This window comes from Dysidea avara, chromosome 4, assembly GCF_963678975.1.
Source record: "Dysidea avara chromosome 4, odDysAvar1.4, whole genome shotgun sequence".
Classification (NCBI taxonomy): domain Eukaryota; kingdom Metazoa; phylum Porifera; class Demospongiae; order Dictyoceratida; family Dysideidae; genus Dysidea; species Dysidea avara.
Window position 1 is genome coordinate 21,513,134 of NC_089275.1, and position 72,089 is coordinate 21,585,222.

Sequence of the window (72,089 nt, forward strand, 5' to 3'; positions counted from 1 at the left end):
TTACAAGGTGACTTCTTCTAGCTGAACTCTCTAGAAGGTGATTTCTTTGTAGCTGAACTCTCTACATGATGGTTTCTTTGTAGCTGAACTCTCTACAAGGTGACCTCTTCTAGCTGATCTTTCTACAGGGCGATTTGTTTGTAGTTGAATTCTCTACATGGTGATTTGTTTGAGGCTGAACTCTCTACATGGCGGTTTCTTTGTAGCTGAACACTCTACAAGGTAACTTCTTCTAGCTGATCCCTCTATAGGGCAATTTGTTTGTAGTTGGATTCTCTACACAGTGATTTGTTTGAGGCTGAACTCTCTACAAGGTGACCTCTTCTAGCTGATCTCTCTACAGGGTGATTTGTTTCTAGCTGAACTCTCTACAGGTTATTTGTTTGCAGCTAAACTCTCTACATGGTGATTTCGCTGTAGCTAAACTCTCTACATGATGGTTTCTTTGTAGCTGAACTCTCTACAAGGTGATTTCTTCTAGCTGAACTCTCTACAGGTGATTTGTTTGTAGCTAAACTCTCTACATGGTGCTTTCTTTGTAGCTGAACTCTCTACATAATGGTTTCTTTGTAGCTGAACTCTCTACAAGGTGACCTCTTCTAGCTGATTTCTCTACAGGGTGATTTGTTTCTAGCTGAACTCTCTACAGGTTATTTGTTTGCAGCTAAACTCTCTACATGGTGATTTCGCTGTAGCTAAACTCTCTACATGATGGTTTCTTTGTAGCTGAACTCTCTACAAGGTGACTTCTTCTAGCTGAACTCTCTACAGGTGATTTGTTTGTAGCTAAACTCTCTACATTGTGCTTTCTTTGTAGCTGAACTCTCTACATAACGGTTTCTTTGTAGCTGAACTCTCTACAAGGTGACCTCTTCTAGCTGATTTCTCTACAGGGTAATTTGTTTCTAGCTGAACTCTCTACAGGTTATTTGTTTGCAACTAAACTCTCTACATCCATGGTGGTTTCTTTGTAACTGAACTCTCTACATGATGGTTTCTTTGTAGCTGAACTCTCTACAAGGTGACTTCTTCTAGCTGAACTCTCTACAGGGTGATTTCTTTGTAGCTGAACTCTCCACATGATGGTTTCTTTGTAGCTGAACTCTCTACAAGGTGACTTCTTTTAGCTGATCCCTACAGGGTGATTTGTTTGCAGCTGAACTCTTTAGGTGGTGATTTCTTTGTAGCTGAACTCTCTACAAGGTGACCTCTTCTAACTGATCTCTCTACAGGGTGATTTGTTTCTAGCTGAACTCTCTACAGGTGATTTGTTTGCAGCTAAACTCTCTACATGGTGCTTTCTTTGTAGCTGAACTCTCTACATGATGGTTTCTTTGTAGCTGAACTCTCTACAAGGTGACTTCTTCTAGCTGAACTCTCTACAGGGTGATTTCTTTGTAGCTGAACTCTTTAGGTGGTGATTTCTTTGTAGCTGAACTCTCTCCAAGGTGACCTCTTCTAGCTGATCTCTCTACAGCGTGATTTGTTTCTAGCTGAACTCTCTACAGGTGATTTGTTTGCAGCTAAACTCTCTACATGGTGCTTTCTTCGTAGCTGAACTCTCTACATGATGGTTTCTTTGTAGCTGAACTCTCTACAAGGTAACTTCTTCTAGCTGATCCCTCTACAGGGTGATTTGCTTGTTGATGAATTCTCTACACAGTAATTTGTTTGAGGCTGAACTCTCTACATGGCAGTTTCTTTGTAGCTGAACTCTCTACAAGGTGACTTTTTCTAGCTGAACTCTATACAGAGTAATTTGTTTGCAGCTGAACTCTCTACATGATGGTTTCTTTGTAGCTGAACTATCTATAAGGTGACCTCTTCTATAGGTGAACTCTTTACATGGTGTCTAGTTTCTACCTGATCTCTCTACAGGGTGATTTGTTTGCAGCTGAAATCTCTACAGGGTGATTTGCTTGTAGCTGAACTTCTTACATTGTGTCTAGTTTCTAGCTGATCTCCACAGTGTGATTTGTTTGTAGCTGATCTCTCTACAAGTTGATTTGTGTGTAGCTGATCTCTCTGCAGGTTGATTTGTTTGTAACTGATCTCTCTACAGGGCAATTTGTTTGTAGCTGAACTCTCTATAAGGTGATTTGATCTCTCTGCAGGTTGATTTGTTTGTAGCTGAACTCTCTAAAGGGTGATTTGCTTGTAGCTGAACTCCTTACATTGTGTCTAGTTCCTAGATGATCTCTCTACAGGGTGATTTGTTTGTAGTTGATCTCTCTGCACACTGATTTGTTTGTAGCTGAACTCTCTACAAGGTTATTGGTTTCTAGCTGATCTCTCTACAAGTTGATTTGTGTGTAGCTGATCTCTCTGCAAGTTGATTTGTTTGTAGTCGATCTCTCTACAGGGTAGCTTGTCTGTAGCTGAACTGTCTATAAGGTGGTATGTTTGTAGCTGATCTCTCTGCAGGTTGATTTGTTTTAGCTGAACTCTCTACAGGGTGATTTGTTTCTAGCTTATCTCTCTACAGGTTGATTTGTGTGTAACTGATCTCTCTACAAGCTGATTTGTTTGTAGCTGATCTCTCTGCAGGTTGATTTGTTTCTAGCTGATCTCTCTACAAGTTGATTTGTTTGTTGCTGATCACTCTAAAGATTGATTTGTTTGTAGCTGAACTCTCTGCAAAGTGTTTTGTTTGTAGCTGATCTCTCTACAGGATAATTTGTTTGTAGCTGAACTCTCTGCACAGTGATTTGTGTGTAGCTGAATTCTCTAGAGAGTGATTTAATTGTAGGTGAACTCTCTACAGGTGCATGACTTGTTTATAGCTGAACTTTCTTCAGTGTGACTTGTAATGTTCTGAATCTCTACAGTGATATAATTGTAGCTTAGCTCTCCACAGGGTGACTTGCTTCTTGCTGAACTGTCTATAAGATTAACTTTTTGCAGCTGAAGTCCCTACAGATTAACTTGTAATGTAATAGAATTCTATAATGGAGTAAATAAATTAGCTGAATGCTCTATTAGGGTGACTGTTCTATTAGAGTATCTCGATCTCGCATTTACTACACAGAGTTGGCTTTCGAATCATAACTCAGTGGTTTGTAATCCAATTCTTCTATACTACTGCAAGGACTTTCTATGAAGATTATTCCAGCTATACACCGATTTTCAGCTCATTGCTCTTAGCGGTTTGCTTAGTAGGCGTAAAAACTAATACTTTTTTATTACTAAAAATCGATAGCGTAATTATGACACAGGTTGGGTTTTGTGTCATATCTCCGTGGTCTTAATCTCGATTCCTTTCAAACCACCAAAAGGCACTCCTACGATGGTTACTCCATCTACATAGCAATTTTCAGCTCATTCCATGAAGCGGTTTACCCTGTAGGCGTGACAACAAATCGATCTTGTTTTACGCGAATAATCGGTCATAACTCCTGAACCATCCATCGGATGTGCACCAAATTTGATGCTAGGATGTGCCTTTGGACTCCCTTTCTGTGTGCCAAATTTCAAGGCGATCGGAGCACGCGTTTGCGTTTTATAGCAATTTTTGCAAGTGTGCGAAAAGACGAAGAAGAAAAAAAAAAACGAAGAAAAAAAAATGAAACTTTGGCCGCTCATATCTCGGAAATGGCTTGAGTGATTTCCTTTAAATTTGGAATGTAGACTCCCCTAGCTGGCGGGCAACTCTGCAGCAAATTTGGTTTGAATCGGATAAGCCATCACCGAGATACAAAAGTGTGAAAATGACGTTTTCTTTCTTCCTGTCAATATACTCACGGTGTGGCGCGCCGGCTTCTTGGGCCGCACGACACACTACCGTGTGTCTTGATAATAGCAAGAATAGATAACATTCAACACCTATCACAGTTATCCATACCAGTAGAGGCATTAATTTGATCAGAGATGAACTTGTAGTGACTTAATGTCTGAATGCTCTCTCTTAGCTATGTACTTCCTAGTAGCTATGTAGTATGTACTCTTAGTTCATAACTCTTGAAAATAGGTTTGTTAGTTGTGTGTGATCATGAAATCTTGAAACTATAAGTCAGTGAAATCAGGCAAATCATTCAAACTTTTGATTTGCTTTTATTTAACAATGCACATTTTTGAAATAGCCAAATGAATCTATGCATTTGGTGGAGGAGGAAACAGCATTAAATTTTTGGGGAAATGGGTGACTCCACAGAGAAAGAACTGAAGCTGCTAGCACTGCATGACCTTTACTCCTAAAGCTTGACAATGCATAATTATGTACATGAAACAAAAGTCCTATGGATACATAGACATGAATTGACAAGGAGAAAATATCCTGACTGCCTGGCAGACTCTTGTAAGAGTTCAAGCATTAATTGGATGGCTGCAGGTTCAAGGCTGCCCAGGTCGAGTCATGGATATTTTCTCCTTTCTCTACCTTTTTAAACACACTTTGTGTAAAAACTTTAAACAGGCTGTAGGACCAGGTGTCTACAGACCTTTAGCACTTGTGCTGTAAAGCCTTAATAAATAAAAATATTAAATAAGTCATTATAGCATAATTATCCATTACAGTCCATTTTCATGCAATAAGGAAAAGGTTACAGTTAGATTGCATGCATATTATGTTGGCTCCAATGTAGTTAGACATCACTTAATTTTGATTAGGCCACGAAAAGTTAATTATATGTTTCTGGTTCCCTTCCTGGTCATTTTTTTGCTGAATGAATTGTGCAATCAACGTACAATAATTTATAATATTTTATATTTGTTGAAAGTTTTCACATCTTGTAAACAATCTTTTCTTATTAAGATGCACTAACTTTACACCATAACTTTTGTTTTTGTCTATAATTCCATGTACTGCTATGTTAAATGTAGTGTACCACATCAAAAGTTGCAAAACTGAAAAAAACCTGGTTGCCTGGGAGAATTGGTAGGACCAGAAACAAATAATTAACTTTGCACAGCCTTAGCTGTTGATCTTAGATGTGATTATGTGTTTGAGTTATAGAAGCTTCCAACTAGATTCTACGCAATTTTAACAATTTGAGCAAGGCTACCCACAAATTAATTACCAAGCCACATATCTTTCTTAGAATCTTTTAAACATTACAAAGAAAGGCCTCGGTATTTTAGGCTGATATGTTTAGCATAACTCCTTGTTTAGTTGGTATAGTAATAGAGCATGCACTTGCAATTGTTAATGGATACAATCATTTTAAAAATTCTCATCACTACTCCACAAACAGCTATCATTTTACCTGCACCATGCATGTGTAACTACATATTTTATAGCAAAACACATATCCTCATACAGTTATGCATTGTGCACGGACAAGACTTACAAGCTTAAGTAAACAATTGAGTGCTGTAAAGCAAAGGTATCTCAGCATGTATCATATTGCATGGACAAATTACACTGAATTCCATCAGCTGTTAATAATACAACAAGGGTTTGACTGTGAGCACCATCTGTTTTCGTCATTGTTTATCAAGACAACTAAACATCTGATTTATGTAGTGTTGGCTACTCATATAACGTTCTGCAATATATCTATATTTAGTCACACCAAGGTATTAACAAATTAAAGCCACTGTTGTATCTTTACACCCCAGTTCACTACAACATGGTACACTCTAATTGATACACACTACACACACATCATTAGAAATTTAATATCAATAATTATATAGACTATATATGGTCATTTGACGTTTGGTGTTTATACAATAGAGCGTTAAAAATACATCTATAGCTACTTCTGGTAAAACTATTGCGTCTCTTGTGTGAAAGTGGAGCAGTGGTAACTGTTGTGACTATAATGGCCCCAAAGCAATTACCAATTTGTATAGAGTTCATCCAATAGCTACAGTACAATTAGATTTTAGAAGCAGACCATATATGGCAATAATGTGGAAATGGATTTGTGATGGCATACAGCTATCAGTATACCATGTAGAACCATAGATAATATACACCCCCATCTATGGTAGAACTACGTATAATTATGAGTAACCAGGGCACTGCCAAAACTCCTGCGTTCAGTATAATTTGAAGATACCTTGAATCATAGATAATATATACCTTAGGTATATATTATCTATGCTTGAATGTAGGTGTTACTAAATATAGTTATTTTGCCCTACTCAACAACAATAGTAATCACAAATGAAATAATTGGAAAAGTATTAGCAAGAGTTACTCCTTCAATTGAAGAATGCTCAAAGGTAGGGTGACATGGCGACGCAGTGAAAATTCGTAGCGATACTCCGCCTTTGGTTCAGTGTTTATTGGTTTCTCAGACCCTCTCCCCCAGAGTTATCTTCGAGGTTAACAGCAACACTTCTTTACGCAACAGAGCGATGCTCTTCGTGGTGAACTTGAACATCGAGTTGAACGCACGCCCTTGTGTCTGGGATAGCCTTTGTGGTTAAATGCAAAAATATACTAGCCAGTCTGTACGTTACGCGGAAAAGAAGCCGTTTAACTTCTGCGCAATCATCTGTTACAGGACTATACGGCGTTAGACACTCTCCTCTCTTATTATTAACTCTTGGTATTAGTAATTATAAGTGACGAGTTGAATAAAGCTTTTCACTCACCTACCCCTACTGTAAATACACAGTTTACTTTGATACCACAATACAACATCCTTTTTTGCTAATCCTACAGACATACTGTATTATAACTTACAGTACGTAATTCTGTTGTATAACTGGTGGTAGCTATATACAAGGTCCTGCAGAAACACAATGGCCAATTCTGATACTTTGTTAGTTCCTTATTATTCATTAATCATTAAGTCCCTGGCATTCAGCATTAATCTGTATAGCCTATTATACATGACAGCTGTACTGTGCAACAATGCATGTTATCACCATATATAATGTTTTACTGTATCAACTCATATTGAGCACTGTTAACACCTAACTGACCATTTGATAGTATAAAATTATATGCATTATAATAATAATAATAGAACATTTCAACATATGTATAGCATATAGCTAACCCATGTATATGTCATCAGTACACATCAGGGGAGTACTGTAGCCAGAATTATTTAAATGGGGCATCTAAATTTGTGAGTCATCTGTGGAAGTCTGGGGGCATAGCCTACAGCTGATGACAGGTTTTGCACAAGTGGTACTGGATTGAGTAGATTCATGCAATAATCCCATGGATGACACAAACCATGCTCCTCGCAATGTTCAATAAATGTTTGGCTCCTTTTAAGTTCCTTTAGGTGGTCACAGGATACAGATATTGGAGTATTGGTCCTGAGTAGCTATATGGTGTTAGTTTACTGCAGATCCAGCCACAACATGACTGTTCTATCAGAGTGGTTGTGGCTAATTCATCTGACTGCTCAATTAGAGTATCTTGATAGTTTATTTCCTTCATGTGGTGACATGCATTCTTAATTTTATCCCTCTTCTGAGAAATCAGTGTAAGATCCCTGTTGCACTGTTTTCTGTACCTATGTACTGCCAAACTAAACTTCGATAGTTTGGTGTTCCTTCAAAATTTATAGAGATTTTCCAAAAATTTCTCCTTCCCATGCTCCTGTACATGCACATAACATATCACTGTGAATACACATACAGTTGTACAGTAGCTAGGTGAGAGTTTAGTTTAGCATGCACTCATGGTATATATGTTCATTCGTGGAGGCAATGGCATGTCAGTGTAGACATGAGTTGCATAACAACAAGTAATTTGATATCACTGTAATTCTATCCATTACAACTAGCAACTGACACATCAAAGTGTCAACAGGGGATTATAAGCATCATGACATGTTAGTGGTGTACTGATAAGCAAATTAGCTGATTATTCTGATAACCAATCTGATATGCACTTAACAGTATATAACACTCATCCTATCACTATTAAATGACAATGGCGGATCCAGGATGGGGCATTTTGGGGCAAATACCCCTCCACTCAGACTGCCCTTTCCTTTTAGGAAGAATAGCTAGTTATAGTTATCACTTTGATAATGCCAGTTAGGACAATATCAGTTTATTACTCAAGAAATGAATACTTTTTGGCAGACATATACCTCTCTACTAAAAAAACTGTCACCAGCACCTTCGTGCGTATTAAACGCCTCTAGAAATAATTATCGTCTGGCATGTTTTAGCTTTTGTAGCACCTTTAAGACTTCACAACCTTCTGCAATGGCCTAATGGCACAATTCAACAGTGAAACACTGCTGAGAGGTGATTATTTGCTGCTATATGTATATCAACTACAGATTGCAGCTAGTAGTTGATTCCCCTTTTTTAATGGTGTGAATCCGAACTTTCTGTGCCCCTCCCCTTGCCAGCTCCTGGATCCGCCCCTGAATGACTAGTGACATAAGCATTGATGTACACCTCACTCTTGGCTAAAATGTAAAATAAAAGTTACCTAAGTTTTAGTACATTTTAATTTACAGCTGCTATTGTATACAGTTGAGACAATTGTGGCTGCATGGTACTACATAGAAAGCTAAAACCTCACAGTTTACTATAGGCATGGCTTGCAGTCACCTCTAAACTATTAACACACAAACTTAATCAAAATACTGAATAGCTTGATTATGTCTAGCTTCTCCCACATCATGTGATTTAACCAAAACTGATTAATTATATAGTAGCCAACATCAACCTGCAGCTGATGCTAATAATTGAACCAATTATTGATGCAACACTATGATATGTGTCCAATCTAACATGAATATTATATTATATGCTCACCAATCTCTTGGTTAGAATGTGCTTTCAGACAGACGAAATGGACTTAAACTACAGAGATCATCATTTTATATTTTGTACAAACATGCTCTTTCGTTAGATCTGCAGAGATTTCCCCACAAAAATACCTACACTTCTCACTAGCAATATGTATTAAGGGAATACATTTAATTTTGCAGTACTCACGTTTCAATAAGCACATGCACAATATCACAATAATACAAATGGTGCAAGAAATATTTACACCAATTAACCATAGTACAGATTTAACATGATAACCAAGATGATGAAGACATTTTCCTGTTAGCGTGCATGTACAAACTAGACAATAAAACCATTAGCTAGTGAGAAGTCAATGTGTTAAAAGTTCACATGCAGGTTAAATATAGAGGAATTCAATGTTCTCTTGCTGTTGCGGCTCCTTTGTTGCTGGAGAATTAAGCTATACACCAGGCCATTGGCCTGAAACTTTCTTCCACATTCAACAATGTTTTAGTGTCAGGATTAGGCCTGAGTCAATTATGCTCAAAGTTTTGCCCAAAATTCTTTCAGGAATTTCCCTAAATTTTCACCTATTATGCTCTTCAGTGTTCTTATTATGCTTGCATTATGCTCCTAGGTTAGTAACATTTGTTACAATTATCTTGGAACATTTCAATCAGTGAATGCTCTATTAGAGTATTTCACTACAAATGACTGTTCTATTAGAGAGTTTTGCTATGTATGTTCTATTGCAGTTTCCACTGACCTATTTCAGGGAATTGAGCTCCATAGTTTAAAATATCACCTAATAGGCATAGCTATTTTAGTTTTAATGTGCTGGCATATTTGATGCAGGCCTATTCAGGATTCTGCCATTCTACATTTACACGTTTTCTTAGATCCCTAGTAAGATATTATACAATAGAATAGTCAATAACTATATGTAGTTAAGCTTTCATATTATCTTTTTTTTTCAGAGTAGAAGAGCACATGGAGACTGAGTTCCTGACTAGTTACTTCTATTGCACAAGTGTATAGTGGCAAGGATCATTCAACAAACTGTGACAAGTATACATGCAGGTGTCGGCACTATCAGGCAGAGCATTAGTAAAGTAAAAAACCAATTAATTTCCAATAGACAATGATCAATAATAACACTGCTCTACTCATACAACATTTAAAATAATGTAGGTAATGAATTATATACATGGACAAAGCATGTTTATTAATTAAAATCCATGCACTACGCACTAAAATACAATATCATGCAGGTAATGTATTTTGTAGTAAAATTTGAAAAGACTATTGATAATATTGTATGTGCGTGTGCATGCATGTATGTGTGTGTGCGAGTGTGTGTGTGCGTGTGTGTGGTTCAATGCACATTGATCACAATTTATTTGTAAGGAATTCCATGAAATATAGGTAATGTATATACAATTATTTATTTTCATCTAGCTAACAGTATTACATGTAGAAGCATGTAAATCACCTAAAATGACATTTTATAGGTACAACTTTCTTGGATACCCTAGGCTGTAGTCCGGTAGATTTAAGGTTGGATCCGGAAAAATTCGAAGAAAGCTGATTTTGGTATCATTAGAAAGCAAATTTTTCATAGAATAACATATCAAAAATCCTCTAAAATCCACCTTGAGGAAAAAGTTTTATGGCCAATTTAGTATTGAGGCATACAGTATATATGTGACTGGATTCAGGAAAGTGAATCTTCCACACATATCCAATTTACCAAATTTGACAACTCATAACTTCAGATTGAAAACTGGTATTGACTTGAAATCTGATCAGTAGTGAGCACCAACATCACGTATTAGTTGCAGAAAATTTCAGGTTGATATTCACCTTGTACACTAAGTTGTGGTTTCTTTATTAAATGCATTTGGTAGACCTATTTTTGCAAATCTGGTCATTTGTGGTTAACAAAAATGCATATTATCCTTAAAATATTTTCTCATAAGAAATTCATTGCAATCAATATTAGTTGTATGAAATAAGAATAAGACTGGTTGTAAAAATAAAAAGGTGCCTATCATGTAAGTTCTGAACAAATATATTTGTCACGATTATTGTAAACAGTTTCCTCAGCACTTCTGCAACTCTCTCCCCTGCAACTGCCACATGCTGCAACATACTTTAATCCATGATTACACTGAGAGCATAATGTTGCTACCACATGGATTTGCAGTAGAAAGCTTGCATTTATATTGTACAAATTTAAGTTAAGACTTCTGGTGCTAGTCCCATGTCTATTATCATCAGTTGCATACAGCCTTGATCCTTCTAGTTTCCAGCTCCATTATGGTAATGGATCAAGTTAGTCATTAAATTCCTTCTAATGAATAACTTGTAGATGCACATACAAGTTGTGAAAGTGTGTTGCTCTTGCAATCATTTGCACAACATTTTCTTCTTTATTAGGCCAACTTTACCCTGTTCAAATGTCGCAGATGTTGTATCACAGCCACTCCATGCAAGCATGCGAAAAGAGAAGATGTAATTATGACGTTACAATAGGACCTATGTGCCCAATAATGTCATCAATTTTCCAATGCTCAAATGTTTCCCAACCTCTGAAAGAAAATATATACTTGTTATGCTCTGGTGCACCATGCAGGAGGACAAGAACATCAGTGTCATCAGCTACAACACACTTTACTTCTTCAATTACAAATTGAAGTGCACATTGAACAATCAGTCTGTCAGCATCCAAATTACTCTGATGCACAACCTGGCCATTATCTCTCAGATATTGGACAATCAATTGATGTTTGCTCTTTTCATTTGCAAGAAAACTTCCTGACTTTTGTATGCTTCCATAGATTCACTTGACGGAATATCTGCACCTGTACATACCATAACATACCTGGGGATGTTGACAGCCCTTCACACTGATTGCACACATGGAGATTCTGACATACTGATGGTCCAATGCACACTTCAATTTTGCAATTGAAGGAAGTAGAGTGAATGTTGTAGCTGATGACAACAATGAAGTTCTTGTGCTACTGGTGCACGCTGGAAACAGAACATGACAAGTACGTATCCCTTTTCATTCAGAGGTTGTAAAACATTTGAAGATTTGGAAAAATGATGACGTTATTGGGCACATATGTAGGTCCTCTTTTCACATGCCTGGGGTGGCTGTGATACGATGTCCGCAACATTTGAATAGGTAAAGTCGGCCTAACCAGCAACCAAATGATGTGCAAACGATTGAAAAGTTAATGATGGATTGTATAATGCAACAATTGCACATGTTGAAAAAGTTGGAGTTTGATGGGAATCAGTCTGATTTATTGAGGAGTCTCAGGTATACAAAACAAAGTACATGGAAATGATGGCATCAGAAAGTTATTACAAATGCGAGATGTGAAAGTGTGCTAACCCTTGCAGTTGGATGAAGTTTTCAGGATCAATGGTTTTAGCTGATGCAAGAAGTTATTCATTGGAGGGAACTTATATGGGGCTGGAAACTAGAAGGATTAAGGCTGCAACCGATGATGATAGACATGGCACCAGTCCCATAGATCATGTATATTAATTTTGTGCAATATAAATTGCTTTCCACTAGTAATATTATGCTCTTGTTGCAAACATGGATTATTAGTGTGTTGCAAAATGTGAAGGAGAGAGTTGCAAAAGTGCTAAGGAAACTGTTTCTTATGAAAAAATAATTTAAGAATAACACATTTTTGTTGGTCACAAATGACCAGATTTGCAAACATGGGTTTGCAAATGCATCCGATTGAGAAACCACAACTTACAGTAGTGTTCAAGTTGAATATCACTCTGAAATTTTTTCCACCTAATAAGTGATACTGGTGCTCACTACTGATCAAATTTCAAGTCAATACCATTTTCCAATCTGAACTTATGAGTAGTCAAAGTTGGTAAATTGGATATGTGTGGAAGATTCACTTTCCTGAATCTAGTCTCATATGCCTCAATACTAAATTGGCCATAAATAATTTTCCCCAAGGTGGATTTTAGAGAATTTTGGATGTTATTCTATGAACCTTTGCTTTCTAATGATACCAAAATCAGTTTTCTTCGAATTTTTTCCGGATTTACCCCTTTTTCAGTTATATCTACCGGACAACTGGGCCAAGTAAATGATTAAAATACAGGGACGGTTCCAGGAGTATTTCTGGGGTTTGAAATTGATAAAAAAATCACAATGCAGTCACTCATACAATATGATAGACTGTTCTCAAATTCAACTTTAGAGGGTTTGACCTTCAAAAGTTTTTTATGAAAGGGGATGCCTTGGATTGGCATGATATCCTTTTACATTATAATACTACATGTAACTAGGCCCTGAGTCCTTGACATTGCTGGATTGGAAACCAGTCATCTAATTTCCTGGAGCTGCTCATGCATTTGATAACAGTAGCACCTCTGTAATGACTATAATGGTGGCATTGCTTTAAAATTTCTGTCATAGTGCATTCAAGATTATTGTAGTTCTACTATCATGCCAAGCTTAAAGATGAAATGTTAAAATGTTGTGCCAATCAAGAGTGGATACTGCCACCTTTTGTAAACAATTACTGTTACAATACTGATCATGTTTGTGATTGAATGATCATGATATAACATCATCACAGCCCATTCTTAGGTGTCACATTTGATTTCTATGTGTAGTTTTTAAAGCCTTACACAGCTTGGCTGTTTTATCACTTCTCTTTGTATTTCTGGACATACCAGCAGTGCTGTCTGCTCAGTAATAATGAATAAATTCATATACCCTAAATATAAACATAGCTACAATAAGCTGGGTTTAGAGCTTGATGATTATTGCAGACAGGAGTTACAGCTAGTGCACAGTATTAGCTACATTACACATTTTATATATTTGATTATAGCATGAGCATGTGTTTTAAAAATAGTTCTATTACTCTATTAGAGCAAACAGAATTATTTCAGTACAATGACATAAAATTTAGTCAGAGACACAGCATGACTAGGCTAAATTCCTCCAAGTCGGGTAGTTGGTATACTATCTCTCACAAGCAGCTAGATACTGTAGACTTTTTAATGGATACGTACATGGTTTATACAGCTTGTGACAGTTAATTACAGTAGCTAGCTACGCTGGCATAATGTTAAGAAAAACTGGCTAGCAAAGTTATAACATCAAACTGACAAACATCAGTGTTGTCTTCCCACAGGTCAATATTGGGATATTATAGCATTTACAGACACATGTCAATACAATAGTACAATTTACAAGATATTTTAAATGCACAATGTGTGACAAATCATGACCTAATCAACACTTTACAACTTCAAAAATGCAAACACTTTATAGCAACAAGATCACATACTCTAATGAAGCAGTCGCAACAGTCAGGAACACTGATACAATCTAATAAAACAGTCAGTTCTTGAGCATAACATAACCTTGATTTGAAATCGTATTATTGTACTCAACATAAGCTTGATTTTTAAATAATAGGTTTCAAACGCATCTAAAATTATATTTGGTTCAAGTCTAACCTTGTGCTCAGCATGTTACAGGTTACCATCTCTGTGATATTGTTGGTGCTCAAAGCTATGTAATGGTGCAACGCACTATTTTATGATGGAGGGAGGCGTTGAATGAGGAGTGTAAATGCATTAAATGAATATAGCAGAAAGGTATCAAATTAGGGATTGGAGCCCTTTCACTATATCTTTGTTTCACAGGATGCATGATACACTGAATATGTCACAATTGAAATTAGCTACCCTTGCCAATAGAGCAGTAATATACCCTAATAAAACAACCAACTATGAGTGTGTAATCACTATTCACTTGCTGCCCAAAATGCATCTGTTTCGCTACACATTATTATAATGAAATTATAGGCACCGCATACATAAAATGGGTGATATTACCTATAAGCTCCACCTGGCATCTACAAATTAATGAGTTTTAATTTTTAACAGAAGGTGGATGACATAACTTAATGCAACAGCCTCAATAACTGTGTATGTCACCTTGGCTTCTTTCTTGATTGTCCTTGGCAGGACAATCTGCATGTTCACAGATAGAATTAAATTTCATATAAACTTCACACATGCAACACATAAGCATATAATCGAAAGATAATAGAAAATTAACACACTTAGATCCAAAGCATTTCAATCTTTGACAACATAACAACAGTAATTCAGTTCAATTAAAATTTTGAATAAAATATTGCAGAATAGATAAAATATACTTTGTGATTCAATTATCTTTCACTGCAAGCAATCTCCTCACAGTATCTCCTGGACCCTCACCTTCGAAAGCACTGGGATTCTTGAATGAGCTGCCAATGCGATCCCATAGAGTGAAGAATTGGCCATAGTTGTAGTTATAAAATAGGTGATGATCTGTGTGATGGGCAGATCCATTGATGAACGGCTTTAATAGGTCAGGTACACGATAGTCGCCATCATGAATCGACACAGTCCAAACATTAACAAAGATAAATAGGGCAAGATATAGTAGTTTGTTTAATGGAAACAGGAAGGGGTAGAGGTGATATGGAAGACTTTGCAGGAAACCATCGATCGGATGAAAGGCGTGGCTGGCAAAGGGTGTCGGCACTAACCACCTGTGGTGAGGTTTATGGAGATGCTTATACAACAGTTTGCTGTGGAGACCACGGTGTATCCAGTATATCAGACAGTCAGTGAACATCAAAAATGTGAAAGTACTAAACACAATGAACAACCAGCCATATATACTACCCTCTACCCCATTGTACAAATTGCTATAGCCACGTACTTCTAGCAGAAACATTGCAACAGTTGGAATAGCCATGAAAGGTACAATTGTTGAAGTGTACTGTATCTCCAGCATCACTTGATTCTTGAGGAACTTCGGGTGCTGCATCAGTGATCGGTCGAAAATGAAGAAATAACTAAAGGTCGAAAAGGTGAAGTACATCACATAGCCGCCAATGGTTGTGATCAGGTATAGGCTGAGAATTTGGCGACGCCAGTCAGTTGGTTCAAAACTAGCAGGATACAGGTATGGTGTGAGGACGAAATGATCGCATGCGTCCAAGACTAAATCCATTTTAACACCTGCGGGAAAATGATAGAGACAAACAAAATTAAGCCAATCTGCGTGTAAACAATGATGCAAAGTAAAGCTAAAGGTAAACAAAACTAGTACTACTCACTTCGAATTTCGTCGAGTTCTTTGTTTACTGTACGTCAGAGACCACTTCACCACAGATTCCTGATTTATATTCGTAAATTTTCAGGCAGGACATCACGCCATATATCCATAGATGGTGTGATCACGCCCATTAATTGGTTACAATTGCAAATTGAAGATGGCAGTGAGTCACTTGATCGTTCTTGCGTCGCTGCTGACCTCTGCGTTATGTGCTGTCATGCCTGAGGACTGTACTAACTTGGAGCGCACGTATCCCATTCCGAATGCTTTTAGGATTCAGGATGGTGAGGAAAAAGCATACATTACTCTATGATTAAAGAATACTGTACGTTTTAAGCCATAGATATACTAACTGGGGCTGGTGTATCTATGTTTAAGCTGTAGCTATATCACGGTGTGTGCCCCGCCTCCGGCGTCTGCATTTGATAAGACGGTTAGCTAATGCACCTATCAATGTTAAGCCCCACTACCCCCCTCCCGGGCTTACTAGGGGATTAGTGGGGGATTTTGACCTGATTTGATCTGAAACTCTGCCCCACTAGTGGAGCATTTGACCGCTCGAAATTTTAGGCGTTTGTTTTAACTTGCAAGCTAAAGGAATTGACCTGTTTCCTAAAGTACCTAACAGCCATACTACATGGAGATTTGACCACTAGTTGTTCCCCCAAGGGTGGAGAATTAGATTTTTCAAAAAGTCAAATCCCCATCATTTCCCCCATTACGCCCGGGAGGGGGTAGGTGGGGGATAACATTGATAGGTGCATAACTAGTTAATGAAAATTACTTCTACTTTACGTGAAATGTGGAAAACAGTGGCCTGACATGACAGTAGCTGTCAGGGCACCACTGTAAAGCATGCAGTAGCTGTTATACTGATGCAACAGAGAAAAAAAAAGTGAAGACGAATAGCTAGCTTCTGTCAAGACATGCACAAGATTGTACATAGGGTTACCAATGTGAAAAAAATGAAATCTTCAAAATTTGTTACATGTTGGACACAGCTGCAGTGGTGGTAAATTTCACTACCTTCTTGGGATAGAAATTATTGCAAAATCCAAGATTACGAACAATAACTCTCGGTAGCCTTGATCCTTTATCACAATACTGGAGTTCAACCTTCCTCTATGAGTAAACCTTCATCTAAAAGCATTGATAGTTTGATTGGTGAGCTAGGTTTTTTATTTCTGCACATAAGAAGTATGGTTTAATTTAAATGCATGACTCTATACCATCTGGAAAATAGGGCAAACTGATTTGCCAGAAATCACACCTTGGCTATATAGCTTGCCAAACCCAAGTTCTTAAAAATGGAAATATAATAAATTACCTTGGAAAACAACCATAAAGTATAGCTAACAACAAGATTTTCTTTGTCAAGATCTGTAAAACAAAACTAAAAAGTGCTAAGGCAAATAAATAACGTCAATCTCACAAGATTTAAACACTTGACACCTTGTGCAGTTTATTTATATCAATGTCTACCAATGTAATCTTTGCCATTCTGTATAGATTGGCACAATTTAGACAGTGTAGCTATCATTAGTGACCACACCCAAGCCTAGTCACATGAGTCTGATTTAATTGGCTATTAGTTAAATTGCAGACAATAAGTTTATGAATCTTGCAGTTGTCTTACACCGTGATTTCTATTTTTGAGCAGTTGTGTGGGAAAGTTTTGTAGTGAATCTATCACGAACGGGATCCCAAAGATATCTAGCTACTTATAGTAGGGCAGGGACTGAAGCGCTTCTGAAATTCAGCTTTGAAATAATTTTGTGGTGTCTATATACGTGACCTAATTTAAAAAAAACCCGTTGATCTACGCACAATACCGTATAGCCTAAATATTTTGAGGGGCAAATATTTAGAGGTTGAGCAATGTTGTAAAAATATTTTTTTGCAAATTTGCAAAATGTATAAGACTATATGGAAGTCTAAGTAGTTTGAGGTTAAAATTTTTGTTGATAATCCCCAAAACCGTGAAATCAGCAAAAATTTTCCCCCTCAAAATATTTAGACTATACGGTAGTACTTGTGTGATTAACGCATTTTAAAAACAATCGGTAAAACACAAGCTCTAGAAAAAAGTTTACGCAAGTTTTTATCGCCTTGCTGGTTGGTGAATTGACACTCCAGTGGATAAATCCTGGACATCATCGTGTTCCCCTGTTCAAAAATCCCTGTTTCATTTCCATACACAGGTGGGTTTCTGAATTACAGACGTTTGTTGACGAAGAATTTACGATGATCTTTCTTCAATAAATTTGCCTTCCTTCTGGATCACAGAATACCTTTGGCAAAAACTATACCTCAGTGAATTTACATATTCATAGTGAATACAATGAGCAAAGATTCATTTCCATACGCTGTTGTATTAGTAAGTTATGATTGTTTATGTAAGCGCCTGTAGATTATTTTCTTGTTTACAGATTGATTTACTCGCTCATCCAGCTGTCTTCTGTTGTATTTTCCAAACTGCTTACCATATGGAGCTGAAACTTAGCCAGTCCATTCTTCTGACTCTGTAGACAGCAAAGAACCAATAAAAATAATCTTGATAAATGTGCATATATCAATGGTTTTCAAAAATTAGGTCACATATTATGTTGCTGAAAGAAAGTGTTTATACTGAAAATTAATGCTTTGGTATGGTTTCATTGGATGAAGAAGAAGACAAGCAGTCTGATTAAAGATAAAAGATAGAAAAGGTGCAGATGGTAGGCCTGTGCCGATTATGCCAGCATAATTTGGGGCATAATAGGTAACCAAAAGAATCAGCATAATAGGCAAAATTTTTGTGCATTGGTTATCAGAGAAGCTGAAACTCTGCCTATTTTACATGATGCAGAATGGGATAGTGTGCAAACAAGGTAAAAATCAGATTTACAGCTACGTTGTGAAAAAAGATTAGTTAAAGATCGATATACTCTAATAGAACAGTCACTGCATAATGAAATATTGTAATAGAACGTTCACAGGTGCATTTGGTACTCTAATAGAGCAGTCAAGACACAATTTTATATGAGCATATTTGGAGCATAATGGAACACAACTGGGCATAATTGGAACATAATAGGGGAAATTCTGGAGCAATGCTCAAAAGCATAATAGGCAATTTCAAAAGCATAATAGGCTCAGGCCTAGCAGATGGCCTACACTCATTGGAACCCCAAAAGGCACATCCCACTGGTGAGTTTGTTATTGTGGTGAAAATGGTGGTCGTGTGCTAAATTCGAGTTTTGGTGATTTAAAAAAAATTCTATATCTGGCCACCTGTAAGTGTTTTGTTATATTTAATGCTGTTTTATATATTATTTGGACTAGTACTATTCCGTACAGGTGACTTTTGTTGCGTAAAATGTCTCTAGGGTGATTATTAAAGGCGAAATTTTGGGCTGTGCACTAAATTTTCAGGGCAATCCCTACTTAAACGGTACTACCGTATCGTCGTTCGATAGCACCATTCCATTTGATACATGTCCATAAAGTGTTGATATAATTTTAAATTAAGATTGTAACCCCCTACAACCCCCTTTGAAAATGTACATGGTTTCGGTAGGATATGTAATACCACTGACATATATGCATGTGTGTATACATTGTAGGTTCTTCCCTAACATCTTGTGCTGTGAGAGGCCAACAGTGTTGTGGTCAAAGTATAATTGATTTGTTTAACAGTGCTCTTGGAAACGCTCTCGGTGGTGATACTCTAGACCTGGTCAGTGGATTTGATGGTGCACAAGTGGCTATTGATCGGCTAAGAAATGAGATTGATGGTAATAATATTATTTGTTTTACTTTATACATAATATATGCATGTAGGCAAATAGCCTATTGAAGTGGAAATTATGGAATTTGATTGTCTTGCATAGTACAGTACTCAAAATCCTACACTTTTAAACATTTGTACATACCCCTTATCCATCCATGTATATGCAAGTACTTACACACAATAATCTAGCTTTTCACGTTGAGGGTTTCACTTATTGTGCAAGAGATATCAGATAGTTAGTGATGTGTGGATGCTTGTAGATATGTGTGTATGTATATTATTTTCGTGTGTGCGTCGTGTGTGTGTGTGTGTGTGTGTGTGTGTGTGTGTGTGTGTGTGTGTGTGTGTGTGTGTGTGTGTGTGTGTGTGTGTGTGTGTGTGTGTGTGTGTGTGTGAGAGAGAGAGAGAGAGAATGCCTCGTCCTGTGTGTACATGTATAGTATGTTTCCACTGTTGCTGTAGACATTTTGTTGGACATCACCCAGAACAATATAAGGCCATTGCTCCTCAGTCCAATATCATCTCCTAATGCAGACTTCATTGCTGCAATTGGTGTTGCTATGTCTGACATTTCTGATGCCCTAAACGGCAGTGCTGCAGTCAACCTTACAAACACTTTTTTCAACTACTTCAGTGCTGTGTCAAACAGTTATTTTGATGAAGTCGTGGACGCTGTTTCCGTCAGTGGAATATCTCTTGGCCTCAATTCTCAACAGACCGACTGTGGGGTCCAAGCTGTTTTTAATAATGTGTACACAAACACTGATCAAATTGCTGAGTTGATTGAATTGTTTCACAACATTTCAAGGGCAGTAGGACTTATACAGAGGGTGAGTGTTAAATTGATTGTATGGTACTTTAGTATATTTTACAGCTGCCCAACCTGTTTCACCGACTGTTGGCAAGTGTTCGTTCATTCGCCTTTTCAGAAACATGCCTGGATGTGTTTAGTGCAAATTTCCTGTGTCCTCTCTGCAGTGGCCAGCCGCTGATGTGCCCTGGACGTTGTGTTGAAATAGTGGCTGGTTGTATTTCCCCACTCAATCAAGCTGTTTCTCAACTTGACACTTCATTGAGATTAACCTTATGTAAGAATTAGATACTTTAATGTTTGTGTACATACTTACACAGTAGGACATGGCCTAAACCAATGTTACTCAGTGTGCTTTTCTATTAAAACAATCAGTGGGCCTATTGGACAATGTGGTCATAACTATATGTGTTTGTGAGTGCCTGCAGCTAAGTTGTAGTAGCTAAGTCCTTTGGCCTGAGTTGTGGTTGAATACAGCGTCAGTCACTTACAGATACCGGCTGAAGAATTAGCTGAGGAGAAAGTGTAGAACTGTCAAGAAGACCTGTATCTGTGTTGACACAGTGAATTTTGTTCTAAACTCTGCTTCAGCTGCATAATAAGTGAGATATGTTAATGGGTAATTTGCTGACAAGTACATTTCATTACACAAAAAATATGAGATGTGCCCATAAGTATGTACATGTATACATTGTAGGTGAAAATCCCACTTGTAAACCTGGTTGGCCTGTAGACATTTGGGTGTTTGTAGTTATGTCACTAAAATTGTAGCTATTTTGAAGAGTCTTGCTGGAGCCCAAGATGCTGCTACTGAAACTGTTGACATCCGTCGTATTCCAATATTGTATGACAGCATAGTAGCTAACTTTGAAGACACAGACTTTACCAGTATTGACTTTGCCACACAGGTATGTACATATATACCAACTACTCATACACGTTAACTAGTATACATCAATACCAATGCAAGTGTTGATAGTGACCCTATTTTTCTAGTATATCTGCATGGCTTGTTTTGGTACTGTGTGTAATTACATTGTAGGCTACACAATCCCACCAATAGTTTTATGACATTTTTAAAATTCCAACATGGTGACGGTAATGTGTTTACTTAGTTAAACTCCTTAGCTATTTTGTCAAAAATCGGTGTGGCTACTATTTGGGTGTGAACTTTATAGCACAAATAGCTATGTACTACTTCCACACCTTAGATCAAAGGAAAACCAGTGCACGTATATCACATATTGCACTGGCTTAAAATGTTAATGAGATATACACACTTCTACCAGTGCGTATATCTCGTTAAGGCAGTACATATATCTCGTTACACACTGCCTTAACGAGATATATGCACTGCCACCAGTGTGTATTTAATAGTTATACCACAGCTGCGAGGGATTTGCTGATATATACACCCAAATCCCGAGAGCTGCTGGTGTATAATATCAACAAATACCAAGCAGCCGTGGTATATATATCACTTGAGGCGCACTCACCTAATAGGTGAAAGAACTACTGAGAACTCATCTCATTTGTTTTATACAGTCACATCTGAAGATCGATGATGGTTTTAATAGAGTGGACTAATAGCCATCAGAACATTAGTTATACGTTAAAACGTCGTTAATATGTTACTGTGCTTCAACACGCAATGTTAGAAAACTTGCGATCATGGGATGAAGTTTGTATTGTTATCATTTTTGTACTAAGTTAAGCCAACTAACTTCGTTATTGGGACAGTAAGTAAGTTATTATATTAAGTTAAGTACTTAGGACTGTAAGTTACTAACCTATTTCAACATAACAGTAGTAGCTTTGCTGTTCCGTGGTCTGGTCAAAGGCTGATACGCGGTGGGTAGAAATATGCATCGACAATCACCCTAACAATTATTTTGTGCCTTCATTATCCTTTAGTAACAACCAACTATTCTATCGTAGCAAATATACTCAGCTTAGCAACCACTACAAAAATGAGTCCCACAATACAAGCTCAATATAACGAGTCAAAGCGCGTCGTTTCTTTGAACTGGCTGGGTATCAAAGTCATTGGCAAACCACTTTCCCATGATATTTCCTGTGCAATATCTTGATATTTCCTGGGAAATATGTGAGTTAAACCCCGAACGGTGCCTTTGAACGCCCACACTAAAGTGGTATATATCTCGTTAACTTGAGACATTGCACACCTAATAGGAGTGCACGCTATATCCAGAAATCATCAGATTTCTTTGATGTTATACCGTTATCCTCTTCTCTTATATAGTGAATTTAGCCAAAAATCCTGTGATTGTGGGATTCAATTTTAATACATTAACAGTAGTTTGGTTTTTACTTTTGTAAATTAAAAGAAACATAAGTCTCTTAAAATCACTATTTTAGCAAAAGTAAAATCAAGTAGTTTGATGTATTAAAATTGAATCCCACAATCACAGCTAAAATTGAATCCCACAATCACAGCTTACTTGGTTCCCTATACAAGAGAAGGGCATAGCAACTAAAGATTTTGCCAATTAAGTAAATCTGCATCCTAAAGTAGAACATATTCATGGGAACTTGTGCTTTTCCTGTATATATGCACTTACCCTCGGGCCTGCGGCCCTTGGACGCGTGCATATATATCAGGCAAAGTACTGGTGCCCGTGGTATAGCTGTTACATATAGCCCATAAGTGAAATGACTTTTCAGGATTATGCAGTACAGTCGTACTGTGTGAGGTTCTGCAATTATAATAATACTACTGTATTTTGCAGTGCACTTTCTCACGAAAGAAACCAGCCTTACATAATTATGGTGCTTGCATCCATAAATGCCCAAAACTTACACATTAGATTTTACACCATTCCATTCAAATTCTTATAACTTGATGCTCGCTTGTACTGTATCCATGAATCAACTGCCATTTTATTCGTTATAGATTGGCGATCGCGATGGTAACAAAGATTTCTTTCTTGAACTATAGTAAGGTGTTAAAACATCGTTTTAAACCAAATTCTTTGTTTATACTTAGAAAACCTGCTGTAACTTTGTCCCCATTTACACTACAGTGCTGGGATAAACTTCAAAAGACTCATCACGTCATGGCACATCATGCAGTATGTAGTATACCACATGACTGCAATTTTTTAAAATGGTGGAGCGAGATGAAAACACAATCGATGCAAAATAATTCTTGTCAATTACGCGTGTGATGGAAGAGGAAAAAATACCTTTCAAACTTCATGGAATTACATCTATACAACTGTTTTGTGTTACACAAATATCTTCTGTGAGATTCAAGAATGTTTTACTAAAATTGTTATGATCTTTATTGTACGTCAATACATCACAAAATCAAAGCTACACTAACAAATTTCACTGTCAAAATCAGCCAGGTTTGAGTGTTGGGCATTTGCTGGCAGCTTTCCCAAGCCCACTGACAAGTTGTATGAGCAGTCTGGGGCCTAAAGGAAGTTCTGGCCAACTTGGGGATGGTTGTATGTGGCTGTACAGTTCTGTGGTGTTGAATCAAGATCTGTGCTGTAAATTTCCTTTCATTTTAGCCAGTTTGAGACCTGCATAATTTGGCTTAATTTATCCATATATGTATTCCTCTTTTAATTTGTAAATGACCTGTGCTATAAATTTCCTTTCATTTAGCCAGTTTGAGATCTGGATGGCTCATAATTTGGCTTAATTCATCCATATATGTATTCCTCTTTTAATTTGTAAATTACCTCTTGCCCTCTACTCCACATAGGCATGGGGAATGAGCAGGCATTTTCCCAGCCATCACAATTTCTTGCCCAACCATCATCAACCATCACAAGGAGCTAGTTACGCTACACTAGATTCATGGCAGTGCACAAAAAACTCTGATAGTCTATAGTATAATGCCACATTGTTGATCCTGACTATGAACAAGTGCGACAAAGGTCCGAGGCCAATTGAAAGACATCATGTGATGTATGTAGGTCCCTTTCACACCATCAGTAGAGATGCACGTGACATGTAATTAAAATATTTAAAATGGAGTTCAAATATTGTGCCAGTGTTCAAGTACATATAGTCAGATTCTACTGGTAAGAGATTTTGTTCCATGACGTTTCAGCTGTCAAGCGTATTATTTTAGTCTATTATGGAAAGCGCTGTACACCCAAGGCACATACACCACTGATATAGTTGAGTGGAAAAGAAGCAATTTGCCTTTCTAGAATGATGATACACTCAATGATCTATGCCATGGAACAGAGAACGGAGAGAAAGTCAAGTCATTGTGAAGTGTCATGTGTACCACACACTGTTTGTGCAGGTGCTATGCAAAGTGTACATTTGTTATAATTCAAACGAAATTCATTACCAAACACAGAAGCACTGAACAATGCAGCCTGCTGCATAAGATGTATGCCATGTTTGCCACGTTCATACATTAATGCCCCTGACTTTCATTTAGGGCGCAGTGTTTATTTTAGTAAGCATTGTATACAACAGGTCTGTACTGCCAGTTGTAATTCATTTATATGACGAGTTGTCTCATACTGGTCAGGCTCATTTTGATGTCACGTGATGTTCAACTACGACAATTGTTACCAATGAATACTGTAGCCACCTGTCAAGAAGACCAGAACTGGCTACAAGTTACAGAATAACGTATAGTTAGCCATATCAATTTGCATGCTATGCAAGCAGCATTAATTTGTTTGCAGTATAGTACAGCTAGCAGTGTTTCATAAGCATTTTTATAACACCTCACGTGAATGTGAGTGTGTTTCTATCAAACAGTACGGTAGTACAGTTAAAGTAGGGATTGCCCAAAAAATGTTTCACATGTCACCCAAATTCCGCCCTTGAAAATCATTCTAGAGACATCTTATGTGACAAAAATCACCTTTACGGAATAGTACTAGTTCTATATAATACAGTATTAAATATAACAAAACACAGGGGGCCGGATATAGAATTTTTTTAAATTGCCAAAACTCGAATTTTAGTCTCACTGCCTGGCTGCCTGACTGACCACAATCGCAAGACTATAACTAGAGGCCAAATGAAGCAGCGCATGACCACCATTTTTATGCCACAATAACAAACTCACCAGTAGGATGTGCTTTTTGGGGTTCTGATGAGTGTACAGTAGGCCTTCAGCACCTTGTCTTTTTTTATCTTCAATCAGGCCTTCTTCATCCAACAAAACCATATCAAGGCATTCATTTTCCTTATCAACACTATCTTTCAGCGGCATATTTAGGAACCACAGAATTATTTAAGAGCTGGATTTCAGAAGACTTCAGTCCCAGCGCTACTATAAAAGATATATCAGCTAGATACCTGCAACTTCGCGATTGGTATCCCATTCACGATAGGTTTGCAACCACACACACATCAAATAAAGATCTATGTGGACTAATAGCAATAGAGTATGAAGACCATGCCTCTTATCAATCTAGCTATTTACTTACCAGTAAACAAGATGACCTCACCCCTTATTGGTATAGCTAATTGCACACCTTTGGCTGACCCAAGATACTCTAATACAACAGTCACTCTAATGCAATAGTCATGTGTGATATTCTAATGGAACAGTCACAAGTTACACTGTAGCTAGCTGTGCTACAACAAAAAACTAAACAAAAATTTTTTAAATGTTAATTTACAAATGAAATAGGGATCTATGCAATAAAAATTTGTGAAACAAGAGATGAATGATGGTATTACAGCATAGCTTGATGGGAAAGTCCCTACTTTGGCATATTAGCTATAATTTTGCTCAATGCCAAAGTAGGAACTTTCCCACCGAGCTATGCTGTAATACCATCACTCATCTCTTGTTTCACTACTTTTTATTGCATAGATCCCTACTTCATTTTTAAATTTACAATTTTTAAAAATACTATAACACTCTACATAAGTGCTATTCAAAAGATGACGCCTGGATTTGGAAGCAAAGATTACTGTAAAAAAGGTAGGTATGAAAATTATTTGTTGTTTACCATTTCAACCTTTTCCAACTATACCCACTGTTTGAAGACTATTATGTGATTCATAATTTATGGATTATCTACTTATTTGAGGTTCAAAGGTACATAGTTGAAAATGCTGTTTAAAATTCCTTGATTTTTTTGTGAATAGTAATACGGTCATTTGATTAAGTTTTTGTGGTGGTACCACAATAGATGTAATTATATATGTTTTAGTATGCAGTGGAATTTTATTGCTGTTTGGGATTGTACCTGCTCTTAAAAAGGTCATGCTTTACACAATAAAGGTATCAAAGTACAATGCAACCTGTATTAGTGACCACCTGTATTGAAAGTACTACTGTTTCTTTAGTTTGACATTAACATTATAGTTCCAATGTAGCCACCCTGTCTAGGAAATCTAAAAATGATCCTGATTAGACAGGTGACTTTAAATAGGCCAATTTGTGTCTGGAAACATGTAAGTGTTTATAACTATAATCTTTCAGCTTTAAGTCAAATCCTACCACTGTGCACTCAAGTTGCATACATGCTTACATGCCATACCTGTAATTGTACACTGTGTGCAATAATTGTATTTTTATCTTTACCATCAGCTTCTCACTTCATGTGGTGTCAATATATCTACTCTGCCACCACCAACCATACCTGGCAAGAGGAGCGTGCCAGAGGTTCATAATATGAGACGTAAACGTGCTTTTACTTTGCCTGATGTTGGCATAAATGAGACAATATTTAATGGGTTAGAACAGTACTTTACAGCATTGGAAGGAAATGAATTATCAAGTGGTACGTATGTATGTGTTATGAACCCACCTTTAAATGAACTGCATTTTCAAGTGATCCCCAAAGCATGATATAGTGTCTGTTGGGAATTTTAGTAATTTGGTCACTTCTTTTTATGTGAATTATTCAGAATATGCTAATGATACAGTACGATAGTGCTGTATAGTATGGACCACAAAGGTTTGGGCGTGGCCCATTAAAAACATCAAAAACCAGCCTCACTTTTCCCTGATAATGATGAAGCAGTATTGGTTAGGTAAAACTAAGTCCAAACAAGCCTTCAGATTGACTCAAAATGCTTTCAACATATTGCTATGAAATTTAAAAAAAATATTGAATGGGATTTTCTAGTGATTGATTTCCTGAATAACTGACTGATGCCTTCAGACAAGCGTAACTCAATAACAATTAAGGCTGTGGCTCATTTTTTTCACTGTTCGACGTCGCTTCAGTTGGACATGTGCCTTTTGGCATTCCGCAATACATACAATGCATTCTTCATGGACTTACCAGTGTCTTCCTTGGTGTCCCATTCATCTTTGCTGATAGTGAAAGGTGTTGATTTGGCAGTAGTATATGATGGCTTCCCTCGTAATGGAAATCATCCGGCGTGTTTTTCATTGTGGCTACTTTGATTGCAGATGTGCTTTTCAAACAGTTCTTGATTCATAATGCTGTGTAATGGGTTGAACATGGCTGACAATGAAGTGTAATGGATACATCACTTTTCAGATGATAAGATAACTGGCCATGCATGCGTCATTTCTTTTCATGTGGTGGCTATGCATGGGTTCACTAGTCACAATAATTTTATTTTACAAAATAAGTTAAAAACAGGTACACAAAAAATGGAATTTTCAACTAGCATAGTACATTGATAAAAAGTACTGAAATAAGCTGGACTAGTGCATGATATTAAATCACAGTAAAACAATCAGAAGTGTTATATCCCTATTGTGCATAATGGAAATGCACAGTAGGGATATAACACTTCTTATTGACTTACTGTGATTTAATATCATGCAGTACTCCAGCTTGTTTCAGTACTTTTTATTGATGAGCTATAATACTATATTTTTTGTGTACTTGTAGAAATATAAGTGATGTTCTTTCTGGATCAAACTTATTGTATGTACATATAGTATGTTCAAGTATATGCTCAAGTAGGATTCTAGCTAAAAAGTATCCTCTCTCTCAGCTTTGTCTGATAATGTCACCGTATTTTGACTATAACAAATTAAAGATTAGTGATAGTGAACATGAGCCGTACATGACACAAACATGTGCATATGTGACTGGATGTACAAAACCTGACATAATGGTGCAAGCTTAATTTTGCATTAATTGTTTGCAATGGGTAAAGTAGATGTGTAGCGTAAGTCACCATTTATCGAACACATTTCAATAATCACTTATAATTCCTCACCACAACACAAAACACAAATTTCCAGTTTGGACTATTCAACAGAGCAGCAGCCTTTGGTCTCTCTGGATACCAAGTTATAAGTAAATCACACCTACACATTGCGAGTTAGTCGCAAAACAGTAGAGCTTATCATTTACGACTCCTCAAACACCTGTACATATTAGCAAACAGCCGTACTTCACTCAATGACCAATTTTCAAGCAGTTCGCACATTCCAATGAATAACATACTAGGGAATTACCCTGTTACTTTGAGGTTTCTATGGGATATCCAACTACCAGATAACAATCTGTGAAAGAAATTTTATGGAGATTGGATATGCCGTTCATGAGTTATTCAAGTTACACTGAAACCATGGTTGTTATACGTAGGTGCTACCGTTTTGCTCATAACTTGAGGCCTGTTGGTTTGATTTACTTAAAACTTGGTATTCAGAAGGAACAATGACTGTTGTACTGAATGGTCCAAACTGAAAGTATGTGCATTGTTGTGGTGAGAAGTTATAGATGTTTGTTAAAGTAATTGTAATTTTGCTTACTTTGTGACACCACATATCCACTGGAGCCTCTGGAACCCTTTACCAATAGAAACCACTAAAGAAAACTGTAGTAAATGTTGTATTGGTGGTCCATACAGCTCAAAACGTCTTTAGTTAGCATTTATTGGTTTTGGTATGTTGAGTAGCTCGCCTAGTGTGTTAAGTTCAAAAATACCTACCATTCGATAATAGGCGACTTACGTACGCTATTAGTTTTTTAAAAATCCATAATTTTTACATGCTTTATTTTATGTGAAGAAAGGGACTAATGGTAAAAACCTGAATATAATCTTATTTGCCTACAGGATCTATTGTTTCTTTGCAGTAAACCAATGGGAATATAAGTTATGGGTATTTGTTTATGTCATGTTGAAGAGATGGCTCACTATCAATCATTCTTCACTAATTTTGTCCTCATTTATGGTGAAGAAAGGCAATACAAGAAAACATTTACCAGACAATGAATTCCCTTATTCATGGCAAACAGGATGGTTTAAATCTCAATTCTGTATATACATCATTGTGTTCGTAAGTTACAACTGATTTTGCATGTGCTTGTAATTTATTTTCCCTATACATGCTGTACAATCGATCTTTCTTTTGTTGCTATTTTGTAGGGCTGTAACTCCGAAAAGTAAGGTTGAAACTTCACCAAACTATACACTTGCAATTGTCTAAGGAGATTATCAAGACACACGGTAGTGTGTCATGTGGCCAAGAAAGCTGGCGATCACGCCGTGAGTATATTAACAGGAAGAAAGAAAACAGCTTTTTCATGCGTGCATAGCTCCATGGCCCCTTCTCCAAAGCACACCATGTTTTCATTATAGCTGTCCCCCAGGTAGGGTACGCCACACAGCAAATTTGATTAAATTTGCAACAACCATTTGCGAGGTATGGGCATTCAAAGTTTCATTTTTATTTCTTTATTTTTTTTCTTCTTGTGCCGTACGGGGGGCTACGGGGGCTTTGATTTCTTTTTGCACACTTTGAGTAAAATGCAAACGTGTAACTCGATTGTCTCGATCTTTGGCACAAATGAAGAGCGTGTAACGGTGGATTCACGTACCAAGTTTGTTCTGAATCTGAGGAATATTCAAGGAGTTATGAGCATTTATTCACGTAAAAAAATCAAACTTCTGTCACGGCTACAGGGTAAACCAAGTACAGAAATAACTTGAAAATTGGTGTGTAGATAGGCTGATCATTGTAGCAGTGCCTTTTGATAGTTTGAATAGCAATAGAGTTACAGCAACAAGTTATAAAGCAAAAACCAAGCAAGTGTAAAATCGCGGGATTGAGATACTCTAATAGAGCAGTCACCGCAGGGTAAAAAGGTGTGTAAAAAATGTCGAAAAAAACTTACCAGAGTTCGAACCAGGGACCTCCATACCTAACACCTGCATCCTTAACCACTGAACCACTGCTACCTTGGCTGATCACCTCACTTAATTTCTGCTATATGAATGAAATTTCTAGTTGAAATCTGCTTATAATCAAACATTTGTAATTTCATAGATCTACCAATAGAACTACTAGATTGTTCTAGAACATTCTATGTATGTTCTATTAGAAGTCCTCAAAAATATGTGCACTCTATTAGAGTATTACAATAATATTATGAAATATGGAATTAAATCATGCAATGAAATACATTTATAAGTCTGTCTTTAATAATCATCATTGTATCTACATAGAAAAGAAGAAATGTGAGTAAAAACAAACCTCAAAGTCAGTCATAGGCTGGTTTTGGGGCCTTATAAAGTACAAAAAGAAGTGAAATCCACACAAAAACAGCCAAGCTGTGAAAAAATTGGTGTGGCCTTAAAAAGCCTAGGTGAAAAAGTTGTGAAATCAAAGGTGGCGGCCAAGAAATGGCTGCAGTGATGTTAATGCTAAAAAAGTTTAATAATGGCTGTGTGCATTGTTAAATTGATTAACATTAACATCATTGCAGCCATTTCTTGGCCGCCACCTTTGATTTCACAACTTTTTCACCCAGGCTTTTTAAGGCCACACCATTTTTTCACAGCTTGGCTGTTTTTGTGTGGATAAATATTTAATTCAAAGAATGTGTGGTTTTAGTTATGCAGTATTGTGTCTCCACACCACATCTGTAGTACTTTATGCTGTCTGTCTGATTATTCTTTTGTAAATTATATAGGTATAGCAGAATTTTGCAGTCCAGATTTCAGTATAAATGTTTTTACACTTCAAATACGTGTTACTGCACCAAATGGAATGTGTTCTTATGGAGTAGGCAATGTGGGAACATACATCAGCAGTTTCACTGGAAGAGATATAAGTGATCAGGTATATGATAATCCTGCGGGTCAATATGATTATTCCTCACTCATTGATCAAGCTATGGATCAAACTTATATACTAACTGAACTGTTCACTGATAACAATATTCCTCAATCTGTGTTCTCCACATTTTTGCCTGATGAAATGTTACCCAGTACTCAGTTCCTGACTGAAGAAGCACCAGAGGATCCCAACAATAATGGCACCCCATCCCCAGGCGGTGGTGGAGGAGGGAGTGCTGAATCTATCATTTTGTCCAAATCTCTGATACTTTTACTAGCATTTATTATGGCTACACTACTGTTGTAAGGCTGATGGTTCCACTTGTGGATGCTAAATTTATTTGTATTTTAAATATTTGTGTGTGTGTGTGTGTGTATTGTAAACGATCACTTAGCAGGAAACATGATCAAATTTTCAGAATTTTGGAATCAATATATATGTATTAAAGTATATAATTGTTTTGTTAAAAGTCTGATAAGCATGTGCACATACCTGTTAATTAAATGCATACTGATGTGAAAATCCAATATGAAATATTGTTTGATATATTTCCTTGTAGATAAACTGAAAGAGTACACAGAAAAATTTGGAATTTTCAACTAGAGTATAGGGACCATAGCACATCGATAAAAAGTACTGAAACAAGCTGGAGTAGTGCACAATATTAAATCACAGTAAAACAATAAGAAGTGTTATATCCCTACTGTGCTCAAGATACCATAATGGAAATGAAATTAGTTAAGTAATTGAATCTCAGTTATCCAAACCCTGGGACCAGGGGTGGTCCATAAGTCTAGATCTGAAAGTCTCTATCTCTGGAACTGTGTATAAATAATAGCACATAGAACATTTTTAGACCTGCATCAAATAATAAAAAGCATAATAGGCCAGAGTGCTATGCTGGCGGATATTTGAAACTATAATTATGCGGAGCTAAATTCCTCATGAAAATTGATCAATACACCCTAATAGAGCAGTCAGTGAAAACTGCAATAATGCATTGTGCATATATAGTTCCTTAGATCGATATTCTCTAATAGAATAGTCCCTTGATAGTGAAATACTCTAATAGAACATTCACTGACTTAAATGTTCCAAGACAATTGTAACAAAACAGGAGCGGATTTAGGGAGGGGGCCAAGGGGGCTGTAGCCCCCTTTCCTTTCTAAGTTAGTACTTGGCCAATAAACCCTAAATCTTCAAAAGCAGACTTAACTCAGGAACTATGCATCACTACCAACACAAATAATGTCTCTGTAACTATACCTATTGTTCAACTTTGTTCCAAGAGAGTATAGCTTCCTTTTCCTCAAGAGTTGTTCAAGAAAATGCTTTGATTGTGAGTTGCATCTTTAGTTACAAAAGTTTTAATTGTGGGTTTTGTTTTTCAGATAATTAGCAGTGTTTTCCACTATGGCTATAAGAGGTGATTAGTGTTTTTAAAATGAATTTATTAGTTGGTTTATTAGAGTTATCAGCTTCAGTACAACATGTAGTTACCAACTCAGCCATTTAGCAAACTGTAGTCTTTTGGTATTTTACAAGTTTAGAAGGCAGCTATAGCACTTTTGTCTATGAATGTAAAATCTGTAGCAGCTACCTTCTGATATGACCCCATGCTGTGGGTTATGGTGCTGGTATTTGTAGCTAGCTATAGATCTCCCGGCAGATCTAGAAATAAGTTGACTATCACAACAGCTAATTCAGAAACCTCATAAATGCAAATATAGTTGCACTTTGCTAAGGATTGACAGTGGACTAGCTAACAGCTACTAGTACCCTTCACTGCAGTCTGCTTTTCAGTACACTTTATTGTGTTATGGCTAACAAAGTGTCACTAGGCTAAGGAGCATGCATACTAATAATTGTGACATTCAACACCACTACCACTTAGCTATACATGTTTCTTCCACACATTATCCCACAAAGGCTTCCCCTATTGTCTAACTTTGTTCAATCATGGGAGTACTTAGAAACAGCATGCTTAGTGCAGACTGCAAAATCATCACAGTCAAACTTGAGTCATAGTCACCCAATGTTGATGAATCCCAGATGGTCTTTAGAAGATGATAGTCTAGTGTTCCATAAAGAGAGTCTGCCTTGAATCTGTTGATGTTGAGGCTGGGGTAAGCATTTTCCACAATTCTTCTAAGTATGAAATAATCTACTCCAACCTTCCAGTGGGATCCAACAACATTATTTTTATCAGTAAGATAGACAGTTAAGGCTCTTGAAGAGGAGCTGATGCATTATGGTATATAGCTAGCTATATATAAATGCTTGCAGTTGGTATATAGCTACAATTGAAAAGATCATCATGCATGCATGATAGCTACTCAATGCATATTGCAATCATGCAGTCTTGATTAAATGGAAAAGTAAAAGTGTTTTGATAAACTGAAATTCCATTATTTTCCACTGAAAAACTGCTATAAACACTCCTTTAGAGAGCCTAATTTTCAAAAATTTCCTGGTGGGGGGGGGGGGGGGAAGCATGCTCCCAGACCTCCTAGGCTGGCATGCTTCACATACTAATGTAGTCATTATTCCAAATAGCTAATTTGACCATGGATACTACATGAATCTTACCACTAGGGCCTTGTGAGAAGGCTTGGTATCTTCTAATGTCTGGCTAGTTACCTATGTCCCTAGCCCCCCCTTTCAAAAATTCCTAGATCCGCCCCTGCAAAAGTTGCTAACTTAGGAGCATAACACAAACATAATAAGAATACAGAAAGAGAATAATTGGTGAATATTTTGGGAAATTTCTAAAAGAATTTTGGGCAAACTTTTGAGCATATTTGACTCAGGCCTAAACATTTTTTTAAAAATTTAGTATTATCAACTATCCTAATAGGACAGTCACTGCTCTAATAGAATGGTCATTTCTGTAGTTCGGTTAACCAAGAATCTGAATAAGTGGAGTTTGAGGTTCCACTATATTTGCAGTTCATACTAAGACAACTCTTTACAAAATATTGTACGATGTAGGGTACTTGTTTACTTTAAATTATTTCTCACTTAGGGTATAACATGAACACTAGGTTTAAAGGCTATGATTTACACTTGGATATGAAATACGTACATACATCATAATTGTATATACTCAGGAATATGTACCCTTTTACCTTGACTAGGGAATAAGTTTCAATATGAGGTTGTTTCTTCATAAGATGCAGGACTCTTCCAATACTAAACATAGTCTTTACTAACAAGTGAGGTTGCAAGTTTTCTGGTCAGTACTTTTTTGGCGGAAAGCACAAATCTACATTATTCCCTACCATTCAGTACTATGTGACTATCTGGTAAGACTGGCCTCATCACCTGTTCCAAGTACCAAATAATCCTGATTATTCAGAGTGTCATAAGTTGTCAATAGTTGAGGTATGTTGCACAGTACATACCAAATTTCCATGCATGTTTTACAGTAACTATAGTATGTATGTGTTGAACTGAATCCTCAAAAACATTTAATAACTCATGGATGCAATTACTCTTGAAATTTGTCTCATTTGTAGAGTACTGCTTGACCCGCTAAAAATGTTTTTAAATCTTTTTGTTCAAATGTCCGACACAATATTTACAGCCAACCAAAATTTTCACAATACATTTCCTATGGGGAAACCATATAAGTATAATGTCCATTACAGCCCTTTCCCGAACTTGTAATGGAGCCAAACCATACGTGTCTGTTGTTGACACCTTTGTGTTAACTCTGTTGAGAAAAATCAACTTTTAATTTTTAGCTGTTTTTCCGGATTCAGCCCAACTTATACATACCATAGTTCATTACCACTTTCATGGTGGCTTTATTGGATCAGGTAAGAAGCTTAAATTAGTATGATGGGGCAGACAAAGTTCAAACATTTGAAGGTGATTAGGCCAATTTTATGAGTTAACAAAGAGCTCAAAACCTTACAGTATACCAGGCACCTGTAAACACTTTATAGCACTTCACATAGCTATAAAGCCAAATCTGGCCATCTCCAAGTCAACCAGAAGACCCTTACCAAACACGAAGTCTTTGCTCATCACATGACCTGGAAAGGCAGCCAGCAAAAGCAGATATCTAATTGCTTTATCAAGCTAGGGTTTCATCAGCTGAGAGTTAGGATAGTAGTTACCCATGGATACTGTTGAAGTGAACAGTCTATATAGTTAGCTATTGAGTTAACATACAGTCAGTATCTTAGTACATAATCTTGTAATCCCTTGACTTAATACGGCTTCAATTAAGGAATATAATCTGTAATACTATGTACTGTACACATATGCATCATGTAAACACTCACCCATACAAGAAGGTGTATGTGTACTTATTCACATAGGTGATCATAATTCTATTTCTACCATCTAATTAAATAATATAAAAGAAATTTCTGATAATTAAATCTGGGAGCTTGCTATGTAAAATTTATAACCATTCTTAACGTATCTCTACTCGACTGGGTGTGAATGTTGATAGGTGCATTGCTCAAAACTGTAACTCATCATGTGATACTATAAGAGTTAATTAGATGCTTTCATCTCTTAAATTATTTAGATAAATCTGACACTGACACCTGATTTTCAAGGAGCTTGTATAGTAGGACAACAACTATCAACAATCAATTAAGTCTTCTCCTTGTAGTACTGTGATCAGCACAACATATGTTTGCTGCAGCAGTTAACTCCAAGTATTTGCAAGTGGCTGATAATAGTCAGGTAAATTCTAGATCTCTTGTATAATGGTGACTGTGTGAAAAACTGGATTTGCAGTCATCTATCACACCTCATGTTAAAAAACCTTTTTTGCAATGACAGATTGCTACAATAACACATATGCAGAGACTGAGTTAGTTAGCCTACGTACTTCAAAATATCACACCTATATACTACACTCATTATGTGTGGAAATAAAAGAAGTTAAAAACCTTCGATAGTAGTGACTTATCCAAAACATAATTAATTTGACCAGTCACTATATACGACATATACACATATACACAGTCTCTTGTGCTTTACTTAATATACTATATACACACTCTCTCTTGGCCACAAACTAATAATAACATGTGCCATGTGAGCAAATCACCTATATACATGTGGGAAACTGCTGGCATATTTTGCAAGTGTATTTATATTGGACAAACGTTATTATCAACGTGCATTCTGATGTCCTGCACTTATTTTCTCTCTGTATAAATCCACAATCAAACTTTCATAATCAATCAGTGTTGTTACGTGTACAATCAAACTCTCAGTAAAATAATGCCTTGTTGTGTTGTCTTTTGAAATTCACATGCATGAATGTCTGCACATGCATATTATTTTAAACATAGTTCCTCCAAAAATGTGAGATAGAAATGTCACAGTTTACTCAAAAAAGGAATGTAAATGAATATTACCAAATGAAGAGCAAATGTGATATTGCTATCCCTGAAGTGAAGATTAATCAGTCACTATTTGAACACTTAGAGAAGCACTATAATTTCAATTAGTAGCACTGGATGAGCTATCAAATGGTATGTATACATAACAGTTTGTGCATATTTACGTGTTACTGAATAGGTATGTATGCTGTAAGTGTTACAATATAATACTCACAATATCACATTGACGTATTATTGAAATATGTCAAATAGAACTAGTATTACACTTGTTGTCAAGGTCCCTGGACAAAATCTGTAAACTACTAATCTGATTGGCTAAAATAGTGTGGTATGTTACTATTGGAAGTACACATCCAATTTGACAACCAGTGTTACCATAGTGATGTTGCTATGATCCCAAAGTGACATTTACCTTAGCAACAGTTACCTAGCAATCGTTGCTAAGAAACCAATTAGTTGTTATGCTACGGGAACATCTACAGTTGCTAAGTGTGATTGGTCTTTTGCAGTGGTTATTTTTAAAATTTCTATTGCTTAGTAACAGTAACAATGGCTGTCGGATTAATACGTAATAGGATGGAACTTCATTTTTAAAGTAAATTTTTGTACTGCACTAACATATAAGCACAGGACACATGATACATACATACATTTAGAAATATTAAATTCATAGTGATGTCTATCGCTACAAGTTCATTAGCAGAGACAAGAAATAAGCTTAAGAATTTTTAATTGTCACATGTATAGAATCAGTGAGATGTGACAATCACCAGAAATTTTCAAGCTATGTAAAATAGTGCCTTGCTTATTTATTCATTCAGAATCTGACTTGGACCTCTTGCATGCTTTGCTCATAATGGAAAGTAACAAGAAAAGTAACACCTGGGTGTATCTCATCACTTTAAAAGCCTATTACTTAATTACTAATGAATACTCTCTATGTAATATACCCCCTATGAGCAATGCTCAATAATTAAGCCTATTATGAAAAATCAAGACTGTGTTTGAGAACTGGCTGTTAAGTTGGAATTTTGATTGTTTTATTAGATAAGTGACTGCTCTATTAGAGTATCTCACAATTGTATTGTACAAGTTAGTTGTGGCATGTTCTCACATTGTAAACTTGGCTTTGCCTCAAGCTATTTTACTCCTTTCTGTTTACAATGCTTGCACTATTAATCCCAAATACCACAGCCATCTGTCCTGTAAGCTGGAAATTTACTAATAGTTTGATTGCCTATACTAATTTGAATGTAGTATGTACAAAAATCACTGATAAATACCAGTGCTAATACTAGTGGTAGTATGGGAATAATAAGTGCTAAAATTAGAAAGAAATATCTATTTTACATAACCAGAGGTAGTCATATACTCATGTATTTCATAAACACAGACCAGCCGAATGTCACTGTTTGTAACTTTATAACAAGATTGTCTATATACATACAGCTGTATATACAACAATAGAAGAATTGTGTAACCCTAACTTCAGTATACCAGTGTCAGGATTTGATATAAAGTTGGTTGCAGAAAATGGAATGTGTTCTTATGGAGTTGGAAATGTTGGAACATACAACAGCACCTTCACCAAAAGAAATGTTATTGATCAAGCATATGACAATCCTGCTGGTTACTACAACTACACTGAACTAATCAGTCAAGCCAAGGGTCAGACTTACGTGCTAACAAGATTGTTGGGTAATACTGATATTTCTGAATCTGTGTTTTTAGTATTTCTTCCTAATGAGACACTTCCAACTACTGATTTCTTGTCTGCTCCGCCACCAGCTGACCCCAACCCACCCACAATAGTCACTGATCCAAACTCAAACCGAACTGATTCTCCAAGTGGCACTGACGGTTTAGCTGATAGTGGAGTATCTCTGTTGTCTTATTCCCTGGTAGTTGTGTGGGGATTTGCTATAGCTGGTCTGCTATTCTGACATGATATTAACAATGTGACAGAACATGCGCAAGTATAGCTAGTAGTTTTTTTGTTTAATTACATTAATTTTGTCGATTGTTATGTATTCAACCCCTTTAATGTACAAGAAAACATTGATAAATGAGAAAAGAGTTAATGACAGTGTAATTCACTCATTTATCCCTACTTTGAATTTGATTATTGTACTGGGTAGACAGACTATCGGTAGCTGATGGATCAAGAGGGGTAAAAACCCCAAGAGAAAATTACCCATACATGAGTACAATTACATTATTGTTCTAATTATGACCATTACAACATCCTGCCACTGTGAATTTTGGTACAACATATATTTTATTAATTTTGGTATTTTCTGGTATTACACTTTCAGCTTTCAGATCTTGATAGTGCAGTATTTCAGCTTTGTTAATGTGACTATATAACAAGACAAGAGGCTAGTTGTGGCCAAAAGCTAGCTTTGGGCTAATTGTAAATGGCGATGGGCTTGTTGTAAAAATCAGACGAAATAGAAACCTACACCACACAGCTGGAAGAGTGGCAAGTCAAGCTTATGTATGCATGTATTTTAAATCTCCTACAGTCTACTAGCTATAGCCTAAAGATGACCTCAAAATCAAATCTTATGATAAAAATTTTTCAAAATTTTCTCTTTTGTAGTAGTAGCTACACCATTTGATTAAAATTGCCTACCTAGTAATACAGTGTATCTAGTCATTGTTTAGTTGCCTTAAACTCCAGTAACACACTAAATAGTAGTCATTAAAGTTGCTTCCAAACCCAACTTTGTGCCTACTAGCTAGCCATATAATTTTTTTAAGTTCCTCCCTTTCAGTTCACTGCTCCCTAAAATTGCTTTGAGTCAACCTAGTTTTTTCACAATTTTACAGTTCAATAACCAAATAGTTTCCAGATTCAATCTCATGACAGGTATTCTTCATAACATCCATGGGGGCTGGAGCTAGACCCTCCTAGCTGGAGCATGCAAGTATGCTCCACAGTCCACACACATTATAATTGGTCAGCCTGCCTCCTCCATGCACTGATACATGACCCCAAACCCTCTACTTCACTATAACTGTTTGGACATTTTAAGTTTGAACAATGATCCGTTGAGCACAAATGTTTCAAAACTATACAAAAAGCAAATTTGTTTAGTGTCCATCATATAGCTGATACACATACCCCCTCTTAGGAATAGCTACTGGTGACTATGAATATTGCAGAACCCTAGAGATTTTAAGCACTGATATGTTGACCAACTTAGTGTTAGTGTTAAGGTTAGTGTGCACGTGTATATAACTATGTTTGCACATACACTTGTCAATATTAGTCAGGATCCAATGAAAATGCTACACATAAATTATATAGACAGCTATTGCTATATATGGATAACACTGAACGGCTATATAACTTGTATACTACATCACTCTTATTGAATATACAACCACAAACAGAAATTTTGTATTGGTTAAATCAATTAATATTGCGATAAAATTATATACAACTGTACATATATTGATATAAATATTGACAAATAGTGTAACCACTGCAGAGTAAGAAGACTGTAAACACATGCTATAGCCATATATAGATCAATTTTAATGACTTCCATATATGTATGTACCACTGTGTGTGTTTGTACTGAGGTTTTTCATCAGCGTTCGAATCTGCGTGACGCCGTTCGTGAGAACGTACTGGTTAGCGTGAAGGCAAAAAGCTGAGTCTGCAATCACGCTAACTGCTACGAACTCACGTACGGCGTCACGCAGATTCGAACGCTGGTACAGTAAAAACCTCAGCACTGGGAGTACTGAGGTTTTCGGCATCAGTGTTCGAATCCCGTAACGCCGTGCGTAACTGCGTAGAGCAGTTCGTAGATGTTATTCTATCACACTAACTAGCTTGGCATAACCACCTCCCATCATGTAGTGCTAACCGTGGTTAGCGTGATAAAAAAATCTCTACGCAGTGTTTTACGCAGTCACGCACGGTGTTACGGGATTCGAACACTGGTGGAAACTTCAGTATGTGTGTGTGCGCGTGCGTGCGTGTGTGGGTGGATGCGTGCGTGCGTGTGTGTGTGTGTGAGGCAGCGTAGCCAAGCGGTTAGAGCAATGGCCTGGTAATAAAAAGGTTTCCTGGTTACGCCAAATTGGTATTGTTTTTGTTTCCTTGAGCAAGAAACTTTACTCACATTGCCCCAGTCTATCGAGCTGTTTAAATGGGGACCTGGTGGCCTGGTGTCAGCCGTAACACAAGTGGGTACCTGGTGTTAACTGGGGAAGCAAATGCCAACTTTCCATGTCACCCAAGTTCATATGAAATTCATACTTCTGAATATAGCTACAGTGCATGTTAGCTGTAGCTATAATCTAAACTTGACTGAGTTGACTACACGATTTTTTATAGACTAGCTATAGCTATACGTAGTTTAATTTCAATTGAAAATTGGATACTCATGAACTCTTGCTGTTATAACCGGCCGAGCGAGACCGGCACAGTACATAATTTACGTAAATATACGATGTTATTTACTCTTTATATAACACCTGAGTTTGCAACTTGCTCACTTTTAAGCTACCCACTAGTTTTAGTGCAACAAAAGTGACACCGGAGTACAGATCTTGAGTCCTTGATGTTGCGTACAGTCATTCTAGCATCCTTATCGACCGCTGTACTGTGCGCGGTCAACTGCGGGAAAAACGAGGATGTACAGAGCTTCGGAGCCTTCGTTTCCTTCTTCTATCGTGAACAAAATGGTTAGTGCCAATGAGAAGTATGTAACAATGGTTAGCTAGCTATACCTATAAGGCCACTCCAAATCAATTTTCTGTTTCCCGTCCTGGACTCAGGCATAACTATTTGCATGCGGGCTGGTGCGGGTCCATTTCCATTATTTCATTACAAGATTGGCAGCTTTTCAAGTCATTATTTGTCTAGCACAATCATAAAACGCTACATCATAAGGCATGTTTAAGCTTGTTCCTTCCTTTCTAAGTTGCAAAATTGAATAACACTGACAAACGTGGTGAAGTTTGACTTGATGAGCGGCACTGCTGACACTGTTTCAAGATGGCTTTTACTGAGCCTGTCACTGTCACTATAGGTAAGAATAACTAATGGAAGAATACAGAATAATGGAATATTTAGAGCTGGCAGTAACCAGATTCGGGCGGTGCCGGGACGGGAAACAGAGAATTTATTTGGAGTGGCCTAAGTAGGGCACTATACTTTCTTTTTTTTTTTACCCGGGCTTGATGGACTGCCCTTGCCTACCACCCCCAGCACATAAATGGCCTATGCTGGACAAACCGGGACTTTCTTAGTCCACGGCAAACTGAGAATCAGCTCCACAATTGGGGGAGTCTTAACATAGTGACCGATGGATGAGCTGGCTCTGCGGATGCATTGTATGGAAGACCGCAAGAGAGAAAAAGATAGACAGCACCTTAACCACCCCATGACAACAGAGTAATCTCGCCCCACTTATTTGAAAGTTGATGAGCCAAGCGTTGATAAAAAACAGAAGCCTCATGAGCCAAGCGTTGATAAAAAACAGAAGCCAGACCACCAGAGCACCAGAGGCAGACAGAAGCCAGAAGCCAGACCACCAGAGGCAGACATTGCCAGGGGGGTGGGGGAGGCATGCTCCTCCTCACGAATTCTCTGAGCATGCGCGCGTTTCTTAATGTTCTCGTGCCTCCGATGGTGGGGGGCCAGTGATGAGGACGCATTGGAGGCAGCCGGGGGGTTAAGCGCCCGCACATCCACAAAGCTTCTTTCGCTTCTTCCACCCCAAGGGCCATTCATGGCGATGTCAGGACGGGCACCATCTTGGATATTGGAACTATACTACATGTTTGTAGCTGGGGTGGCCGGCTGGCCTGCGGGGGGGAGTTTCGCTAACTAGGCACATACGTTTTGTTTGCCCTGTATGTGAATGAATTGCCATCTCTAGTTTCCAGTTCCCTCATGTTTGCCGATGACATGTAATGGTTGTATCGCTGTGGGGAGTGCATTGCCTGATATGTACGCAGGATGCCCTCGTGTGCGTACGCACGATGCCCTCGCATGCGTGCATATCAGGCATTGTGTGTACATATCAGGTAATGCACGACTTACAGTGTTGCAACTAATATGTTACACTTCAAAGTAGCTTTTTAAGCTTTTGAAGGTGCTTTTTAAAGTAGTTCTAACCCTTTGAAGTTACTTTTACAGTAGTTTTAAGCTGCTAAATTCATGTTTAAGTTAAATGCCTTTGATGTGGTTGAGAGGGCCTTAATGTGGTCTGGCATTTGTCCAGGATCCTCTGTGGTGGTTGAATATATCATTATGGTTACTATATCAAAGCTTCACATTAGCTCTTACTATAACACTAGTACTTATACTATGTAAGGTTTTCAAAATGTATAAAAAACCTTATTACCATGAGACAGTTTTGATTGTGGGATTCGGTTAGTCTCAATTGAGAGCCACAGGAGGGCTCAATTGTAGGCCACAGGAGATCACTGAAGCCCACAATGTAAAGTGGATGTTGCTCATATAGGTTTCATATACATTTTACTACAGTATTCAATAGTAAGAAGCATTAAAGCTGTACAGTTTATGGAATGCAGTAATGAGTTGTCAGCACACTTTGCAGTGTGACATCTAAATGTTGCACTGCTAAGTGTGCCACATCACATTTGTAGCATAAAGAATTCCTTTGATCTGAGGTGTGAAAGTGTTACATTAAGCTTTATCGGATTATTCGCTCTCCTGAGGACTGCTCACAAGATGATATAGATATTCTTGAACAATGGTCTGAAACATGGCTTTTGTCTTTTAATGTCACTAAGTGTAAAATATTGGTAACAGCGTTGAAACCGCATCACTACTGCTGACCCGGATGACCCACCGACCCGGATGACCCACCGACCCGGATAGCAATCCCGGTCAGACCTGAATTTGACCCGGATGTGACCTGGATTAACTAAAGCCGAGGCGTGCGATAAGAGCTATGTTTCGGGTAGTCTCGAGCGAGCGAGACTACGTCTTGAGCGCCCGATTCGCGTTGAGTAAACGAGTAGTTAAGTGATAACGAAGCCGGTAAGTTTATAATTTAAAATCAATCAGTGAGTCTGGTTCCACGTAGCTACTGCGAGTTTACAGACAGCAATTGGGTGTGGCTTCGTGCATACCCAGTATTACAATTTCCCGATATATTATTTATTTATTGTTAATCAGCAGGACCCTCCAGGGGTATAATGCTGATGTGCAATTACATGTGTACAATTTCAATTAGTTACTTAACTATATAAGTATGTACAATTACGACAAGTTACTTAATTATATACATATGTACAATTACAATAATAAACTATAAAAATATATACAATTACGATAAGTTACTTAACTATATACATAAAAGGGGCTAATTTTTGCTTAAATTCTTCAACACAGTCAGTCTCAATAATCTCAGCATCTAATCTATTCCATTCTGGTACAGTTCTTGGGAGGAAGGAATATTTATATACATCAATTCTTGGTTGGTAAGGTATTAGTTTAAAGTTGTGAGTGTCGGGTCTGTAATACAGTAGATTTAAATGGGAGATAACAGTTCGGTATAATTAATAAATCATGTAGTACTTTATATAGTAAAACTAATCTAGCTGATTTGCGACGTTCTTGTAGTGTAGGCCATTGCAAGTTTTCAAGGATGTTAGTGATGCTGTCTCTATTATTTCGTCTCCATGGTTGACCTGTGACAAAACGAGCAGCTCTATGTTGGACCATCTCTACTTGATTTATGTTGGTTTGGTGATATGGATCCCATATTGGGGAACAATACTCTAAAATAGGCAAGACAAATTGTTTATATGCTAGCTCACGTAGATGGCTAGGACAATGCTGAAGATTTCGTCGCAAAAAACCAACAGCTCTGTTTGCCTTATTAAAGATGTAATCTATATGTGGCTTCCATGAAAGTCTGTGATGTAACTTTACTCCAAGATACAAATGTTGTTCTGTAACTGCCAGTGAGGTGCCATTCATTACATACGAAAATAAACTTTTGTTATGGTGATTAGAAATTTGCATTATCTTACATTTGCTGATGTTTAAAAGCCATTTGCCATTTATCTGCCCACTTTGACAGTATTGTCAAGTCTTGTTGGAGTGTTTGATGGTCTGTTGAACTGTGAATAACTTTGTATATTAAGCAATCATCTGCAAAGAGTTTCATTTGGCTACTAATGCCCTCAGTTATATCATTTATGTACAGTAAGAACAAGGTAGGACCCAAAACTGAGCCTTGTGGTACTCCCGATGTGACTTTACAATAATTAGAAAAGGAACCATCTACGACAACTTGTTGGTAGCGATTGCTCAAGAAAGACTCTAGCCATTGTAAAATCTTGCCCCTAATGCCATAGAATTCAATTTTGCTTAGCAGTCTTTTATGTGGAGCTTTATCAAATGCTTTGGACAGGTCTAGTATACCAACATCTACTTGGAGTTTATTATTCAATGCTTTTGCAAAGTCATCAGTAACAGTAAGCAACTGCGATTCACAGGAATGCCTTGATCTAAAGCCGAATTGACAGGGAACTAAGATATCATGAGCTTCCAAGTGTTTCATAACTTGACTTGTGAGTATATGTTCCATTGCTTTGCAAATGATTGATGTCAGAGATACTGGTCGGTAGTTTTGTGGGACAGTTCTTTTGCCAGATTTGAAAATGGGAGTGACATGTGCTAGTTTCCATTGTCTAGGGACCACACCAGCGGACAAAGATTGTGGGTCAGCATCGGAGTAATTTCAGCAGCAGTTTGTTTTACTAAATGTCTAGAGATAGCATCAGGGCCAGGGGATTTATAGGGATCCAACTCAGATAGTATTTTAAAGTGGGTGTGGCTCACAAAAGTACTTAGATGCAAGACTTGACTATACACAACTCTTACAATAATCGATTAGTGGGCGTGGCTCCACATAAGTTTGCAGACAACCAATGGACACAGTTTTATGCTACAGACTGCACTTACTAATAGATGGGCGTGACTGAGCGTATGTTTGTAACTCGATAAGTGGGCGTGGCTCACGAAAGGGCTACGCGATAGTGTTTATAAGTTTCCACGTCCTCAAACGAACTATTTCATTTCTCACGTGAAATTTGTAAACCCGGTCGGACCCGGATGACCCGGAGAAAATGTGACCCGGATGATCCGACCCGGTTTCAACGCTGATTGGTAAGGCCCCTATTTGGTGATTAGTAGTTTCTCATCTAGTCTTCCTAATTATTATGATGTGGGCGGGAGGGCATTACCATTACTGGCATTAGGCCATTACAATAAATACACGGATGTCCAAATTTTCTTTCTTTCCTCTCACAAGTTAACATTGGTTATATTAGTTGCAATTGTGCTCTATCGACTTCGTCAAAGCAGGATTTCAGTTGAATGTTGCAAAACTGTCGAAAACAGAATCCACTGCAGTAATTTGCCAAGGAAACCTGGCGATGTATAGTGCACTGTATCGTTGATTTAAAAAATGCCGTATTTCAATGCAAACTATGATGGTTTGGTATCATGTGTTCTTCTGAGCATGCACAGAGTAAATAATGGCTTACCATGTGGTAGCCTAAGAAGGATGCAGGCGGTGGATGAGAAACTAATTATCACCAAAATTAATAGTGGCCTAAGTTAATCCTACTGCTAACTGCAACCACAAGTATACCCACCATGGTGTTATGCTTGAACTTTTGGAGGACATACATGATCTGGGAATTTGCATGGACTCTAAGTTCCACATTCACACAGATTTTACTGCAAATAAGGCTAACCATATTTTAGGTCTCATTTCTAAAGTATTGGATGTAAGGACTCAGATATTATGCTTAAATACAAATCTCTAGTGTACCACACTGCCTGAGTATAATAATGCAATTTGGAGGCCATATTACATCATGGATAAACATAAGATAGAAGCTATACAATGAAGAAACACTAGAATGATTACCACCTGTCGTGATTTGTCTTATTATGATCAATTGTACCATCTAAATTTACCGTATTTGCAGTACCAAAGGCTCATAGGAGATCTACTTTTGTATATCCAAATGATCAACTATTTCTATAGCATAAATACAGAGAACATTTTGCCATCTTCCACAATCACAACAACAAGAGGACACAACATGAAATTATTCAAGCCACATATAAATTGTTTATCAAGATTATCCTTCTTTTCAGTTAGAGTGATTAACAAGTGGAATTCTTTACCCCAATCAGTGATTGACTCCAACTCCCCTAATCAAATTAAGAATCTGCTGGACAGACACTATAGTATATATAATATAATGTATGATTTTTAATGGGTATAACTACTTTTTGTGTGTATGATTTGGATGTACAGGCTACACCTCTATCCAAATTTTACAATTGCAAATTACGTCATCATTTTTTCTGCTTTCTTCAACATTTCAGTAACATGTTTCTGACCACCCTGTATTCACAGGCTTTAGCCTTCTCACAGGTCCGTAGTGGGATAGCAATTAATATCATGACAGTGGTTGAATCTTGCACCGTAGCTAAATTGTGAGAATAGTAATGGGGCAACATTTTTACTAATACGTAGAATACTGCAAATAAAGTAGCTAGTTAGCTATGAGTAGGTTGTACTCAGAAGGCAGTTTTAAAGAAAAATGGTGAACTGGCCTGCAAAAAAGAGAATAATTATTTGAAAAATAGAAGAGATATAGAATCTTGAGGCTATAGTAGCTATACATCTAGTCAAATGATAACTTCTTACTGAAGGGAATTTTAAAGTAAAGTTTTTATTCATAACTAGCTATAATTTTGCATCTGAGATCACAGTACAGTCAAAATTCAGCATGCACATACAGGGGCTGCTCTAGGGGGGGTTCTGAGGTTTCCGGAAACCAGATCGAGATACTCTAACAGAGAAGTAAATCACTCTAATAAAGCAGTCACAATGTTCTGAGGAGCAGTGTAGCAAGCTATGTAGATATAATTATGGATTTCAATGTACTTTATCATTGATATTAATATATAGTTAGTGGAAAGCAGTTATTCTCAGTATGCAGTAACCTTCTTTTTTTTGGTCTTCACTCTCTTGATCAGAAACCAGTCACCAAAAATCTTATAGAGCCACCCCAGACATAGGTGCTGACAAATACTGTAGCAAAGCATGTAGATAGATATTTGCAAAAAATGAATGCTGGAATAAAGGTAAATATGGGGGTTTGTCATAATCGGATTGTTCCTTGACATGCCAGCCTAGGTTGGCTTTGACTCCATGCAGCTATAGTCACATGTGACTGAGAAATTGTTACTTTATCACTTCATGAATGTTGATAGCTTGTAAGAGACATTGTCAAAGCAGACACAAAGAGCAACCATGATTAAGATTTTGATAAAATTCACAAACAGTTCAATATATTTTGTTGATCTTGTATGTTTTTGCTTCCCTATTATACGTATTGAAAAATTACTCAATCTTTTCCGTTAGCTGTCATGTCAGTTTATTGATTCTCTTTCACTCACATGCAAGCTCACATGTGTCTTCTTCTATTCTACATAACACCCCTAAAACTACTGTCAATATGTATCTTTGCATGGGAACTGGTGATTATCATCATTATAATTTATAAAGTTTCATGTTGCACAGAAAGAAGTGGCAATACACAGAGAGGAATGCCATTGATTTTAGCCTACTACAAGCAATGCATGTGTATTTTTATACTGATTTTGTATACAAGTATATTCTTGTATAGCACAATGTATTGTTATATTACTAGGTTCCTCATTGACAAGATGTAATGTGAATCGCCAGCAGTGTTGTAGTCAGGTAGTCCTGGACTTTGTTAATTATGCACTATCTACCGCTATCAACAACGAGACAATAATCAGTCGTTTTACTGCTAGTGCATTTTCTACTGCTCAAAATGCCATTGATGAAATGAGGGATAAAACTGATGGTATGGAATTACTGTATAATATCTTACATAAGAGTATAAATAGTACATGTAGCAGTTATAACTTTTGTGACCAAATCCTGTCATTATGTATCATGAACCTCCTCATATGCATATGTGACCGATTGCAATAATGATTTGTACATATAGTGAAGTGATATACGTATACTACAATAATTCATCCACTCTATTACACTGAGTCAGAACACTACCATTGTCTTCCTACAGAATAATTTTATATTACCATACTGTTTAAGTAGGGATCCTGCCATGTGCCACCTAAAATTATTCCTTCAAAAATCATCCTAGAGACATCTTATGCAATGAAAATCACCTTTGCAGAATAATATTAGCCCATTTAACACCAAATACAGCATTAAAAACAGGAAAACACCAACTGGCAGCCAGATATAGAAGTTCAAGAAAAATCACTAAAATTTGGATTTTAGTCTGACTGCCTGCCTGACTGCCTGCCTGTCTGACCACAGTAGCAAGGCCAGAGGCTAAATGAAGCAGCGCACAGCCATCATTTTACACCACAATAACAAACTCACCAGTGGAATGTGCCTTTGGGAGTTCTGACTATTGTGTACCCTCTGCATCTTGTCTTTCCTTTTATCTTCAATCAAGCTAGTCTTCTTCCTTCTCCATGCAATGAAACCATATTGAGGCATTAATTTTCCTATCAACACTATCCTTGAGCAGCATATTTAGATGCTGCAAGTGCTTACACTACCTGTAAAGTCACGATAAGCTCAATGCTAAGTCTATCAATTAATTAATGCAGTCTTGGTTGATCAGTAATGATTGAGCACCAAGACCATACCTCTTAACAATCTATCACAATGACACACCCCATGGGCTATCTATATGCTGCTGACATGGTGAAATAGTGACACACATCCTGGTAGTGAAAGGCAGAGTTGAGATATTCTAATACAGTAGTCACCCTAATTGAACAGTTACATAACATGCAGGGATTTTCCCCACTGAACTATGCTGTAATACCATCAATGATCATTCTTCACTATTAAGTGCTTGGATCCCTACTTCATTTATACTAGTATGTATTGTCCCTATGCATATGTGTGTAGTAATGCTTTCAACTTCATGATAAAATCCTCTATCTAAATGATAGGAAAATGGAATGGTTAGGATACACAGTTTTTTGAGGATTTCTAATAGAGCACATGTAGATCTAGAACAACCCATTGGTAGATTATGAACTTTTAGTATTGACAACAATGGTTCAGTCATCAAGGGTTTTGGAGTTAGGTACACTGTATGTAGTAGGCTCCTAGTTCAAGCTTTGCACAACTTTCAAGTTTTGTCAATGCACTTTTTTGTTATTTGGTACATTATGGTTTTGACATTTTCAGCCCTTATTACACTTATAATTGGCTGTGTAACACATGTTACAGAATACAATTATACTATTCTGGCACTATACAGTAAATATAACCTACAAATGGATGTAGCTTGTGACCACATGCCTGGCACTGCAAAAACTATTTAAATTTATGCATGACATGTACAGGCCCAGTCTGGTCACATTTGATAAGCATTTGAGGAAATACACGGCACATTATTTCATAATACAATAAGTTATGTTTCAACATGATTTTTTGTAGAGATTCTGCAAGATATAACAGAGAATAACATAAGGCCACTGCTTCTTAGTATTGTGAAGCCTCCTACACCAGGCTTTAGAAGAGCAGTTGACAATGCAACAGCTGATATTGATAGCACTCTAAATGGAAGCAAAGTTGATTTAAAGAACACTGTTGTAACATTCTTTAGAGCTGCAGCGATTGAATATTATAACTCTGCAGTTGAATTTGTGAAACAAAAACTAACGTTGGGACCTATAAGAATATCTCTTCCTACACTTGATTTAGCTCAGGAAAAGTGTGCAATTGGTGAAATATTCAAGAAGATTTATACTCACACTGATGCCACTGATAAACTAGTAGACTTGCTCCAGAATACTGCCACTGCAGTAGGAATTATAAAACAGGTATATACATATGTATGTATTAGTGAAAGAATTTTGAATGCGGCATTATACAAAGTTCTGAAATATTTGAAAGAAATTTTGATTTAAACGGTCATTTTGCACATTTCTCAAATTGCTTCTCTGTTATCATACAGTAACAAAGGAGAAGTTTCAGCCTTTGATGATTAATGGTATAGTGCTAGACAGTTAAACAGCAATAACTTTGATTTGTGCAGCAACAATGCGGCATATAAATTGCAGGTGATTATTGAATCGATCACCACAACTCGTGACTGAAACAAGCTATGAAGATTGGATTTTGCTCAGCACAAATCTGTTCACAATGAACTGACAAATCCATCAAGGTATAGTGCTTTCCCTGTACTCCTCTGCATGAACAAAGAAAAAGGTCATCCCAACAAAGAAATTATGATGACAAAACTCTATTTCTACTGCATTGTAAATAAGCACTCATAACTTACATGCAGACCTTTTGCTGTACAAACATTAAACAATACTCTCTAAGTGAAAAAACAAACATACAATTATAACAATATTAACTTGGGAAACCATGCGGGTGGTGCGGGGGGTTTGATCCCCGGACTAGGAGCAGCCAGTTTCCTGCTTTATCCTAACAGCTTTCTTCTGGTAGGTTAGCTAGGCCAAGCCACTAGCAAAGCCAATGACCAAGTTTGCGTGTTGGCCATGTGATGCACCACAGTATGCTTGATAACCATGAATGTGTACTTAACAACAGCAACACTTTATATCCTATGTGACAAAGTTGTGTCATGTATATGATGTAATTGTCTTAGTAAGAACCCACATTCTATATCTAAACACAGTAGTTTGAACTAGCTTTGAATTTGCTGAAACTCAACAAGTAATTCACTTATGCATTACCCATTCCTCAGTATAGCTTACCCCACTGCTGCTTGCTTTTCTCAGCTCAATTTGTATTAGACATGTGAGAGTGCTTAAACGTTATGGCCTTGAAATTGACCAGTACTGGACTACTGTCCCAGTAGAGTTGGAATGGCCAGAATTCTTGTGGATTTGTTGGTGAGAGTAGCCCTGAGTCAAGTATGCTCAATATTTTGTCAAAAAATGCTTTTAGGAAACTCCAAAAATTTAACTATTATGCTCTTCGAAGTTCACATTATGCTTGCATTATGCTCCTAAGTTAACAATACTTCTTGGAGTATTTTAACCAGTGAATGCTCTATTGGAGTATTTCACTACAAAGTGACTGTTCTATTAGAGAGTATTGATCTAAGGAACTATGTACAATGCATATTGTAGTTTGCAGTTTCCAATGACTGCTCTTTTAGAGAGTATTGATCTATTTTTGTGGAATTAAGCTCCGTAATTCGACATGTCCACCCAATAAGCTAGCATTATGCTGGCATAGCAACTCCAGCCTATTACATTTTTTATTGTGCTGGCATATTGACGTAAACCTAGGTGAGAGGATCTTGTGAGAGGATATCAACAGGGTCTGTGGCATTTGGAAAAATGGGTTTTGGTCCTGTACTTGCCCACCCATTGTCTTCATCCCCCACACTTACAACTATAGCAATACCACTGAAAAAAACTGTGGAGGGACAATCAGAAAGGAGATCCTTGCATGAATACAGGATATGTGATGAAATTTGGTGGCAATGCATACAAGCTTTAGCAAGTTTCATTCAATCAACTACTTTAAATTGTGACTTGTACATAGCTACTATGATAGTCCCAATCCAAACTAATTATGTGGGTTTTTTTGCTGAGAAAGTCACGTATTTGTGTGTATGTACTTGTGAACATTATTTGTTTTATATACACTTCCTTTCTTAGCTTCCTCCTTTGTATGATCAACTGATTGTCAAGCTCAAGTCATTCAAGTTTTCACAAACATGCATAGATGTATTTATGGACAATTTTCTGTGTCCTTTTTGTTCCAATCAACCAAAGATGTGTCCAGGACGATGCAGTGAAATTGTTGTTGGTTGTCTTTCACCACTCAACCAAGTTGTTGGACAGTTGGATGCTTCCTTTAAACTGATTGTGTGTAAGGAAATGAAAATAATTAGTGCTATATACAGTATATGAATGGTATAATCATATTATGTTCATGGCTAAAAGAATTTATCTTTATTGAAATTGGAATGGATTATTTTGGATTGTTCAGCTTCACTACTTGGTTTTTTTTTGTGTGTTTTGGTGATTGCGCATGCCTCATTCATATAATACATACCTTGTTGCATAGCACACCCAAGCCTCTATACATATCCTACGCAACAAAAACCTACATATTATTGTGTCAGACCCATTTTTCTGTTTGAACTTGATCTATGGCAGACTCAATGTGCAAGATGGTATTGCATTGTAGTTAAACATAATTATTATTTCTGACCTTGTGCATAAGATTCATGTGACAATTACATCACCAAGATTTAACCCTCTGTATCCAGGTAATAGATGCTGGATAACAGTACTAGTCATTTTCAAATATAGTCATGCCCACTTTTTGGATGGACAACTTTCAACAACTGTCATTTTTAGTTTGCATGCACAGATACTTATTGCAGTATATAATATATATATATATATACCTAGACAGGTACAAGGTATGGAAAAACTTTGTTGAATTTCAAGGGGGTCATGACAATTGCAATGAGCCACTTCCTGGTCACATTTTTAGGCTATTTGCTCAGTCACCCAAGTCAGCACTCATGACTTGATTTCAACCCTGAATTATATTTACAGCTGTACTACAGTATGATATGTCCAGAGAAGTACTGTATTTAACAGTTTGCATACTCATACATCATACCAGGAGCTCATAAGTGCCACAAGGCATTTATGAGGAGCTTATGTGCTCCTGATCATACTTACATGTACTTTCATATATGTTATAGCAATTGTGAAGGGTATGACAGGATCTCCAGACAAAGTCACTAATGCTGTTGATATCAATCGTATTCCAACCCTCTATGATAGGATAATTGCATCACTGAAGCGCTGTGACTTTGCGAACTTTGATTTTATAAAACAGGTATGTGTATGATTAAATGGCTATCATTTGATTACTTATAATATTGTGCGACAGCTGCATATGTGAATGCACCTCAAACCTGTCAACATTATGTATAACCAGGGCCTAATTTAGAGAAATTGGTATTTTGTATTTTGTAACTCCTGTTGTGCAAGTATGTGTACAGGGGGATATTTTTGGGAGAAGCTTGGGGTTCCAGAAGTCTCCTCTGAAATTTTAACTTGTGGGCTTGCAGGAGGAACACCAAACTAGCACAAATTATACAGAATAAATGGGAACAGGGCAGGGTAGTAGCTGCTGTAGTGTAATAGGAAACTTCCATTGGTATTTTTGGAAAACAAAGCCAACGTTATGCATTGAGGTACTCTAATAGAGTAGTCAGATGCATTCTATCTAATTACTCTTATAGAACATTCATAATACTATCAGCAACTAAATCTTAGGTTTTTTATTTAAATTGGAGATTTTGGATGTATCTTTGGGTCACTACAATACCTGACCAGCATAATTGACGTTTACAATGTAAAGGTAAACCTGTATTAAAATAGTTTTATACTACCCATGGAATCACAAATCTAGTAGATTTTGAAGTATTTAATGTTCAAAATATGTCAGTGGCTGGGGGATGTGCACAGCCCAAGATCCCTGCAAATATAATTCACTACCTTATCTGGAAACCACTTTGGAATGGATATGCCCCTTGAATAAATTATCTAGTCGTGGATAGATAGAAGTTAAGACTCAAAACCATTTTTCTTGATAAAAGCATGTAACTTAACACATAATTAATTGTACCATAAAGTTGTTTTGGGATAGGTTGTACAGTACGTATATTGTGCTTTTTTGATATTAGCTCCTTACTTCATGTGGAGTAAAAGTTCCTGCAATCCCAACTATACCTCGACTACCTAATCCATTCAGCCGTTTTGGTAAAAGGAACCTTGATGAATATCTCACAAAAAAGTACAAGCGTGAACTCAGTATTCCTAAAGTCAAGATTGACAAGTCACTGTTTGATAAACTGAAAAACATCAATACTTTGGGGAGTGATCAAATAGCTAATGGTAAGCTAATGTTTGTGATGTTAAATAATATCCACAAACATATTTTCACGTATATATTGTGGGGAGGATTGAAGCGGCTACCTGTATTGTATTTTCCATGCAGTATAATACTGCATTGTCAACTATCACGTTCCTTTGCATATTGTATTTGCTCATACAGTACTGTTATCCAGATATAATTGGGCAAATACACACTAATCATGTAGTACTATTTCTGCAAACTATAATTATATACTACTTTAGTGTGGGCATTCAAAAGCACCACTCAGTTTAAATTGCATAATTATTTCCAGGGATTTGCTGATATATTATATGCCCACAACCCTCAGCCCTGCATCCCTCAGGCTTTGGGTGCATGTATCAGCAAAATCCCTTGTACCTGTGTCATGTTATAATATGTACAATATTGAAAGTTAATTTCTTTCTAGCGATTGAGAGATTCTGCAGTCCTAACTTTAGTGTGCCAATTTCTAACTTTGAATTTAAAATAACTGCAGAAAATGGAAATTGTTCATATGGAATTGATAATGTTGGAACATACAACAGCACATTCAACAAAAAAGATGTAGTTGATCAAGTAAATGAAAACCCTGCTGGCCATTTTAATTACACTCAACTAATTGATGAAGCAAAGAACCACACTTATGTGGTAACGGAAGTGTTTGAAGATGGTGAAATCCCTGAGTCTATGTTCTCCATGTTCTTACCTGAAGAGACACTTCCTACCACTACCTTTCAAGATGTTCCACCAAAGAAAAGGAAGAAAAATCGAGTCAAGTACATGTGCTATCCAACTCCTCCCAACTATGTTTATGATGCACTCAAACACACAAACAGAAAGAAGGTTGATTATGCCTGCTATCCTCGCAACTGATAATATGTTACCACGACAGTGTGTAAATCTGACATGTAGTATATATACATGCACAACGTTTGTCAGAATTGTATTGGATCATTGCTCTACAGGTGTATGGGTTGCATTTATCTAATTATAGTTTTTTAGTTTTTGATTATTTACGCTTTGAATCTTCAGTACTTAGTACATTTCAACATACAGTGTGTATAGGTACGTACTTGAAATCAGTGCAGCAGCAGTGCATATTCACCACCATGATTGCCTGCAAACTCACCTGAAACCAAACCAGCTGTTAAACTGTCTTGTTTTAGTTCCAAGGTACGTACGTATACTAGAACTAAATCTAATTTTAGTACAGCAATTCAATTCCACTAGAACTAAATTTATGGTCTTATTTTGAAACTAAAACTAAACTAAAAATTCTTTCAACTTTTGGTTCAAAAACTCAAACTAAACTAAACCTTTAAAGCACTTTTAGTTCAAGAGCTAGAACTAACTAAAAGGTTTCTCAAGCAAAACTAAAAGGCAATATAACCGCTTAGCATTTTTCTATGAAGATGCTTGTGGTACCATAAATTCTGCTGATTTAGCACTCTTTTTGCTCAGTTATTTTGAGCTTTTGTTCATTCATGTACAATGGAAAGTGGAACTAGTGCTGAATCAGGTGGAAGACCTAACTCAAGTGGAGTGTAGAACTACTTCAGGTATGATAAGATCAATGACAGAGGGAAAAGAAATCGCTTAACAAACAATGATCTTGAAAGGGGAATGTTTTTGCGAAGAAATAATACAAAATATAATTTATTTGTTTTTTGCATTACATTTGCAATATATATGACAGTTTAAATCTGAGCTATTGTTTGAGTGACATGCAGTAATTGGGCATACTATAGCTAACTGAAACTGGTACAGGAACTAATACTAATAAAATTACAGAATTCTGGGGTACTAGAACTAAAATTGCAGTGGACTATGGGTACTAGAACTAACTAAACTAAAATGAATTTGCAGTACTAAAACAACACTACTGTCACCTAGTACCTTCGTGACACTTTCATTAAACTGTCATCTGTTCTTTAAGTCAGGACTAGCTAGTTGTGAACTGAAAAAATAGTTGTTAGCTAGGTATATTGTGGAGTGTGTTAAAATAAATACCAATCACATAATATTGTGGAAACATCATAGCTGAAACACAATAGTAGCTAATAGAAACACTATGCAGTTGCAATCCAAGCCTTGAACTAGCTAGAACACCTATACATAATATACAATAGTTGCATGACCAATTGTAAAAACAAGAAATATATTTAACTAATCAGTCAGGATCCTAAGGAGACAAAGTGCCATGCATATAGGCAGATACAGAGTGTATCTACAGCTATTGCTATATATGGATAATACTGAATGGCTAACTCTTATTGAACTGACAACCACAAACAGTTTTGGTCAAACCAATTTAATACAAATTGCAATTATATAGATGTTGACAATTACTATAACCACAGAGGAAGAAGGACTGTAAACAACATATGGATCAAAATAATGACTTCCATATATGTATATTATGTGCCTTTGCACCTACACTCATACATTCCATTGAACGCTATGAGTGTGTGTGTGTGTGTGCGTGCGTGTGTGTGTGTGCGTGCGTGTGTGTGCGTGCGTGTGTGTGTGCGTGCGTGCGTGCGTGCGTGCGTGCGTGGGTGTGTGTGTGGTCTTTATTAGAGTGTTTTACAACTATTTCAAGTTTCAACCTGCATTAGAGCAAGAGCAAGCATCTTTGATTTCTCTGTGTGTGCGCATGCATGTGCGTGTGTGTGTTGATGTATACATAAAATAAATAGGCTTGTTTGATGGGTGATATAATGTACATTGTCCTATGCACTTCATGATGTAGTTATGCATGTATCTTTATATGTAGCTATCTTCATGCATCCTTAGGTCATCATCTATATATTAATCTTTCTGCTTCCTCTTTTTTTTTAAAATTTGAGGTTGTTAGCTAATTAATTTTTGTTACTAACTGTCAATACATTGCTGAATGATTTGATCAGTAGATAAGTTTTCTCTTTGTATTATAAAAAACTGTCTCTGTTTGATATATTCTATGCACACAATATATAAAATGCTGTTATTTCTCCCTCTCTTTCTGACCATAATGAACTAGCACTACAGTAGCTACATATGTCAATTATGTAAGTGACACATTTAAAGTGAAAGTTTTCCCTCTTTCTTGTTAAGCATGACAACAGTATAATATATTGTCAAGAGTTCATAACAAGATTTAAAGGAGAAGGTATCTAGCTAACTGGAACTGATACAATAATGGATGTACACATGTAAAATCTTATAGCTCGCTCACGGAATAAAGGCTTGGCCTTATCATTCATCCAACACTACTAAATAAGCACCAAGTTCTCTATCATCAGCTAAAGTATTAATTTGATCACAGATAACTAGCTAGTTAAACTTAACATATAGCTAGCTAATCAAGGGCACTTATTTTATTATTAATTAGCAAAGCCCACCAGGGGCAACACGCTAATGTGCATTACAAATCACAAATTATTTAGCTTATCTATAATGTTCTTAAAAGTGTTGAGGTTAATTGTGTCAATGCATGTTATCAATTTTCAAGTTATTCCAATCAATAATTGTTCTTGGCAGAAAAGAATACTTGTATAAATCAATTCTGGATTGCAGCTGTGCAAATTTGAGGGGATTATTGGCACGAGTATATGATACAGGGGTTGGCTGAGGTAAACAACAATTTGGTAGCACCAGTAAGCTTCTCACAGTCTTGAATAATAATAAGATATAAGTCTAGCATTCCTTCTGCTTGTATACGATAGCTACTGTAGCTATGATGATAAACGTCTTATTGATTATTAATTATAGTATACAAACAGGGGCCTAGACTCAGGGTTACCATACACTGATAGCCAAAGAGTGATCAGTGCAGGAGCCCTGGCAAGAGTTACATTACTTAACTTACAGTACAAAATTAACTACACCGTGACAGTAACAAAGTATCAGTAATTTTGTCGTGTGTCCTCCCGCTCTACAGTAGCTAGCTAAACACTTGACTCTGTGATGTTTTACAGGCTGTAGCTACTGAACACTCTTTCCTTTTATATTATCATGAACCCTTGCTGTTGTAATATATATTCACTTTTACAGTGTACGCAAATGAAATAATTTACGTAAATATACGGATGTATGTACTCTATAAATGACTAGTTATTTACTTTGTAAACCATTTTTGTACAGCTAAAGCGACACAAGTAATTTTTCTGCGGAGCTTGATGTTGCGTGCAGTCATTCTAGTATCCTTATCGACCGTTGTACTGTGTGCGGTTGACTGCGGGAACGAGGACGTGAAGCGTTTCGGGTCCTTCGACTACTTGCTCTATCGTCAACAAGACGGTTAGTGTTTATTGAATCATAATGTATGGTAGAAATAGCTACGTATATGTGAAGCTATACAGATACATACTGAAAACTACAACATACTACTACTTATTACCTAACTGTATACTTATTACTACCTATACGTACTTAACTTAACCAATGTCAAAGTCAGGAAATTCGTCCTCAGCAGTAAGCGAATACTGGCGGAGTATCATTTTTTGCATTGTACCTCCACAAAGTCACAGACAGTTGCTGGAGAAGTTGGCGCCTAGCAAACTTTCGTGGTAAACCGTTTCTAACAGTTGTTCTGTCAGCTATGGATCCTAAAATTGATAGGGCATATGGTGACCAAACACCAAAGGTCTCACATACAAGAGGGATAAAATCTCCTCCATTATCATTTACAATGTCCTGGTATTGGTTGTCCTTAGCTATCTCACCAACAGCAGCGGCCACCCCAGCCCGGGGGGTCCGACACTCTTGAAATCTCGTACGCTTCGTCAGAAATCACATTTGAAATCATGAAATCACACACTCAAAAGAAATCAGAAATCACACTTTTGAAAACGAAAATCGTAAAACTCCGTATATTTCCGTAAATTACGGACGCATTGAATTACGCGATATTATTAATTGGAACATAACAGAAGTGATTTAAGGCCCGAATCACTTGACCTGGCACTGGTTCGGCTGCCAATCTCTAGAATTTTACAGCCCAAGCTGAGTCCACTAATGGTCAAAAGCTTCCATCACTGGAGCCATAGATTTTAGAGGCGCGTAAGCGCCTCTAAAATCTATGCTGGAGCCACACGAGTGATCTGAGAATCCATTTCGGAATCTTATTCAGTTTTAACTAGCAATATAGGCTCTACTCGCAGCCACAAGTGACGGTACATCATAGTGACTGCATGGGTTAATGATGAAACGGGTAAACCATGTAGAAGGGCTGCAAACTATAAGCACACTTTTGCAAAGAAAGTAGTTCCCAGCATTAGCTTCAGGACAAATAATTATGCAGCTTGTCTAGAAAATATGTATGTCAGTACTGGTTAGTAACTAGCTACTAGGTGTAACTTTTCAAAGATTAGCTCACATAATACGATTCTGCTTGTTCAGCTGACCCACTAAACATCTTTACATAACTCGCAAGCAAACATTTCATATAAAACAATCCTGGCATACACAATGAAGACCATGGATGTATCCAGATCAGTTGACTGTGTACTTAGGTGTTTCCTGCCACTGTGGTTGTTAGTCAATATGAAATGAGATCAGGGTTGTTAACAGAGAGCCATTCCAGTTTTCAATACCATTGTGAAGGAAGGGAAGTGCACGTTACTGATGTTAGCAGAGATATTGTTTGTCAACTTTCAGGTGTGATTTAATCTATTGTGTATTATAAAACTGGTAAGTAATACATACAAGTAGCTATCTTTCTGCATATAGCTAAGTCAGCTTCATGCAGATTAAATACATCACATATTGATCAGATAAGGTTTATAAGTTCTGCTAAATTTTGCAGGTATGTTCATTGCTGGCAATGCATCATACTGGTTTGCATTATATTATCTGAAGAACTGATAATGCAGGATGCATTGGAGCTAACAGTGTATAGCACACAAATTTTACGGAGAACAATTACCTAATCAGTGACTTTATGGAAATACAATGCCAAAATGGTCCTCAGACACTATGCTCTTTGCTCGGAGGACATTATAGATTTTGTTTAGGTTTTATAATGTAGTTAAGTAGGTGTAGCTTGTAAGTAGTTTAGTTTATTGTAATTAGTGTGGTAGTTTGTAATTTGCTAGTCTTTGTATTCTTTTGTGCTTAACTTTTCTGTGTACTTGTTTGTTATCTATTTTTGTAAATAATTTTACACATTTTTCATTACCTAATCATTACTGATTGAGTCCAAGTCTATCTCCTACCAAAGATATACTGTTTTAAATTCATCATAACTCAGTGATAAAAGTGTAACTGAAATCATGTGGACCCACTGATGACACGCAACCATGTAATAGTAACTAATTCCAATATACTTAATTAATCACATGTATCACCATCAGCTACTTTTATTATTATTATTGCTGGGCATGCCGATGTGCCAAGGGGACGTGAGTAATGCTCCAAGGAAAAAATACACAAGATAACAACAGTACTGCTTTATTATATCTACCGGTAAAGACGATACTCGACAATGCCTAACATTGCCTATACCATTTTTACTTTACAGCACAAGTACGTAGTAGCTTTTTGATAATGCATGCTTTCTGACTCAATTACTTAAGTTGGCAAATTATTCCAGTCGATGACAGCTCTTGGAAAGAAGGAATGCCGGTTCATGTAGCTAAGTACCTGGATGAAGTGGTAAGGGTAGTGGTGTCTAGATGAACATTGTGTGGCTAAGAGGATAATGGTATTGATAGGCTGCAGATAAGTCGTGGATTGCCTCGTAAAAATGCCGGCGGCTAGCTATAACTAGGCCAGTGCGGCATTCCTTGATCCACACCTATTATTTTTTTACCCTTGTTAGAATATAACTTATGCACGAAGTTCTGGGACGGCTTCTATTCATTTTTAGACAGCCTCTTTACACTGTTAGCTTGCCTGTAGCACTACCGTACGACCACAACCACAAACCATCACCGCTACTGGTGCCTGGAATCATCTCAGCCAGACGGCTTTGGCCCCAGCATCTTTGCTTACGAACTAGACTCCAGCGAAGATATAACTTTTACCATCCAGTTTACTGATGACGAAGCTTCTGGACCTGTTCTAGCTCCATGAGAGTCAACAATGGTGAAATCACGGAAATCACGAAATCAAAATTGAAATCACGAAATCACAATTGAAATCATGAAATCACTAATGAAATCATTGATTTCAGAGAAATCACTGTGATTTCGAAATCTCGTACGCCCTTTGAGAAAGTGGCGGACCCCTCGCCCCAGCCTGAGAAGAAGCAGAAGATATGACAGCAGACTGAGTGGTACTCCTGACGGAGAGATCAAAATAGGCAGGGCGACCAAGATGAAAGTCAGGGTGGTATATGTCGCCAGGACGAGATCGGTCAGATGGAATGCCTTGCTCCCTAAGAACACCAGGGTGATCTTGGAGCAAGGCATGGTGTACAACAGACACTAAAGCATTATGACGCTGGATCCTCAAGGGACCATGAGAGCACCCCAGCAGATGATCACCAAACTGGTCAATGACAGATAGACAAGTACAGAGTGGTAAAGAAGGGAACAAAGGAATGCCAAGCCACAAACGTAAAGCTATAGTAAAATCATGAGGAGGAATAGCTAGACCCAAAGCAGGCTGTGGAAGTGCTTTAAGCCAACCACTGCTGGTGCCAGAAGAATGTGATAAAGCACGCAGACGTGCTTGATCACGAATGGTGGAACTGCTTACAAGCTGTTTAAAAAGTGAATCATCTAAAATGGCTTGAAGGTCAGTTTGAGAGGAGTTGTGCAACACAGAAACAGACATACCTTCGAAGAAAGCGAGGGAACAATCCTCCCCGGGAAATGGCATAAAAACATCAAAAGTTTCCACTAAACGCGACACTAAAATACGGGAAGAATTACAGGACCCCACAAATGCAGGAGCAGCAGAACGCTCAGATTCGCGTAGGCCCAAGCCTCCTAACCTAAATGGCAAGGTGGCTTGTGTCCAACTACTATCAGAAATTCCACAACACAAGATTCTACTAAGGCATTCTCGCAACCTAAGGTCAAAATGTGAGGGAAAGGAACCCAAAGAGGAAGATGGCACACAACGTAAAAGGTGAGTGACCTTGCAAACGCTAAGACAGCTCCTAAGCAGATGCAACTCTACTTGAGGGTCCTCGAGGTCAACCAATTTATCCTGAATTGCAACTATTTTATCAAATTGAACAGATAAAAAGGCATCGTAAAACTGTGGAGGTCCCCAAATAGGAGATCCAAGAAGCTCCAAACCACTGTTCTTGGGGTTGATACGCTTGATGGCAGGATGAAAGTTAGGAAAAGAACTGTCACCAGAAGGCCAGTATAGTTCACACTTGGATAGATTAATGTAAAGACCAAAACTGGGACCCGACTCAGTAAAATGTGAAAGTAATGCGTGAAGACAAGATCTAGTCCCTATAAATGTGCCATCATCTAAATACCACAGGTTAAGAAGACATGTTTCACTAAAAGAGATGGAACGAAGAAATTGCACCAACACCAAAGAAAAAAGTAAGGGACCAAGAGGATCTCCCTGTTGGACACCTGTGGAAGCAAGAATACGCCTGTGGCCAAACCTCAGCTCAGCAGGTTGACTGTAGCACCAATACACCCAGGGGGAAATCTCTGGAAACTCTTTACACACACCATCAAGAAAAGCTGAGCGATTACATTCATTAAATGCATTCTTCATGTCTATTTTGAGTAGAGCTAGAGATTCATCATTGCCAAATTGGGAAAGAGAATGACGGACAGCATGGATAGCTGCCTCAAGACCACCTGGGATACCAACACCCACTTGACCATAAGGTAGGAAAAAGTCAGAGAGAAAGGGAGGAGCAAACTGACAGCACAGACGACTGGCAAGACGACGAAGAATTTCACCAACTGCAATAGGGCGAACACTCCCGTTCTTTTTCAGAAGAGCTGTTAAAGGGGCACCACACAACCAAGGGGCAAGCGATGGAGAAGCTTTTCCAGAAAGCAAAAAGTTCATCAGACGAGTGAGGGTGGTAAGGCAAAGTTCAGCAGAAGGTGCAGTGTGGCCACTGACTGCATCAAGAAGGTGTTGTGCCCATAAACCAGAGGCACCAGGACTGGTACCACGAGGAAAACCCTTCAAACATATTAATACAGCAGATTCATCTACAACTAAAGAAGCAGTCTTGGGGGCCGAACAAGAAGGTGGATCAGAGACAGGATGTCGTTGAAGCAACTCTTGAAATGCCAAATCATCATTCTTATCAGCCACACCAGTAGAAGTAAGAGACTGTACAGCATTACTGTACCTACCTTCCCGAGCCCAGAACAAAGCTCGAGAAATATTGTGTTTTGAAGACTGAATACAGTGACTGGAGCGAGAGACATGTAAATCATCTTGTAGAGCTTTCCAAAGATTATACAAACCATCGGGCTGAGACCAGAGATGAAGACGGTCTAGCAAAACAGAAGCTAAAATAAAACGACGGCGGCGCTGACGAAGTGGAGGCATACGTAGTGCCAGTTTAGCAAACAGAAAAAGACGCATAAAGCCCCAGATTGAAGAAATTGCATTTCGAAACTCGGTAGACAAGACTCTAGCTAGTAAAGGACGAACACTGCGGGGAACGTGAACAACAGTTGAGACAGGACAGGTCATAACATAATTCATCACTACAGAAAGAGCCTCAGACTCAAGATGAAGAGGGCCAACAAAAGAACATGCAGAAGCTGACAGAAGGGCTAACTCTAAAGGATCAGAAGGAATACTGGTGGAGAAAGCTAAGGAAGGTGGTGAAGGAGAAGTGGGAGACTGACTTTCAGACTGATCACAAATTAAGAAAGGAAGATCAGAAGCAGAAACTAATGGAGCATTACAGCGCTGACCAGGCTTAAGTAAACGTCTGCAGCCTGTTTTACGAAAACGTTCATGAGTAGCCCAACGGCAGGAGGGAACAGTGCAAATAAGACGGTTACAGCAAGCAAAGAAAGTCGCAGATGGAAAAACATACCTAGATATGTGAACCGAGTTGATGTGTTGCCATAAAAGAGAACAGGAGGAACAGGATTTATTACAAATAGGACAAGATAGAAGTGAAGAAAAGTGATCAGCCGAGGAAGCACTGGCTGGGATATCCGCCATCATTGGTGAGGGCTGCAAAGATGACTGCATCATAGTGTGAGACAAATCACGACTGTCTGAACTTGCTGGAGAGGGCACAACTTTATCAGGACTTGCTGGAATAGTAACAACTTTATCAGGGCTTGCTGAAGAGGACAAAACTACATCAGAACTTGCTAGAGAAAGAACAACTTTATCAGGACTTGCAGGAGAGGACACTGCTTTATCAGGACTTGCTGGAATAGTAACACCTTTATCAGGACTTGCCATAGAGGACACAACATTTACTGGAATAACAACTTTATCAGGGCTTGCTGAAGAGGACAAGACTTCATCAGGACTTGCTGGGGAAGGAACAACTTTATCAGGATTTGTTGGAGAGGACACAACTTTAACAGGACTTACTGGAATAGTGATAACATTAACAGGACTTGTTGAAGAGGACACAGCTTTAAGACTTGCTGGAAAAGTAACAGGATTATCAGGACTTGCTGGAAAAGACACACCTTTAAGACTTGCTGGAATAGGAACACATTTATCAGGACTTGCTGGAGAGGACACAACTTTAACAGAACTTGTTGAAGTGCACACGACTTTATCAGGAATTGCTGAAGTGACAATTGGGCCACGACCAGCTGAAGAACACGTAGATACCGACAAAGTAAGACTTGCTGTGTCAGCGACTGTCGAGCGTAACAATGGCGGGCTGGAGGTGACAAAACTAACTTCCTTTTTGCCATTCTGATTCACAACACACTGAAGAAAGCCACCAATGGGTTTCCCTGCGTAACGAATTGTTCTCTTCCAGTTCTTGGATGAAGAGCGACCAGCGCGACGCTCAAACTCACAAGGGGTCATAAACGACCCATTCCCGGCAGTAAACGAAATACAACGACTGAAACCATTCTTGAGCTTATCAGGGAACAGTTTGGCCGGTAAGGAACCACAAATAACGTCAATAGGTTCTTGGATGAAGAGCGACCAGCGCGACGCTCAAACTCACAAGGGGTCATAAACGACCCATTCCCGGCAGTAAACGAAATACAACGACTGAAACCATCCTTGAGCTTATCAGGGAACAGTTTGGCCGGTAAGGAACCACAAATAACGTCAATAGGATGGTCGGGAGAGGGAGCACTTTGAGACACTACAACCGCCATCTTAGTGAAAAAAATTTGCATATTATATGTGAAGTACGTACCCCGACCTGTATATACTCACAGGGGCGGATCCAGAGTTTGGAAAGGGGGGTGCACTTTGCTGAAAAGTTGAAGACCAAAAAAAAAAAAAAAAAAAGGTCGAGAGCAATAATGGCTGTCCTTTACCAAGTGTTTATACTATAAAGTATATAAAGATCCTTATTCAGATCCTCATCCATAGCTTCATAGTTAAGCTACACTTCTTCATGAACACTGTGACTGCTTTATTATTATTATTATTATTAGTAGTAGTGATTTCCAACCTACCAATTTTTCACACATATTTTTGCTACTTAAATTATACACCTTTAATAAACGTTTCACAAATTGCCGTTCCAGTAAATGGTAGCCAATGCTTCGTACTTTGTAATGCACTTTACTGGATTAAAATCCATGTGGTATTTATTGAAATACAGCAAATCAAAGTTTGAGAAATAAAAGTCCCCATAGGGAGCACATACAAATAATTGCATACGTAATTCTAATTGGAAGAATGTGGTACCTGTGATAGTTGAAGTTTCCGAGTGTGTCCGCATGGATCTGCTGCTGATGAGGACGAAGAAAGTGGTTCTGGGCAAACCGTATATGCTGATTTCGATTTTTCCGTGTGTTTTTTGATTGGAGGACGATTGATGTTGGATTACGATGAAAATATGGGCCTTTTAAAGGTAAATCGCCATCTAGCACTGCTCAGAATTCAGCATTACAATCACCCTGGGCTTTAAGGCACCCCCCTGCATCGATGCAAGTATAGTTTGAAGGTGAGCAGTTTGTTGTCTTGCTCGGAATTGCAAAATAAGGTTCAAGGTTGAGCATAATCTTTTCAAAAGTGGAGACTGGCATGTGATACCGACCTTACATGGCTTCACACTTACCTGTTGTTATATTCTGGTGTATTTACTGCTGTTTTGATCCATTTTATAGCAGCTTCAGTGATTGTAATTTTGATCAGAAACTATTTATAATTTCTCTTTGTAGTATAGTGATGTCATTGTGTTATATATAATAATTATCATCCTTAGTGCTTACAATGTGACAAATAAAGCTGAGCAGTGTCCAAACAAATCTATTTTTAAAATAATGTTGCTCTTACATTGTGTTATCTGATTGTCATGCTTCCGAAGTATGTGTTAATTGTGACTTGTGATGCCAGTACTTGCATGTTATAAAATATTACTGATTTTTCTAGTTAGTTATCCCTGAAAATGCATTAGGTACCTGTGTATACTCAGTATTACACAATACACACAGTTTTATCTGTGAATCACTTGCTTTATTCATGTAATATTCTGAGTGGTCAGTCTACAAAGAACTGGTCACTTTTGAGAGGTTTTACTTAGTTTATATGCTGTTCTTCATAAAATAGATATGTGGTGAAAGTTTCATGTCGTTATTAGTTTCCTATCTAGATTTATGACACTTTGAATATTGTGTTTGGTGCCATGTAATATACATAAAAAGCATCAAAAATGCTGTACACAAAAATCATCACACTGTCAACTTCTTTTCCTTATATCTTTTGATAGGAACCACTAATTGAGGTGGGGTTTGCACTAAAATGACCCTGCAAAAAATGCACAATATTTGTCATACCAATGAATGTATGGAATGTTAATTATTTAATTTAGTTGGAAATCTCTATTATTAGTGATTGGTGATTGACTGCTCTATTAGAGTATCTCAATCTTATATGCATTTTTTAAGGGATGAGGAAGACGACACGTGCCCCCTGTGCCCCCCCTGAATCCGTCACAGACTTAGGGATATCTGCATGCGGGCAGGCGCGGTTCATGCATCATGATTAGAAAATTCCGTATGTAGAGTGAGGGCAGTCGGGTCATTACCATTATATCCCTAGTACTTGCATGCCACAATATACTGCTACAGGCTTATTTTCATACCTCAAATCATTGCATAGCTAACTGGCAGTAAGCTAACTCTACGACTCTAGCTAATGTGGTAGCTAACCCAACAACCACAAGATTCTGCATGGTCCACTTCAAATACAACTAGTAATCCTTCGTGATAGTTCCACTCAAGACTCAACTTCTTTTATGTACTTGTAAAACTCTGCAAACATTAATATCGGAGTGTTCACCGCACAAATGTTTCACTTCTCTTGGTTATGTACAAGGTAGCTATTGAGTGCAGCAATCTTGAAAACCGAACTGCACGTCCTCAATATTTTGTTAATCAGATCAAATAATAGTTAAATCAGGTAATCCGCCTGGCTGTGAAAATACATGCAGAAGCTAATGGAAAACAAAATCAGTAAACAGTGGACTTACCTGTAAAGCCATCATTTGCCTGTAACAAGCTGCATGAAAGCATACATTACTTAAGCTTGTACCTAGATCATTTTAAGTTGCAGGAATAGCACAAAATTAAATTTGTACTGACTTGATAGCACACTGACAAGTGAGCTGACACCCTTACAAGATAATTTTTTTACTGAGCCAGGACAGTAACCAGAAAATAATGGAAGAAGATGGAGTAATGGAACATTGTAGTGCTGACAGTAAAGAGATGGATGGGAAACAGAGGATTTATTTCAATGGCTAAAGAAACTATTAGCTATGGCTATTTACAACTAGCCCTTGCTCAAACAACAAGAGGTGGTGGCCAATTCCGAATATGACTTAAACGAATTCTGCATCAATAGTTTTGAAATATTTTGTGCTCCATATATAGCTAGTCCATATAGCTAGTCTGACAATTTAAGCATTAAAAGTAGTTCAACTCTAGTCAGAGGTATAACTATCATTATTCAGATAATGAAATGAGCTATACGCATAAATGAGTCTTCGGTCACATTCAGCTACATAAACAGGGCTAATACACATTAAATAGTCTTGTGCCCAGACCTTTTTCCCTCAGGGGTGGCACTTGTCGATTAGAGATCATAAGTGCCCCTTCTCCCCTTCAAAATGCCCATATATGTACTATTTTTGTTGTGAAGATATCGACAACTTTTGTTGCATGTTAATTGACTTATAAGTGCCTTTTGATACTACGAAGTCAAAAGGTGCAAGTGTAGTACCTCATGCCCTAAAAAAAGCTTCTTTGTATGTCTTAGAAGGCAGTTAGCATGCGACAAAAGTGGGAACACAATGGTACAGGAAGATGACCTGACTTTTTCTGAGAGCGGTGCTTATAATCTCTAATCGATAGCTAGATGCCACCCCCAAGGAAAAAGAGTCTGCATGGGCACGAAATTAATACATACAGCATTCCAGTATTCAAATGTTTTAAAATTCTCCATCTATTCCCCAAAGAATCCTGGCACAAAAAGCAACACTTGTTTAACTTGTGATTGCTCCTTCATCCAAGCTTCTATGAAAATGAAATTTGGTGTGGGCTTTGTCTGCACTGATCATTGTGGAAATTTTAGTTTTATCATGCACATTATATCTCTGTAAGACTTAGTCTAGTAGTGTATGCAGAAAGTTAAAAATTTGTAGCTACTGAAGGCATTTGCTAATGCTTACTTTAAAATCTGTAGTTAATTTGTTCAGGTTAGCAATTTTCAGCTGCAGCTACACAACAATTTTCTGATGGTTGTTTCACCATTCTGAGGTTGGTTTTATTGAGTGTTGCTAGCCAAGGGCCTACAGAAAACTTGCAGTCTGCTACTATAATGATGAGTATGAGGAGTGGAGTAAGCAAAAACTGACTTCTAGTGATTTCACTACTTATTGTGTTCTTCTACAGTACATATACCTATACTCCTTATTGTTATGCTACAGGGAATGTGCTAGTTATGGTTAACATAATGTCTTGAAGATAGTGGCAAGTTTGTACAATGCCAATAAATTTAGTCACATTATAGTACGCCAACCAGCACATGTAAGAACTAATCAAGATAGCAGAAAAACCCTACAGTTGTGCAACGAGTTTGTATATTGCATGTAGGAATAAATTTAGCTACAATAGGAAGGATAAGTTGTGTCCCAGGGGTCTGAACTATTTAGTTCAAGGATACAGTGTCTCATGGGTAACACAAATATAGTACAGTGATTTTGGTTAGCTATTGCTATATATTACAATCTCCAAAACACAATATTAAGAAGTGTGTAGATGCTGTAGAGTATAAGAAGTAATGAGAAGTCAGTTTTTGCTTACTCCACTCCTCACACTCATCATTTTAGTGGCAGACTGCAAGTTTTCTGAAGGCCCTTAGCTAGCAAGACTCAATAAAACCAACCTCAAAATGTGTAAAAACCAAAAATATATCAGTCCAGTAGTCCAGTCCAGTGTTCCAGTAGTCCAGTCCAGTGTTCCAGTAGTCCAGTCCAGTGTTCCAGTAGTCCAGTCCAGTGATTATGGTTACAGCCCAACTCAAAAGTACAAACCACTTCAAAGTCTGCACAATGATGCCATAATTGAAGCTACAACTCCTCCTTAGGTATTGTTGCACCACAACTTTAGTTGTTTATCTTTTACTTTTAATCTTTTTTACTTATATTACTTGAGATAGCCACTTGCTTACACCGTATATGGATATACATCATTGTATTGACAAGTGTGCATTAGGTGAAACGTATAATTTGCTCACCACAAAGTATGGCAAAAATCGCTGAGATCCAATAAACCCTGAAGCTACTCTCATTACATGTACAAGAAGACTCTGGAATTTCAAGACAGTCCAGGTTACTAGATAGCTTCCTAATCCAATTGTGCCTTTTTTAACTTTAAAAATGTATGGGGAGTTCCAAAGAGAAAATGTACCTTTTTTCAGTTTTAAAGGACTGTGCATGCCAAAGTATAGCCAATTCCAACCCAACCAATTATATATTTCTGAGATTGGCAACCATTACTATGATCTGGCAGATCTGTTCAGAAACCAGTTATGATATTCTGTCCAGCCTAAGTGGTAGCTACATAACAACTACTCCAGGCTACTGGACCTGATTCATAAAGAATTTTAAAAAGTCAAGTCTTATTTTGTAGCCAGCTATACATTCAAATTGGATCTGAGATATTTGAGATAGCAGCCTAGTTGACAATGTGTGTACAATATAGCCTCAAATTTTGTATAAATGTCTGGTTTCATTTAGTCGCAAATGACTGGTTACATTTATTATTATTAGAGCTTTATAGTGGCCAGCATTGATAGGGGTTTCATTTATTTACTGGGGTAGACAAAATCATAACCACAATAAATGCCAGGTTCAAGTATTCATAGTTTTAATAGACATCACTTGATGTTGACTGAAGCCTTCAGTATGACAACAGAAGCCATGATCAACCTCAGATTACATAGTTTGAGTGATAAACACTGCAAGAAAAGAAATAAATGCCTGGGCCACAATTTGAGGCCACAATCCAAGTAATGCAGTACTTAGGATCTGATCAGCTGTAGGATATGACGAGATAACTAATTAACACTATGTAGCTATAGTGGTGTGGCATATTGCTACAAAAGCAACATGTAGCTTGACAGTTGAACTGCTTTCATTATTGCTCACTGCCTTAGTGCAGGCCAAGTATTCTTGCAGCTTAGGGATCAAAGAAAGAAAAAGCATTGAAACAAAATGGCTAAAAAGTCGTGAAACAAGGAAGGTTGCCTATATGTATGCTGTAAAGTCTAACAATAACAATAATAACCCGCTGCAGATATGCATACTAGTGGATACTATCTCTGTACTTCAGTCTATATGCCCATGACTGAATTAGGGATTAAATGAATGATAATATATGTGACCGGATTTGCGAAAAGGTACCTTTTTCACACGTAAAATTTGACTCATTTTTTGAACTTTGAAACTTCATAACTTTTTTATCATTGCATATAATTGCTTAAAGTTTTCCATGAGTGCAGATAAAGTATCTGGCTGCATTTTGAAACTAAAAGCAAGTTAATCAGTGTAAGGAGTCAAGTGTTACATCATTTTGTTTGCTGGCATGTAAAATGTGTGGAAAAGGTACCTTTTCGCAAATCTGGTCACATATATGTGACCAGATTTTACAAAACTGATCC

General features: G+C 37.4%; 4 protein-coding genes across 4 annotated transcripts in view; 3 read left to right on the forward strand and 1 right to left on the reverse strand.

Annotated features, from left to right (window-relative positions):
- Positions 1-14,710: 14,710 nt before the first annotated feature.
- Positions 14,711-15,961, reverse strand: LOC136254278 (lathosterol oxidase-like). The gene is made up of 2 exons (XM_066046947.1): positions 15,843-15,961; positions 14,711-15,744 (listed from the first exon to the last, which is right to left on the reverse strand). The coding sequence occupies exon 2, from the start codon at positions 15,734-15,736 to the stop codon at positions 14,900-14,902; it is 837 nt and encodes a 278-aa protein (XP_065903019.1). The 5' UTR covers positions 15,737-15,744; positions 15,843-15,961; the 3' UTR covers positions 14,711-14,899.
- LOC136254277 (uncharacterized) lies at positions 15,840-31,992 on the forward strand. Its single transcript, XM_066046946.1, has 7 exons — positions 15,840-16,125; positions 19,447-19,617; positions 20,076-20,443; positions 20,488-20,701; positions 21,196-21,332; positions 26,975-27,167; positions 31,293-31,992. Exons 1-7 carry the CDS (start codon positions 15,999-16,001, stop codon positions 31,742-31,744), a joined length of 1,662 nt encoding a protein of 553 aa, XP_065903018.1. The 5' UTR covers positions 15,840-15,998; the 3' UTR covers positions 31,745-31,992.
- Positions 31,993-41,340: 9,348 nt separating this feature from the next.
- LOC136254280 (uncharacterized) lies at positions 41,341-55,839 on the forward strand. The gene is made up of 7 exons (XM_066046948.1): positions 41,341-41,514; positions 48,553-48,732; positions 50,361-50,746; positions 52,565-52,778; positions 53,629-53,765; positions 54,619-54,829; positions 55,258-55,839. The coding sequence occupies exons 1-7, from the start codon at positions 41,391-41,393 to the stop codon at positions 55,701-55,703; spliced, it is 1,698 nt and encodes a 565-aa protein (XP_065903020.1). The 5' UTR covers positions 41,341-41,390; the 3' UTR covers positions 55,704-55,839.
- Positions 55,840-58,961: 3,122 nt separating this feature from the next.
- The window catches only part of LOC136254281 (uncharacterized), a 21,001-nt gene continuing 7,873 nt past the window's right edge, over positions 58,962-72,089 (forward strand). Inside the window, exon 1 of the mRNA XM_066046949.1 lies at positions 58,962-59,111. Coding sequence (XP_065903021.1) covers positions 58,991-59,111 — 121 coding nt within the window. The 5' untranslated portion in view covers positions 58,962-58,990. The remainder of the gene's footprint in view (positions 59,112-72,089) is intronic.

What these genes read in the sequence shown, in the direction of transcription:
- LOC136254278 (XM_066046947.1), bottom strand. Translation starts at nt 15,736, where the DNA reads ATGGATTTAGTCTTGGACGCATGCGATCATTTCGTCCTCACACCATAC.
- LOC136254277 (XM_066046946.1), top strand. Translation starts at nt 15,999, where the DNA reads ATGGCAGTGAGTCACTTGATCGTTCTTGCGTCGCTGCTGACCTCTGCG. An exon ending in CAGTAGGACTTATACAGAGG is followed by an intron (nt 20,444 to 20,487) that starts GTGAGTGTTAAA and finishes TATATTTTACAG; the next exon opens with CTGCCCAACCTGTTTCACCG. An exon ending in GTATTGACTTTGCCACACAG is followed by an intron (nt 21,333 to 26,974) that starts GTATGTACATAT and finishes CTTTACCATCAG; the next exon opens with CTTCTCACTTCATGTGGTGT.
- LOC136254280 (XM_066046948.1), top strand. Translation starts at nt 41,391, where the DNA reads ATGTTGCGTACAGTCATTCTAGCATCCTTATCGACCGCTGTACTGTGC. An exon ending in TTCCTTTAAACTGATTGTGT is followed by an intron (nt 52,779 to 53,628) that starts GTAAGGAAATGA and finishes TATATGTTATAG; the next exon opens with CAATTGTGAAGGGTATGACA. An exon ending in GAGTGATCAAATAGCTAATG is followed by an intron (nt 54,830 to 55,257) that starts GTAAGCTAATGT and finishes ATTTCTTTCTAG; the next exon opens with CGATTGAGAGATTCTGCAGT.